Source organism: Lagopus muta, chromosome 4 (genome assembly GCF_023343835.1).
Source record: "Lagopus muta isolate bLagMut1 chromosome 4, bLagMut1 primary, whole genome shotgun sequence".
NCBI classification, from domain to species: Eukaryota; Metazoa; Chordata; class Aves; order Galliformes; family Phasianidae; genus Lagopus; species Lagopus muta.
In genome coordinates, this window is record NC_064436.1 from 64440453 (window position 1) to 64512541 (window position 72089).

Here is a 72089-nt window from a genome sequence, read left to right on the forward strand (position 1 = left end):
TTCAGGAATCCTACCTGAAAAACAACCAGTGAACAGCAGGAAACATGATGTTATTCTCTTTCTGGGCTCTTTAGAATACCTGCCATAAGAACTCCCTGCTCTACATGGCTATTTATCTGTTTGAGCACATAGAATATATATGTTTCTACCAGGTAATCCACATAGCCATTTTAATAGCAGTGTTATTCCTCAGCACTAGAAAAATGAAAGATCTGTGAATTATTACAAACTCACTCAATCTCTGTCCAGGCAGCAGTGCTGTGAACTGTAAAGGCTTTTTCCTTGTTACCAAGTTACCATGGAAGATGGAATAGTCACACAAAAGTACAGGCCAGCAGAAGCTAGTATTGGTATTGTGTATCATCTACAAATACTTATTTTTGCCCGATTTATAACGTACCTCCATAATTGGAAAAACAAACAAACAGAAAAAAACAACTTCCAAATTTAGAAGTGATTTAATTTTGTTTTTAAACACCAACTTTCTCAGTTGAAGTTTTCTTTATCCAAAATAGCATTCAAGACATTGAAGTTATCTTGTAAGAAAGCATCAGATTATGCATTGTATTGATGTGTGAAAGTAAAACTCCTCTCTGTTAGAATTAAGTTGTTTTCTGCGAAATGCATCTTTCTCAATACATCTTGGCTCTAGAGAACATCATTTTGCAGCTTGTTACCTTGCTTTCTTTTCCAAGGATTACTGTAAGACTTAGCACATAAACTAACTGTTGACTGAAACTCTTCTATGAAGCAAAGTCAACTTTCTAACCTCTGATGTACCAAAGTTTCTCTCTGATAGACTGATTTTTTTTTTTTTTAATTGACCGTGGAATGCTACATAAAAGGAAGAAAATTCTAAGTCAAGAAGGGAAGAACTCTCTAGAAGGGAAGACACCAGATTAAGTGTCAGGAGTGCTAGATCTACGTATGGGCTCAGACAGAGACATTCTGGGGAATGCTGAGGTGCTGCACCTAGGGCAGTGCAGTATGGATAAAACCCACTTTGGAGAGAGCAAGGGAATAAACACTGGTTGCTTCACAACAAATAGTTTGGGAAATAAACCTGACCATAAGGAGAAGAGTCACATGCTTCTCAACAGAACATGGCAGATGAAAGAAGCTGTAGGGAAAAGCCATGGGATTTCTTACGCCCATCTTCTGCTGTGCCTTCTACCCATCCTGTGCACGTCAAGTTGCAAAGGAGCACAAGAGCCCTCAAAAGCATGCCACAGAATCACAGAACGGTTGAAGTTGGAAGGGACACCTAGAAGTCATTTTGTCTAGCTCCTGCTTAAGCAGGGCTGCCAAATCAAACAGGGTAACCTACACCAGGTTGCCCACAAACATGCCCAGATGGCTTTTCATTAGCTGCAAGGATGGAGATACACTTCTCCTCTCATTTATCCCTCTACAGCTGATCTTACATACACTCAAGATCTGGCTACTAGGAGGTACCTACTTACCACCTGGTGAAACAATCAGCTCCACTGCTTATATTACAATATATACCAGGAAAGCATGAAAGATGCTGCAGAGACCAGTCGCAGTAATTCTCAGCTGTCAAGGAAGGCATTACAGAACTCTGGTCACTCCATCACAAGAATTTTGCAACCAGAAAAGGCCAAAGAGCTGTAAGATATTTTCCCCTCCCTCAGGAGGGAAAAACTATATTAGGCACTTCGTGCTAATAATGAGGGGCACGCTGGATGGGATCCCAAATATCTCAAACACATCACACAAATCATAGACAACATCTGCTATCCTTCCGGCATGAAATGCTTGCTCAGCACCACAAGGAATCACTGTCAAATTGCAAAACTAGACTCAAAGTCTTCCCACTGACAATCAGAGAAGCATGAAAGTTCTAAATCCTGTGTGAAATAGCTAAAATCATCCAAAGTCAGAGTTTGCCATATCCACAAAGTTGTAAGCAGAAGGTAGGCTGTGGGATGTCTACTCCAATTCCTCAAAGCAACCTTTTCCTTGCCAGATTTCACATGCGTGTCACAATTTCACTTTGTTTGATTAAAACATTTGCATTATAACTTGTTTAGGGTTAAAAAAGTATTAGGAACTTAATACTTCACATTGGTTTTGGTCTGTGAATTTTTGAATCATCTAGAGAATATGAGCTCCTTGATGAAAAGTACTATTTTGTGTTATGAACCAGAAAATAATGGTCTATCAGACTATAGAAAGTGGTCTAAAGCATCTATCTTTAATCTTCTTGTGTAAGTGTTCTAGACACTGTAATTTCCAATAACAATAATGGAATAAATACCTCATTAACCCCTTTAAAGCTTCCAACACCATGACAATATCTAAATGAACTGTCAGTGGAACAGGCAGCGTTCAGTAAGACAGCAGACCAGAAAGTTAATATTGAGCTATATCCCAATGAAGTAACTGAAATGGATTCTCATCCTCAACAACCTGATGGCTTATATATTGTCACAAAATGCATAAGAAAAAAAAATTCAAAGACACTCATAAAGTTCATAAATCACTTCACATTTCAAATCAGCTTTGAAATGAGATAAAACAGCACTTACAAAATTTTGGAATGGAATATTTGCTTACACAGAATTTAACTCACAGAGCCACTTCTTGAGCTTCATACTTACACATTTCTGATCCATAAAGCTATTGATATTACGCTATTACTATCATAAATTATTGTTCTGACAGACTAATTGCTGAGCTGAGTGCCATGGATATTTATTGAATAGGAAGTAAAAGTGTAATATCTAGTATGAGCAGAATATTCACATAACAATAAAAAGTATAGATTTGGCTTTAGGGAACAATTCACAGTGCCTGAGTGCATCAGAAAGGAATATAGGGAACTTGTGCAAAAAAAAAAAAAAAAAAAAAAAAAAAAAAGAAGAATTAATAACAAAAGTATGGGCTTGTGGTGGAAGCATCTAGATCAAAATCAAAGCATGTGAGTGAAAAAATTAGGACTATATTATACAAGACACTGGACATTCTATTGACTTGAACACCATGGTAATAGCCACTGAGGTAAATGCACCAGAAAAGAGAAATAGAGAACAGGGAAAATAAAGCAAAGAGAAAGAGTTCTGCTTTGCATGCAAGTAGGGAAGACATAATATCAATGATGAGTTCTGTCACACAGTTCTGAAAGAAATATTTTACCCTGTATGGGGTGATGCATAGATTCCATTGAAGGAAATATCAAGTAATTCTAAACAAAATTAAGGCTGATATTTTCAAAACTACTTAAAAGCTAAAATACCAAATTCTCTATAAAATGTCTGTCATCTAAACATATGGAACTCTACAAAGCTTTGCAAATCCCATCTTAAATGAAATCAAATCAATTTTTCAAACAGCAGTTACTGGTGCATTGTAATCTTGCTCAATTCACGGTAGACTGAATTTCAAAAGAACTTAAGGTGCACATCTGAATTCTAAAAGCTTGAAAAAATCTGGATATCAAATATGAAACATCTTAATAGAGGACATATTTTGAGAGCTTGGGGACCTCTGCTGAAAACCAAGCATTTTAAATGCAGCCAAAAATTATTCATGATAAAAAAAATCAACACATACAAATCAGAATTCTGATGCGAAAACATACTTTCAAGAATGAAACCTGACAAGGATCCACTGTGGTAAAGGGGAAGGACCGTGCACCTAGGCCTCCTGACACCAGAGATCACTTGAACCCTGAGTTATTACGGAGAGCTCTTTCCATTCAAACTCAGGAAGAAATTTCCTGTCAGAAGAAAGCCAACCCGCAGGGTACCTATTGATGAGATGTCCTGGGAAGGTCTGTGGTTGTGTGTCACTAACTTTGACACCAGGCAGTGATCTGAAATCGCACCTCTCCACCTTCTGCACCTTGGGCAAGTTTACTTTCTTCTACCTGTTTTTATTTTCAAAGTCTTTCTAATTGCTTTGAGAAGCTGATCACAGCAGACATATGCAGGCATTGAACTGAACAGCATGGCAACAGGTTTCTATGCTTTTTTTCCTCATTATTAGTGGTCAGGTATTGGCACTCAATCCATTGTTGAGTATAACGATAATGGCTTGTTATTCAGAAAACAGAGTTTCTCACACTCAGTCATGACACTCAAGGCACAGAAACTTTAGAAGCAATAGAGTAGAAGAGATCAAAGTAGCTCTTTACTACCACTATCTACCTGCAGTTGGGGGGGATTCTTGCATCCAAAGGAGTCACATGCATATTTGGCTTTCCTCACACATCTGACTCACCAAGTTATATCTAAACTCACTTATTTTCTTACCCAAAATGGGCCAATTTGGTCTAGATGGCTGATAATTCTATCAAAATGTGTTCTAGCACATAGCACCCAGACTGAGACCAACACTTTTGCTTACTCCCATGTCCTACTGAACATCCCCTGGAGCAAAAGAAAAAAAGATATCAGAGATCAAACAGGGTTTTCCCTGCTCTCCAAGCATTCAGGCAATCTGATTGCCCCAGTACTCTGAAGAGGCTAATGTTCATCATGATCATAGAATGGCCTAAGTTGAAAAGGACCACAGTGGTCATCTAGTTTCAACCCCCTGCTGCGTGCAGGGTCACCAATCACCAGACCAGGCTGCCCAGAGCCACATCCAGCCTGGCCTTGAATACCTCCAGGGATGGGGCATCCACAACCTCCTTGGGCAACCTGTTCTCCCCTTGGGCAACCCTGTCACCACCCTCTGTGTGAAAAACTTCTTCCTAATATTCAATATAGAGCTCCCCTGTCTCAGTTTAAAACCACGACAAACCAGGAAAGTTCAGATACACAGTTTCTCCTGTAGAGATAGGTCAACCTGAGCATAAGGGTCCATGAATTTTTTTTGTCTTTTCCAGCATTTGGGCAGAAAAGTCGTAGTCATCGATACAAGCAAAATTCAATAATACAAGCTGTATTCAAGAGAGGAACTGACCCAGCTTAAGTTGCTGCTCACTTGAAAACCCCTTGCTAGATCTGCCCTCTCTTCTCTAAGGCCATCCTAAGACTGATAGAAATGATGCTTACCCAAGGACAGCCCTGGATCCTTCAATCAAAAGCTCAAGTACAAAACTGTGCAAACAGATCCTCTGTGAACCACACCTATGGTTTAAGACTGGAGTCTGGGACAGTGCACAGCCTGAAATTTAACAATATTAGATTAGGCAGAATGGTCTCTAGGCTTTTTTATTTGTGCTAGGTGTACTTTTTGCCCAAATTCTTTGAGCTAGTCAATAAGCAATTAGTATCTTATGACAAAGCACAAGCGACAGTGTTAATAGCAGTTTGTAGCTACTTGCACACATGAGAGCTGAGAATAATTTTATGACTCCAGTAGAAGTGCATGTAACAAACAGAAGTCAATTGGTATGACCATAATGATTGTATCCTCTCAATGCCTGTAGAAAATAGCTTTATGCAAATCAGTTAATTAGCATCAAAGTGCACTTGTTCACAGACTGTTCAGCTGTTCTATCCAATACCTGAAGAAGCTTTCCGAAAAGAAATTCAGTATATTTTTAACAACAAAAAAAACCCCACTTCAGAAGGCACTCAAAATCTAAAACTTAAAGATCCAGCGTAAAGTACACTTCACAGTAGTGTTTTACAATTTTGTAACTCATTAGTTCTAAAATTTATAATACCAGACTTCTTAAAAAGAGACTTTTAAACATGAAGATGATAAAAATGCATGAGGTTATTGCAGTGACACAAGCACTTCCACTGAAAATTTCAAGCCGTCTGGATTTTAGTACTAAAATTTACACTACCTCCATCCTATTCTTTCAGAATTGCATTCAGAACAAATGAGCTAACACTCCTTACAGCAGTGTTATCATATTCTACTCTCTATTATTTCACTTGCTAAATGTTTTCTTTCCCAAGACTCTCAAACTGATTTAATACCCTTCCTGCTTAGCTTCTACTTTATGCACAGAAGTACGAGCCTTTTGCATCAATTTAAAGCCAATGTGATGAATGGAATTTAATGATCTTTTTTGTACAGTTCTGTATAACACTAAACAATGGCCAACGCATTCATTCACAATCAGTTTTTTTGCCTTGTTTTTAATTAGCTTCCTATCTGGAGGGGCCATGTGAAAAATTGCACCTTGGGCCTTACTACATCTTTCTTTTATAAAATGTATGTACAACAAATAAAAAGCACATTTTAACCTACCTGCTACCTATTACGTTAAATGTCATTACTACTAAAGACTGGCAGCTCAGCTAACAAACATCCTCATTATTTTACTCCGGCTCTACTTTGTGTATAGTCAATCAAATCATGCTTGATTTATGTCAGATGCTAACAAAATACAGTATAAAGAGAGCCATTGAGTACAATTCAGTGATTCTGTGTTTATTCACCTCTAAGCTATGAAGCTAAAGTGGATACCATTTATAACTAAGACATGCATTCTTCATGGCCATAAGAGTTAGCAGGCCATAGCTAGAGCACTTTTAAGGCTGAGGGAATATAAAGTGCTCCTATGAGCAGACTCAATATTTTTTTGAGTATACAAATTAATAACTGATATAAAGATAGAAAACAGTACCAGGACTAGTTTTTTTTTTTTTTTCCCCCTTTTTTTTATTGGAGAAGCTGTCTGATGGATCTAAAATAGCCTAGTTTGCAATGTAGGCCTCATTATAAATGGTCAGTGATTTTAGTACTTTCCAAAGGTGACTTTCTACAAGGAATGGCTTTTAAGAGTATGTCTACATTATGCTTTTACTCACATAGGTTAATGTAAGATTTTTGGGGGCTTTGCCTTGAAGGTTTTGTACATCCAGGCTATTGACCTAGGGAAGCCTGACTTGGTAGTGGAAAATTACAGAAACTCAATTGGGTTCACTGAATGATGGAAGAGCCATGAGAAATATTTGCTGCATGTCAGTTGGAAACCCTTCCCAGAGAGATCAGCACACCCTCACTGCTCCTTATTTTCAACAATTGTTTCTACTCCACAGCTAAAAGCTGATACTTACCATACAGCAAAGCTTGAAGCAGACAAGAGAGCAATGCTCGATATATTCTCAGTTTTCCCAGATAAGGAGATTCTTTACATCCAGCTTTCCAGGCCATAATGGATTTCTTGAAGTGAATAGTTTGCAAATGGGAGCTATGCACTGAAAAGCTTATAAGAAAATTCTTACTAAAAAAAAAAATCTCTAAATTGTGCACTTTTATATGTATCTCACCAAAAACATCGTTTACTGGAATAAAAGAGTGTGAACAGTTGGACAACAAGCCTCTCAAAAATAATTCTGTTTAAAATACTATTATGTCACACACAGAAAGGATCAAATCTGCATCTCTCCAGTGCTTGACAAGGTTTTCATGGAATTGTCCTGGAAAGGTCAGATAATGATAGCAGACAATATGACTGGTTCTCATAATTTTTTTAGACCCTGAGTGGATCCAAAACCATAGTGACTAAATTAAGGTGCTTTCCATGAGTTCCTGGCAGCACGAGGACGTTGAAAGACAGCATTGGATGGGTTTCCAGATGAATACTTGTGTATCCTTACTCTGTGGGCTGGAATGCAAATCATCTGTGGTGCACTTTTTGCAAGTTGTATGTATCACTGGTGAATCCTTCCACTTTAACCCATACCTTTTGCCTTTGCTCAGGACCACAGCCAACAATGCTATTTAGATTGAAGCACATCTGTTGTTTTAAAATGTCACTGTAGATGCTCAACAGCATTATGTAGAATGCATTTTAAACATGTTGCCTAACTGGGCCATCAAAAATGACAATCTTCTCAGCAACCTTCCAAAACAGTTGTTATAACATTTAAGTTTTCACTTGTCCATATTTAGAAAAACTTCACAATCAAATTAAGACCTTCATCAAGTGAAACAGAGAAACAAATCAAACAAACACACAATCAAAACCAGGGCACAATTTAAAAAAAAAAAAAAAAAAAAAAAAAAAAAAAAAAAAAAAAACACCAACAAGGCAATAACAGAGGAAACCAAGTTCTTCCTTTTATACTTCACTGATATAGTGAAGAGCTTCAGCACTACATAGCATCCAAGCCTGTTTTTTCTATGACACATCAAACCTGCAGTGTGTTAGCAGGAAAAAAAAAAAAAAAAAAAAAGTTGATTACACAGATCCCACCCTGTATGGGAACTGAACCCTACAGATTAGCAGCATTTTGTTTAAAAATATCAACGAGGAGTGTGAGGAGCAAACTTTTCCAGCTTATTTGGTGCAAAAACTTTACTTCTTCCACTTGAAAACCACTGGGAATGATTAAGTTCCAGAAACGTGTGCTAGAAATGAAGACAATGAGGAGGATGGAGCTTTTATTTTTGTGTGTTTATTTCACCAAGGGTTGACCTGTTAAAATTATGGCAGCACAGCATTGAAATGATCCTAGGTCTCTGTCAGACAAATCATGGTTCCAAGTATTTTCTCTTGGTTACATCAGAAGTATGAACTTGCAACCTTGGCCCCAGCTCTTTTAATGGCACACTGACAGGGCAAGAATAATTCACAGGTTGAGCTAATCAAAGGTGAAAAGAGAGAATCAGTAAATGTCGTATCCTTTTGCCACTTTCATCAATCCGACTAACTGAATTTGAGCTAAAGCTTGGCAAATTTTCTGCAAAGGGAAATTAATATGTAACACATCTGAGGCCTAGTGCTGGCCAGCAAAATTGGAAAGCCAGCATTATATCAGAGGGCGATTATTGAGGGAGAGAATGGCCAAAGCTGAGATAATCAGAAAGAAGCTTCTGCGTGTCTCTCTCCTCTGATAGCACTGTGACCCTCCCAGCCCTTCACCTGAGTAGAAACCCTCTACTTTTCAATTTTTTCCCCATCAGAAAGATATTCTATTGCCCATTTCTGTTGCCCACACATGATTGAATCAATTCAATTACCTTGGAAAAGTTGATACATATTCAGGCCATGAAGATGCTCAGGATAGAAAGAGAGGAAAAGAGACAAAGAAATCCGTATTTACCCAATAATAAGTTTCATTTGGAGAAGGTTTGAAAACAATTCTCCCTCGCATTTGTCCCTGTCAGATCACATTATTCACAAATGAAGTTTACAAAATATCAATTCAATTTCAATAAGGGAGCCTGAATCCCAACACACGAGGGCTGAATTTACCAAATCATAACACTTGAGGGGACCCTGGTGGCTTCCAAATATTTTCCAGTCAGAGGTAATCAAAAGCAGACCGCTGAATACTAATACATCCAATTTCACCCCTTTTGTTCGCATCTGTTCCCTTATAATACTATTTTCTACACTTCCAAATCACTGATGATGGCAGTTGGAGGAAAAAAAAAAGGTATGTGTGTGGGGGGAGTACCATATAGCTTTAATGTTTTTATGAAAACACTCTCAAAGATGTCCAATTAATCAACTTACTGATGAATAAACCACTGAGTTGTATCACAGGAAAGAAAAAATCATGATGTTCCAACCAGCACCACTCTAGGTTGGTTACTAATCTCATTCTTAGCACAGAGTGTTCCCCAGAACTCACTGCTGGCATTAAAATTCGCCAGTGAGACAATAAACGTTTCTCTTCATCAATTTGTCCTCAGCTACTGCCTCAAGAAAGAGAAAAAGAAGTAAGACCAACAGTGTACCAGGTCCAGGAAAGTTTCCAATACTTCAGCTCCTGAGCCTAATCTCTCAAAAATTCATATTTTCTTGAACTGACATTGGATCAGACACTAGGTAGTAATATGACATTGGCATCTCAAAGCAGATCATATTTTTCTGATTTTCTGATGGATCAAAGATCCTCTAGTATTCTGTGCAACATCCTTTACCATAATTTCCTTAGTTAAGTACATTGATAATCCAAAAGTTTTTCCCGAGCTTAGGAAAATACAGCATTTCACGATCCACCCTTACTGCTATGCTGCCATGGTAAAAGACTTAAATCTTTAAGTCATCACATTCTAGTCAAAACGCAGAGCACGCCACTCCTACTCTGACCTTCACTAACAGATGGCCACATGTTGTGGAAAACTAGCAATTTTCTACTGAACTTCTAGGAAGCTTGGGAGAAAAGTAACTTCTAGATTACCTAACCTGTCCTGCATTCTCTGATCATTAAGGTTCATCCAGATACTCTATAGCTAGTCCAAAAACAGGTAGGTTCTTTTGTTTCTAATCCTCAAAAACAAGAATGCATACAATAAGAAGTAACCCAAATAGGAGTCCAAAAGTGATGAATTTGATATGTGTTCAGTGGCCAAATCAAATCCTTTTTGGCAAAGAAAGACCATGAATCTTCAGACATTCCTTTCAGGTAAGCCTGTGGGGAGATTCCTCAGCTGAAGTGACTTCAGCCAAACACTTGAAATATCTATGCCACATTAGAGCACTGTACTATCTGCTTTGTGGCCTATCACCCTCAATAGTAATTCTGTTGGCGTATCAGAAGACGGAGATGTAAAGAATCTAAATTGTACAGTAAGTTCAACAGTGAGTTCGCAGCTGATGAATTGTGAATCTGTAAACTGTTATGATCCCACTGCTGAACTGCAAGAGTTAAATCAAGACCAGGGTCTGTCAGGATGAGGACCAGAAAGGATCACTCTAACTTCCTGAAGTTCCTCCACCATGTCACAATAGTATATTTTTAGAATAAAGATGTTTGGCTGTGGTTTTTTCTTGCTGTTTGTTTTTGTGGGGGCTAGGATGTGACATTCTTCCTGCAGAGATTAAAATACACATGAAGTGATATACTGGTGTATATATATATACCTATGTGTATGGTTAACTACATCTGTGTGGAAATGTACGAATACTCTGAATGCGTGTTTTGGTAAGTGCAATAAATTACTTAAAAGATTTGAAAACAAGTTTCATTTTACAACAACAACATGTGACTGAAAAAATACAGTACAAATTGCTTAGCATGAAATTTTACTTCTAGGCTTATTCCATTATCATACAATCTTCACAGATGTCTTTCCCAACTTGCCTTTATCTGGCTCTACACGGAAAGATATTCAGTATATTTCCCCCATGCTGTTATAAAAATGGTTTTGTACTTTGAGAAATTATGCCAGGACAAATCCAAATAGCTCAGGTTAATTTAACATTTACACCTTATTGCGAACAATCAAACCAATACTTGCAAAAAAAAAAATCTTATTAAAATGGTGGTTAATCTAACAATTTACAAACCATACCATTTTTAAAAGCATAGCAATTGTTCTTAGCTCTGTCAAGACCACATGCTGTGCAGACACCTATTAAGGAATCCAAGCTTTTCTCAGTGTATTAGAAGAGTGAAAATGTGTAATTGGAAAAGAAAGGGAAAAAATCCCTACAAAAGGATTTGGCATGGACATATCCTTCAACAGCTTATTGTTATCAGTTTCACCACATAAACTAATAATGGTGTTCAAGTCTCTAGTTTCTAGTATATTAGGAGAAAATAAGCATTTAATGGTATTTTGAAAGCACTTAAACCTCATCGTTATATTCTAAAATTGACCTTAGTGTTTCTGCTTCATGCAACACACTCCTACACTGATGTTATGAAACACAAGAGCTTGTTCCTCTGGAAGCCAAAAGAGACACAGCATAAACTGTGGGTTATTTCGCTGTCCTGGTTCACCACGTGTTCTCCAGAAGACTAGCAATGAAATGAGACAGATAAGTTTAGGGTGGGACCATTTTGCACAAACCATCTTTAGGAGCAATGGGCTGAAGTGCCAGTTTCACAGGTGAAGCTGTGGGTCAGACAGAGACAAGATAACATCCTTATTTTTTGGCTGTTCCTTTACTAAGGAATACAAAATATTCCCATTCCCACATTCCTAAGTGTAGGAACATATATGAAAATTATATATGCTCATATGCCCATATACTATGTATTATTTGTGGCTTTTGGTCACCTCATCACAGAATTACAGGGGTTAGAAGGGACCTCAAGAGATCATCGAGTCCAACCCTTATTGAGTTAGCCATCTAGTCAAGCATTTGATTGAGAGATTCAGAATTTTGCTTCACGGGAAGGAAAATAGAAAAGCAACTCTTCCATCCTAAAATAAGATTTCTTCAGCAAGTAATGTTTCGGTGTACGTCTTTAACTGCCATATGTTTTCCACCACAAGTGTCTCCCTCTGAGCCAGCTGCTCCATTCTGCTATGAGAACTTTTCTACAACAGAGACCTCCTGTCTAGAACTTCTGTTCATTTTGTTTGAGCCATAACAGCCTACTTAAAATTGTCTTTCCTGCCTCCTTCCTGATTTTATGTCTGAACCTTTGGGAACACCACATTTCCCAGAGTTAGATACAAGACAATGAATCATTCATATTCATCATGAAGTGTTTTGAGAATGAATGTCTCTGTAGACACAGCCTATATTTCCCATTTCAAACCAAATGTCTCACCTGGGAAGTCTCACTAAGGTGTTGACTTTGCTTTTCACTTTGAATATTTCATACAACTTCCATAGTAATGCTCCCCACATAAAATAACTGAGATTTTAACATTAATAAATCCAAGCCTAGAGCAACACAAACAGGCTTTGAGGAAAATGCAGGCCTTCTGTACCAGACCATGCATGCAGCATTGAAGGAATAACTTATTTCAGATTGCGAGCTTGGAGCAGCATTTGGTCTATAGGGTCCACATAAGAGCTCAGAGGTTTATTCTGGACTACAGCTTTCTGCTACTTCCTGTATCTGGGGATAACAGGGGATAAAGTGTATTCTCAATGGTTATTTTTATTTTGAGATAAGAAACATTAGTCAAATATATTTTCTTAAGTCAAATATATTCTTAAGTGAATATGCAGCACTGTATTCTTACAAATCTCTCTGCTGCTTCATGCAAGTCCCTCAGTATTGGCCAAGAGAAACATCCATAATATCAGCTTTAGTTTTGCTTATCATTTTGCTTTCAAACACTCAGTGCTGGAATGTTTGAATTGCTGATACCACAAGAGAGTTTTTAAAGTGTAAAAATATCTGCTGCCACTGTAAATTGAGAGGGAAAAGGCTTCTAAACCTCAAAACATTTTGATCTGTTTCAAGGATTTAAGCAGTCACTTTTACAGAGTCTAAATTAGTAAATGTAAGTTAAACCTTGATTTGCAATGGAAACAAATTTTCAAGCTCAGAGTTTGAAGCTCAGGATCTGCGTTGCCTGGATTTATCCTAAACTTTATGTTCTCTCTCCTCTGCCTGAGCTTTCCCAGGTTTCAGTGCAGAGACACCAGCTAAACTATGCCACAGAAATTGCGTCTCCACAAGCTCAAACAAGCTTAATAAGGAAAATATTATGAGTTATTGCTCACTTCAATTTCTTGAACCAACCTGAAATTTGGAGTCAACATAGAAATGGAAGCAAATGACCCCATGCAATGATAACGCTCAAGAAAGCACTGCAAGCTCAAACTCATTCTAGTAATTTATTTTTCCTCCTGTTAACCAATGTTAATTGTATGTACTGAAGACTGTCCTAATAATTCACACCAGACCTCCATGCTGCTAAACCAACTCTGCCTCTTTTTCCTCACTACAAACAGTGGCAAAGCACTCAAAAAATATTTTAGTGTAAATATATTTAAATTACTTATTGCACATAGCACAAAAAAGCAGAGACCCAGAGTGGATGTTTTGCTGCCTTTTCTCATATCTGTAAGACTGTTGTATTTACTCTGAAGTCTTTATGTCTGAGGAGAGTAACTGGCATGCTATTCTCGGGATACATTCATCTTAGGACAAAAGGATGCTGTAAAATGAGATGATCATAATGAGATTTAAAGTTATTATAGGCAAAAGCTGAAGCAACATATAGTAAGTTCCTGGCATTTTCATTTACTAGTGAAAAAAAAAAAAAAAAAAAAAAAAAAAATCACATAGCTACTGTAGATATGCTTTTAAAAGCCTGGAAAAGATCCGCAAGGCCTGACTTCTATATTTTATATTTAAGTTAGGTTTACAGAATTATTTTAAGTGAACTTTTATGAGAGGAGGGAAAGAAATAACAGTGCTTTCTATTAGTAGAACAGGAAATTTCACCAAAGGCATAATGAATTAAAAAATATAAGTTTCACTACAACATTAAAAGCCTTATTGTCCTTAATGCTATTGATATATTAAATAACAATACAACCTACCTTCCTAATCCACATAGAAACAGGATGAAAATAAATAAAGCCCGCTTTAAAGTCTTGTCATTTAAGAAGGGTTTTACATAAAGGAAAACTGCACCCAAAAATATTTTACTGATATAGGGGAAGTTTTTCTCATTCTCTTCCCAGAACAGCAGAGCACATCACAGTGCAGCAGAGTATAACCTGGTGGTCAGCTATGCACAGGTAGAATGGTAAGGCAAGCTGGGATGGAGCAGAAGTATTTTGGATGCATTCCCATGGCACCATGGAACGTCACAAAGCAGCAAGCAAGGGCAGACCTGCAGCCAACTAGAGCTGCTGCAGTTCTCTTCCTTCCTTACCAATGCTCCTGCTTTCCCCAGCTCTGATTCAGCTCTTGACCTACCAAACTGCTCAACACCACTATTTGGAAGAGCTTGGTCATATTTTCCCATTCCCTTAATTTGGTGAATGCGTTAACCAGGCATATACAAATTTAATGCTATAACTGCTCTTCCCATACTTCACAATTTACTGGGAAAAAGCAAGAGTTTGGGGGAGCTAAGCTTCTAAAGGGTTGAAGCCTTCCCTTACAAAGATTCTGTTTTAGAACTTTCCTCCTGCCAGGATCTTGAAAACTGCAGAAGGCAAAATGGTAGCAAAAGCAACTGAAAAAAATATCAGCTACACTGGGAAGAATGAGACTAGTCAAAGGTAAGCCTCCAGAGAAAAAGAATTATTTGGGCAACACTTTCAGAAAGTGCTAGGAAAAAAAAAAAAAAAAAAAAGAGTTGCTTAAGAGATAGCTCAGCTTCTGATTCTGTTTTTAATGGCTGTCACTTGGACAGTGAATGAAATCCGTGTGAGAACTTAAACTGCTGAACTTAGTTCAGTGTTACTAGCATACCTGTCTTGAAATGATGATACAGCAAATTATATCTTAAAGAGGTTCTGCAATAACTGGGATATCTTTTTATATTTAAGAAACTTCATGTGACACAATGGCATTGAAAATTTACATTCCACTATCAAATCCCACTTTGACAGCTATGTTCTGAAAAGTTACTGAACACTTATGTAGACGGTCACCACAAAAACACTTCGTCTGAAGCAGTGGATAAATTGGGATTATTAAAATCAAACCTACGAGAGCATCAACACCTAAGAAATTCAACAAAGTGAAACCTCCAGAAGAGATTCAATGAAGGCCTCATAGCACAGTGAAATGCCACACAGACCCATCAAATAAGGTTTTGGAGATATGCAAGCATTCATATGTCCATGATGCTGGTAATTTTGCCTAGAACTTCCCAGGAGTTATAGAAGAATTCATTCAGAATTGCAGTTAGAAAAGAATCACAACTGTCACATGCATCCCCAGTGCAGCCTTAATAGACCTGCCTGTAAATTTTGAGTTATCATAGAATCAATTATTATAGTTCAGGGTAACTGACAAAAGCCTGCATCAGAACACAAACAATACTGCCATGCCAGCGGTCCCAGCACAGTGGCCACAGTGACTGAGATGAATTTTCCCTCTCATGCAAAAGGACAGAAACTGTGCATCAGAGTTGACACACAGAGGCAAGATTCAATCCTGCAGTTTGCATTGCTTGCACTATGCCTATTTTCTGGCTAAATGGAGATTAGCTCATAGAGCTACTATTACAGCTTACATTGGTGTGGGCCACCTGGATCCATACCCAGCAGAATCTTCCTTCTGAACCTGCAGTCAGTCAGACTGATAATCTCACTGTTGAAACTACTACAAACAGTATGATGGTAATAGGAGTCCACATTTTTGTTTCCTCTCATCTTTTCAGGTAGGTGGGTGCCATTTTGAGAGTTAGAAATAAAAACTGAAGCCCGATGAATATTTTAATTCTGCACAGTGACCACTTGAACCAGTTGTTTATTACTTAATCTATCAATCCCAGATCCATGTCGCACACTCCAAAGCAAGAATCCTGCTCTGCTTGAGGATAATGCTGAAGTCACATTCTGAGCCCATGCATTTTATTTCTACATCTTCCTAAGTAAGTCTTCCTATTTCACCAAGACAATGTGCTGAAAACCACATGCTCCTAGAAACATTACTCATGCATGCCTAATACTTCAAAGGATATAATTTCAAGGCTTTAGGGTAATCATTAGTTTACAGTTTTCTCTGTCTGATTCAATATCTGCTTTGGAAAATTTCCTTCTGAATTAGTGTCCCATTATGCATTTTTCAAGACCACGTCTCATTTATTATTTTCCTTTCATGTTTCCAATGCTGCCTAGAGTATTGACTGGCTTTCACAACTCTTCACAACTTATTTCACCTCCTTCTCTGGATCGCTAACAGTACAGAGAAAAGTATTTCTGTTCCAGAAAAAGTCTGCATGTTTATTTAAGCATTGTTGAAGTCCACAGCAGGCAAGCAACTCCATTAAAATAAACATAAGCCCAAGGACTTTCCGAGCAAGGACCTGTATCACAAACTGAGCACCACTCTGCTCAGTGGCATTACTGCCAGCAGCATTGCATACGTTCACTGTCACTGTCCTTTATGCTCCAATTTTTCTATCAGCATCATTCATTTTAAGGCAGACGGAATGAATTTTGTGGATACTTTTACAAGAGATCCTGAATCAAGTGTGTAATTGACCTACAAACATCTCATGGTTATTTTGGTCCATTCACCCTATTGTTCTGCAGTGTTGCAGATGCAAAATATTCATTCAATTCAGTGAGACAATGGGCACAAATGAAATTAAGTAATTTTGGGCCTAGTTTCCAGCCAGAAGGTTTTCAGACTTGATGGCACCAAATCACAGCTTTCACATTTTTTCTTTTTTGTCTGTCTTCATATTATACTTGCTTTCCTGCATTCAGCTGTATCATGCAAAGTCTCCCAAGTACTTTTAAAATTAACAATCAATTTTTAGTAGCCTTGACAGCATAAAATTAATAACACACTAAGTAGGAGCCAGTTTGCCATCTTGGCTCCCTATACAGCAGTCCCATAAATCTGTACTAACATGAGCTATACAAACAGATATATATTCATTAATTCTTTACTTCTCTTACCAACATCTTGAACACAGGCCTCTCCGTTTTCTATTTCCCCGGCTTCACCTATATTTTAATTTTTTAAAAAAAGACTTCCATATCTCAACTATTTTCAGCTGGTCTAATCTACCACATTTCTCATTTGCATGTAAAGTGCAGTCAATGTGAATTGATCAAAACCAAATTAACAGCAATTGGTTCCAATATTTTCCCTGTTTACACATTAGCTTGCTACCTTTAACATATAGACGTATTGAATTCAGCTTAGCAAGCTGAGCATGAATGCTGTGGCCTTTAAAGAGAAACTTATCTGTAATTAAAATCATGCACAAGTTTTAGTGGGAATTTGTTTAGTACGTAGAGAGAAAGCTGATTTTTGAAATGAATTTAGTGTAGTAGTTCACGTGTTTAATTCTGACTTAAATCTCCTAAAATTATGGAGAGTTAGCTTTATTAAGCTTCAGACCACAGGAAGATTACGTCGAGTTCTAGGTGGGTTATTGAAAAAAAAAAAAAATAAAATCAAAAGATAACCTTCCTTCTCACAACCGCATGCTCATTCTCAAAAATATCACTGCAAACTGATAATAAATTAAAATAGTTATAATTATTATAAGGTTGGGGCTTTTTTTCCAAAAAATTGTATGGTAAATATGCACTGAAACTACAAGCACGTGATATAAATCATCCAGCACAGTGTTCAGATGACAAGTAATAAGGGCTTTAGAATAAAAACCAAAGCACATATACAGTGGTTGCTGTAAGGAAATGATTTATCCAGTATTTTATATTGAATTGCTTATTATCATTTAGAATGGTAATGGCTATGGCTTCAGAATACTGTTTAATTGCTACAGTACACTGACATGCTATGGAAGACACTGCAGTAACTGCTGTAGTTATATAATAGCATTTGCATGCTGCACTGTAGTTTACTCTTATAGTAGATAATGTTGTATATGCAGGAACCAAATTGTTTCTCACCATATTGATTGCAATTAAGAACACAAATATGAATACAAAGATTAGCCTTTTTCCTCAAGGTATATATATCACAGGAAAGTAAAAAAAAAAAATAAAAAATCAAGTTTAAGACATTACTGTGCTTATGTTTCTACGAAAATAATTACAGAAACAGAGATTCTGACATTTTTATAACAACTTTAAGAGAACTCTGAATTTTTGAATGAGAATTTTTATTTTCCAGGCCAGTAAAAATTTCTTCATGGAGAAGGCTGTAAGAAATTGGAACATGCTGCCTACTGAAGTTGTAGTGTCACTGTCCCTAGAGGTGCTTAAGGGACATGGGTAGTGGGCATGGTGAGGATTGGACTAGATGATCTTTGAGGTATTTCTGACCTTAACGATTCTATTCTATCTGAGGCACTGATACCACAGCTGACAAGACATATGCCCTAACTCACACCATGTGATGCTGCAATGTCTGGATGAGAACTGGATGAAATTGCAGTCTATAAGCTGATGAAACAGTAGTGTGGTGACCTATATGAAACAAACTCTGAAGACAGCTTGTCTCTTGGTATCTTGGATCTTTCTTCGGTGGTTCCTCTCACTTAAAATCTGCACGTAGAACAACTGTCCGCTGTTAGGATATGAACTACTATGTATTTTCGCCCTTGTTTCTTTACCTTGAAAATGCAATGGAAAGTTGAGAAAGGACTCAGAGCTGGCCTAATTCAAAAGTGTTTCAGAGAACTAACTGACGTGAGTTAACTAGATCAATCTATGCCCATGACAGTGGGGCAGTAGGTCCCAGGCACCCCCTCCCCCCCAGCGGCACAAAATGGGAAGGGAAAGGGAAAAGGGATAGGGAAATGGGAGCTGGGCTCAAGGAAGGGAAAAACAAAAACAAAACAGTGGCAACAATCTATGGAGGAAAACTTATTTTACTGACTAAAATATCGGAATGCAAGATAACGCAATATAATACAATCTAATTGAGATCAATAAATCAAATAAAATAGGAGAGACAGAGTTCCTGAGATGAAATTCAAACTAGAAAAGCTTAGAATGGCTAGGAGAGCACCCTCCAGTACCCACTGCAAGGCGATATAAGAGACCAGCCCACCCAGAAGGGCCAGATCCCATGACTTCCTTGATGTATAGGGATAGGTACCCAAAATTGGAGCATTAACACTTTAACTCCCAGTGTGCTACATGATGCTATGATGTAGAATACCGAAAACCAAAAAACAAAACCATGACACTAACACAAGTCATTGATCAAAAATACCAGCTATACTAAAATGCTTGAACAGATAGCATATTTTGATAGATTTGTTTATCTTTTTGTGATGAAAGTAAGCTATGTGATTTACTTTGATTTGGAAGACGTTATTCCCAGAGATACTGACCAACCCAGTCAATTTGTGAACCTAACTTCTCTTCAGCAAAATAGCTGAAACCCTGTACAGTTAACAGATGTACAGTTAGAAGAGTAGCATGGTTAAGATGGTATTGTACAGATTTATAATTAAAAAGATTATCACAGTGGAAAAAGACAATCAAAAATGAAACACTCACCCATATCCTAGGCTCACAGTAGAAGTGTCCAAAAGGAGGAATTTCCAGAAAGAAATTCCCCGTGGCAGTCAGCCCTTAAATGGGGTCTAAGAGAGGCGCAGCCAGGCTCCACCCTTTCTGGTCACACAGCTGAATTGCCTTCACCTGTGCTCCCACAGCTGACTCAGTCCTTGCCTCAGGTGATCAGAGGTACAGGCTGTGACTCAGCAGTTCCCATGCCAACTCTATCTTCAAATTCAGCCATTCATTATTCTTCCCTTTTTAAAAATACTAGGTCACGAAGTCTAAAATCAGGAGGAAAACCACATCACAGTGCTCACATCATCAGTAATACAGTGAAGGATAAGTCTCGGTGAAATAATTAAAAAAACCCCAAAACAATAACTCTCTTGTTTAATTAAAAATACGGCGTTTGATAACACAGGATTTAAATAATTTGCTCAACTCTTCTGCTCAAAAAAAGGGCTTGCAAAAAAGTTTTTAGGAAAATTCAATATGAGAGCAACTCCTGCCTCACTTCGTAGACTTCTGTAGTTTCAAGAAGCAATTGATGGCAGGGACATTGATGTACGATAAATGTAGCATGCAATCACTCTGATTGTTTGTGATCATGACATTTTACAAACACTGCTTCTCTGTCATTTTCTAAAGTATTGTTTTAGAGGGTTGTGACAGAGGTAAAAGAAATAAAAAAAGAACAAAACAAGAAGAAATGTCATCCCATCTCCCTAGACAAGCTAGATTGAAAAATTGAAGAGAAACTGACTTGGATGAGATAGATTCGTAGCGCTGACCTGTACAAGAAAAATCAGAATTAGATTTTGAGATTACTGAAGTAATCAAACCACAGATTCTTTTCACAGGGGTTTACAGTAGACTATCTATACACTATATTGAGTGTGGCAGTGCTCGTTTGCAGTTAGAGCAAGAACTTGCTGGATTTTATTTTTTTATTTGACTCTGCTACTGACAGAATGTGTGACCTTGAGGTTCAGATCCCAACTTGTGAGATGGGGATAATAATCTTAACCTACTTTGCAGCCAAAGAAATGAAATCTCTCTTCAAGCGCCTGAAACCAATAATTAATGCTATATATTCTTTATTGTTTTTCATATTTTGTAATTGAAAATAAATAAGCCCTAAACTTTAAAACAAAAATGAACATCTTCCAGCACTGACCATAACTCACACTCAGCACAAACATTGCATTTTCAAATGGAAGACCTCTTTCAATCACTCTTTCAATTCCTTCAGCCACATAAAAAAGCTCTGAATGTGGAATTGGTATACTCATTTGTGGCGCTCAGATATACATTTCACATACATTTAACAATATCTTTCAGGCATTGTATCCAGCTAAAATTCCTGTCTGAAGCCTTTTTGTGTCTTCACTCCATGCCCTTTTTCTGTTTGCATTGGTCTATTGGCCAACTGCCATCAGCCATCTGGTGATTGCAGCCCCTTACCCTTCCAATCACATTACACCTAAGAGCAACTTTTTTGACCTTAAAGACTTATTTCACTTTGCTCCTTTTGTCAAACCGGTTTAGCGATCTATTGCAATGCCATCTCTTGGATTTCCTCATCTAGCAGTTTAATAGCATTAAGTTATTATTATTATAAGTTTCTGCTCCAAAAACATCCTGCTTTTTTCTTTCAACTAATACTATGCTGATAAGATGCACGTGGAAAAAGATGAAAACAGTCCCTATATTTTCCATCAAATCTTTATTGAAAAGACATTCTACTATACTGCCTTTAAACCCATCCTAGTACAGAGGCAAGTAGCACTCATGAACTGTTGTCTTTCCAGCTGAATTCCTCCATTTTTCATGCTCCCCTTCAAAACAGAGAACCCATACATTGTATCCAGAACTAATAAAGCTGAGCTAGTTTTTCTTTTCAGCCAATTCATTTTGTTTTTAATTTATAATTGTATAGGACAGAGACAGTTTCTTCTACTTATATTTGCAATACTCACATGGGACATGTCAAGTCCCATTTAACACTTTTGAAGCCATCACAGTCTTAATATTTACCATCAAAAAGAGAGCAAATCGAAAAGCCTGAAGAATTCCTAATTTTCATTGCTCTGGAGAAATGGAAAGAGCAAGTATACAAGAACTATGTAGTGCAAATTTCACTAAGGTTATGCCACAGTGGGATTAGAAAAACCTAAATGCAGAAATGACCCTGGATCAAAATGCATGGATATAAACGAATTGATTTTTATTTATTTTTATTTTTTAATCTGGAACTTACAAGATGGTTTCTAATTAGTGAAGAGCTTTTTTTTTTTTTTTTTTTTTTTACAATAAGAATAGTGAAGCACTGGGACAGGCTGCCCAGAGAGGTGGTGGATGCCCTCTTCCCAGAGACATTCAAGATCAGGCTGGAGGCACTCTGAGCACCTGATGGAGCTGTAAATGTCTCTGTTCATTGCAGGGGAGTTGGATCAGATGGTCCTTATGCTTCCCTTCCAACTCAGTATGATTCTATGAAGAGATGAAGTTAAGAATTACCTTCTTTAGTCAATGAGTTTCAGCAAGGATTTGGGAATAGAGTACCAAAGTGGTTTCAGTTGAAGTTTGGTCAGTTGATAAAGTGCAATCCAGTGTAACCATGTAGGCAGAAGAGTGGGTGACAGTGAAAGCTGTTCCTAATAATGAGTATTTAATGAGCCAACATGTAGTTCAAAGCAGAATTATATTCTCCATCACAAGATGATAGGTTTTTAAGTATTTCTACACAGAAAAGAAGAAAAAAAAAAGCCAACTTCTCGCCAATGTAGGTGTGATACCATCCCACACTTACTTAATGTTACATGTCATGATTTACATAAAGCATATAAAAAGGCATGTAACATACGTAGTGGTTTCAACTATCAGCTCTGCAAACAGCCTAAACTCTGAGATTTGGAAACTTCCTTTCTTACATGTGGCCAAGATCAGTAACAGTTCTAAATCCAACACATACCTACAGTGATACTTGGGTACTCCCACTATTTCCAGGAGATATTTTTTTACAGAAAAAGAGAAATTAGCCCAGCCTAAATGCCTGAATCCAGTAAGCAATTCATCTGATGATCTGACTGGGTCAACAGAGAAGTTTTCATACCTACTTATCACCCCTTTGTCTTTAGGGAGGATCTTGCAGGCAGTTTATGTCAGGCATCTGTGACATAACTTTCACTTTCTATTCAACTATGGCACTATACATCTACAGGAATGATTAGCAATGTTATAAGGTTCCAACAAAAGTGAGCTAGAAAATACACACTATTCATTTTCAGCAATGTAACAAAATACCACCATTTTCATTCCCAAGGCTTCAAAGCAGATGTAGTTATGCTGATACAGCAGCAGATATTCTCTGGGGCCTACCATAAGCTATGCAGGTAGGAGGATAGATGAATACAGCAGCATACATGCTGCCTCTAGTAAAGGCAGGGATTGGGCTGCAGCTCCTTACCACTGTACTGCTGGTCTGCAGGAAAACCCTGGACTTCTTCAGTCACTGCCAACTGTACGTTTTTCTGGATAAAACAGAATTTGGCTCCTGGTGGGTTGCTGGCTCCCACTTTTGGTAGGCTTATGCCTCTGCACTGCCCTCTGCAGAAAAAAGGATAAAAGCTGCAGAACTTTCTTCACATGTTTTTGACTCTAACCCAAGTGGCTTTGCATATAACCAGGGATTTAGCCATTTTGTAGATGAATTCTGAACAGGATGTGCTTGGGATAACTGCTGTTTCCATTTTCTCATACTGTCATCTCAAAATGAGCACTCATTAAAAAAAAACAACCAACCAACCAAACAAGAAAGCAGTATTCAATATTCATTGTGAAAGCTGTAATCCCTCTAGAGAGCAGATACGCCACGTGACTTAGCTGATCGAGTAGACACAGCCATGCACACCAAAGGTGTAGCTGATGCCCAGAGATAGTGGATGACCTAATAGCTTGTGTTTTGCCTGCATGACAATGTTTGCATATAATTCATTAAACAGGAATATTCAAAATTCAGACTGTGTCAGATCACTTCAGCCCTGCAAACTGAGGACATCTAAGTACCATTAAAGAATTGTGTCAGAATGATTCTCCTGTACACAAAGTCTGTAGCAGTATGAGGAATTAAATCCAGGCTGTCCACATTCAAGACAAATACCATAACAACTGAACCATCCTCCTTCCGTAAAAGTAATGTACAATAGGAGTCTCTGTTTCCAAATAATACAGAGTGTCATCCTCCAATACATGAGAATATTTACGCCTGAAAAAAAAAAAAAAAATCATCGGTTTTATTCTTTTAACCTTTGTTTTGATCTTGAAGCTTCAATCAAACACTCTCAGTCTCCAAAATGAAAACAGTAAATTGACATGTCATATAGCTTACAAAATGAGGAGTGTTATCAAAAGCAGGCTGAGTAGCTAGACCTCGTTTGGTACACAAGTATACAATTCATATTATTCCCACCTATTACTAGGGCTTGAATACTTAAAATATGAACCATTCGACAATCTGCATGCTCATTTATATTACCTTTATGTGAAACTTAGGGAATAAAAAATGTTCGATTTCCCCTTCAAGTGCAGCACTCTCTGTTAGAAAATCCTGCTAGTTTTCTTGGAGAGATTAGGCTCTGCCACGTACTTTGCAAAGGAGAAGTGGACATTTATTCTTTGAATGTCTGAGTTTAAAAGTGAGACTGAAATTTGCAGAAATAAACATGATTACATTTCAGAGATTTATATCAGTTCCTGGTCCAAAATTTCACGTGAATGCAAGCTGTTTTAGTGTTGGTAAACATATTGCAACTTCTAGTTGACACAGGAGAGAAGGTAGTTCCAAATAAAACATAACTAGAAGCTCTCTGCATGGTTTCAGGCCAAAGCAAGGTGTAAAGCAGAAACACTGGCTGAGTTTTGCTCCAGGTTTCCCAAACTCCACGTCCAAAGGAAAACTCGAAGGTAATCTCAGGCAAATGTTAGCTGATTTTTTGGTATGAAATTCCTGCAGAGGAAAGGCAGTTAATAAACAGATAGTTTTAAAAACGGTGTTGGAATAATCTCTGCTTAATTACCTACAGCAATTTCAACCAAAACAAAATCCTTATTCCTGCCTTGCATTCCTGTTTAATCTCCTGCTCCTTTCATTACAGTTTCCCAAACTTCTCAATTATTCCCCTTCTGCTTGACTGCTCCTTGCCCTGCCTCTTGGTTCTCTTATGAAATACCTATCCACAATGCTCCCTATCTCTACCTGCATTCTCCTTTTTTCCACTTCAGCCTTCTCTCCTTCAGTCTGAAAACATTAATTAAATCACTTTTTCCTCATTGACCATGTATTCACCCTTCATTCTTGTTCTCTGAAGTTTTGCTTCATTTCTAGAAATGAAACACCATAAACTGAATGCTATTCTACCATAGAACTCTTACCATTACCAAGCTGAAAAAATGGTATGATCTCCTTCTTTATCAAGTGCCTTCTTTTCATTCAAGGTCTTCCTCTGACTGTTCTTTCTCAAAGCCTTTCCATCACATAAATCAGTTTAAGAGCACAGAATCACACACACAGAATCACAGAATCACAGAATCACCCGGGTTGGAAGGGACCCCAAGGATCATGTAGTTCCAACCCCCCTGCCTAGCAGGGCCACCAAACATACACATTCAGATCAGGTTGCCCAGGACCCCGTCCAACCTGGCCTTAAACACGTCCAAGGACGGGGCATCCACAACCTCCCTGGGCAGCCCGTTCCAGGGCCTAACCACTCTCCTAGTAAAGAACTTCCCCCTAACACCTAACCTAAATCTTCCCTCCTTCAACTTAAAACCATTTCCCCTAGTCCTGCTGTTGTCAGCCCTTTTGAAGAGTTTACTCCCCTCCTGGGTGTAGGTTCCCTTCAGGTATTGATAGGCTGCAATGAGGTCACCCCCCAGCCTTCTCTTCTCCAGGCTGAACAAGCCCAACTCCCTCAGCCTGTCAGAGCAGTTCTGCAAGAGATCAGAACTTCTGTTTTCCTTACATCATTCTGCTTTTAAGCTATGTATTTTATCTAGACACGAAGATAATTCAAGTTTTGAAAGAAGAGCATATGGATGACAATTATTTCTTTGATGTTCTATCACAGTAATTTGATGCCTTTTTGGTATTTTGATGAATACCATCCTAAAAATTTAAAGAAAAATTGCCACGTATCTTTGGTGACTACGACTTCATGCTGAAAAAATAAACACTGCCTTTTTTATTTAATGAAAATGTTTACTGAAACCTCCCATTCTGTTTGTTGCAGTGGGAAACAGAAAGATTTCTTACTTTCACTGAAAGTAAAAATGCTATAAACATTTATTTGCAGGATAATCACTAATCCTCTAAAAACAAAAAAACAGCACTAAATTAAATTTTGCGCTTTAAATAATATTGACAATTCTGTAAGTGAGATCAATTTTTAAAGTTGGCATCGAAAAGGATCCCACTTGTTTCCCTGATTTATTGACAAAAGCTTTACATACATCTCGCTTACAACAGTGAAAACAGCAATTTAATTTGACCCCAAAATTCCACAACTTCAGTAGACTCCTTGTAGTTTTTAGATAATAATTTATTCTGAATAGAGTTCCATCCAACATTGATGCAATAAGGACTGAGAATATGCTGGGAAGTCTCTCTGAACCATTTCAAGCAGCCTTTTAAGAAGCTATCCAGCAAGGAAGATTAAACATTAGCTGATTACCGACAAGTAATTAACAATGTCAACGAAACACAGAAACTGAATTAATAATAATTATATCATCAACACACTGATCATCTTGTAGAGAATCCCAGGGAAGAGGAGAGGTTAATTACTCACTGCTAGCAGAACAGCAGGAAGTCGACCGCAACCATGCCTCTGCATGGTGTTAACTGCCAGGCAGATAATTAATTAACATCATAATTGTTATGCAGACAGCATGAAAATATTGAAATATTACTTCATTTCCATTCTATTACCTACCCAACACATTCTATAACTGGAACTACAGTTATAGAAGCTAGAGATATAGAGACTGGAACTACAAAGCTTGGTTGTGACTGGACTCCTGGATCTTGTGACTTTGATGTTATTATCTATAAGAGCTCTGTACTGAACTATAGATGATTGGGTTTGGGCACAGAATAAAGAGCCAGGAGGGGTGCAGTTCTGATACAGATTTCCACTGTCTTGGCACAAGAAGTTCAGCATGAAGTTCAGTTAGATTCACAGTTAGAATCGTGAGTGGGCACATAGCTTGTGAGAGTTTGACTGTCAACACTTTCTTCCAAAGTAAAGAAAAATGAACAAATTATTTGGAAAAGCTCTCAAGTCATGTGCTTGAACCATGGCCCAAGCAAGATTTCAGGGTGAAATGGTAAAGTTACTTGCCTATTGGTCTTGCAACCCATGCTGAAATGATTTGAAGGTCATCCTACAAATCCTTTTTGTTTGGGAGCTCTCTCTGTGAGAAATGCTCTTTTTCCATCAGAACTTGTTTGGCTTGAAGCAGAAATGCCTTAGGGATATGGCCTTAGGGATAGCATACCGCAGAGATAGAAGTACTGTACACAATCCTGTTCAATCTTATCCAGAACAGACTTCTCCAACAGGGAAAAAAATTCTTTCTTTATCACCAACTTTTCCCACATGTTAAGAGCATGCATAGTCAGCTGTTCACAAAAGGAACTGTGCAATAGCAGAAGAAAAGAATAATGGTTAGGAATGATAGTTACATCATGAATGAATCCTCAGGTTTCTTATGATTTTTTTGTACATGGATTAACCTGTAATAACTATAAGAGTGTCAGACAATTTAAATAAATACTCCTATAGCTCAATCTGCATAACAGTAGAAGCTATATATGAAAATCTATAAACAAGGTCATTATGAGTTTGAAACAAGTTTTTAGAAGGAACAAACACCGCAGTAGACAAAGATTTCCGTAATACGCCTTAAGAAGAGAGTGACAACCACTCTTGTGTTCTGGTGAGTATTTGCCCTCCTTGAACAGGGGATCTAATGCCAGTGGCCTGTTTGTGACCTCTCCCATTTCGAATAAAGGCTTGCGCAGTCACTACATTATCGATCTTTAACTCGTAACCTTGACAAATACTCTGGGACTGACAAGAGCTGCAAAACACGAAACTCTTTATAATTCTGCCCAGGGTCAGGCCTAGACAGTATGCAACTAATGAGCATTTCACTGGAGGTCATGATCGCGGTATTAAATGGATACACTGAACACCTACCAAAAATATTAAAAATAGAACAGATGGTTGTTTACACTGTGGTAAAACAGGAGTAATCCTTTTGTCGATCTTCTCCAGAGCCAGTGTAGAGTGAGTCCATTAGAAGAACCAGGACCTTTATGGCCAGTTGCAATCATTTGGTACATTAGCTACCCTCACACACAAACATATCTTAAGTACAAATAAGATTTAGCTTCTCCTGAGGGCTATGAAGCTCAAAAACCACAAAGTAAGGGAAGGATGTATGTGAAATGCACAGCATTCTATTCCCTAAACAAATTACTTCACATTGAGAAGAAAGGATAGATGTATTTTATGGCAAAATATAGAAATAAAAGGATTTGACACTCTTAGCAAGAACAAACAATATTGTGCAGCTCCAACATTTCACAAACCTCAAAGTAAAACCAACATACTAATGATAGTCAATGTTAAACAGTACAAATGACAAAGGAAGTTAACAGCTCACCTGTACTACAATGTTTAGATTTATCAGAAAAGATGTTTAACTATATTCATATCTAGAAGCCCTTCCAAGCAGCTTGCATCAGTATTTTGGGAACACTGATAAGCGTCTCACTGTCCCTGTGCCACCACATCTGATGTGGTGCCAAGCTCACACACCACTCTCTTTTCTCTCTTGATAAACAACTACATGCATGTTCACATAGGAAGAATTTCTTAGAAACATAACAGTTTCCTCTGGAATATGCCATCGCATGTCCCTTTCTGTAACTTTTTCAGTCTTTCCATCATCTTTCCAGTAGGGACCAGCAAAAACTCTTTGCTGATTTCAGAGATAAAATATTCTTTTGTACATCTGTGAATGTCACCTTCTGCATCTTTTGCATTTCTGTAAGTACAACATTGCCATGACATAATACATAATGTAAATATAAAACCAGAAAATGGGAGATGGCAGCCACTTTAACCCGCATCAGTGATCCATGCAGATATACTCAATGTGGCACTTTCTCTTGATTCATTTAAATGGGCACTATGTTACTATAATGAATATTTGCATCGCAAACGATGGAGACAAGATACATTCATATGTCCCTTATCCTATAAGGCTGAAGCAGATACTCCTGAAGTGTGGTGAATTTTAGGAGTTGATGTCTGGATACTGTAATTCTTTTAAACAATACTGTTGGCTGTCTAAGGAGATATAGGAATGTTTAGTGTGCATTTTAAATGTGTTATTGCTCTGTCCCTTTGTCTTTTATATATAAATTTCCTCACAGCCCAAGGCTTGAGTAATACAGAAGTATTTTAGTCTTTCCTTCATATCTTCTTCTCCTTACATATTCTAACAGGCTGTTACTGGTACCAGTTGACCAGTTGACAGTATACATCACAAACAGAGATTGCTCATCTTTCAATTCCAAATGCATGCTAAAGCTGAGAATTATTCAGGTATGAGATTTATAAATATTCCTCTATGATGTACACATCATAGATGAAAATAATCTGGAACTATTTGGGGCTAAAGAAATTCCGTGAGCAAAACCCACATGTATCTGCTTATCTGTCTATTCTTATAAAGAATATAGTGCAGTGAAAAACATTAACTCCTTGGTGTAGTGCAAGAAGCCAAAATGACTGCTTGTGATATCAAATGTTACTCTAGAAAGACCAGTGGTCTTGCTCCTTTAGAGAACACAGATTGATCTCCCAAGAAAATGTGACCTGATCTGTGCCATGCAAGGTCAATTCTACATCATTTCCTATGAATTAGTAAAACATTTTAAAGTTTTCTTCTCATAGAAGTAGGAATGGACAAAATTAATATATTCATTTTTACCCTTCTGCTCAAACCATCTTAAGCACTGGAATAGTCTCCCCAGAGAGGTGGTTGAGTCACATCAATGGATGTGTTTAAAATCCATTTGGATGTGGTGCACAGGGACATGATTTAGCAGAGGGTTGTTAGAGTAGTATGGTTAGATTATGGTTGGACTTGATGATCTTTAAGGTCTTTTCCAACCTGAGTAATTTTATGATTCTATGATTCTATCTTTTGAAATAGCAATAAGTATTTCTGCTAAAAGTACATAGACATATTCTTTTTTCATTTGATGTAAAGTCAGTTTCTTTTGGTACATGGATCTCAACTAACACCAGTAGAATTGTCACTGTATGCCACGTAAGCTACAACAAAACCAAATGAGGGTGATTCCCCTAAAATAGTGCATTTATCTTCAGTGATCATGTACTGAACATCTCAAGTAACTTTGCAGAATTACATCAGAAGACATTGGCTACTGCAGTGAAGGTTTTGTTAATCTCAATGAAGAAAGGGTGGTCTGAAATGCAGGCTCTGGATAATTAAAATTAGAATGCTATAGATGGCTACTAGATTGCTCATTTTATATAACGAATTGAAAGCCTAATAGGAAAACTCATAATACCAGCCCTTTTAACGTTAACAATTACCATGATTAACAATGATACTCACAACTCATTTTTCATTAAAGACTATGGGCAGAGATAAGCTTGTTTATATAGACTAGCTTTTGAACCAATGAGCCATTTATCACTTAGAAAGCCATGAAAGGACAGAACAGCACCCAGCAATTAAAACTTGCAAAGTGACCTTGTGACAGTGAAAGACCCACCCTCCTCTGAAGCAACAGTAAAGCAATTGTTTTTAAATCAGTTAGAACTGGAAAGATAATTTGTTGGTTTGTTCAATCATATATCTTGGGCTTGGAGTGACTGGAGAGTACTGCTGCACGCAGAAGGGCATACAAATGCAGGTTCACTGGTGCCTGCCACAGAAGACAGAAGTGAAGTTCTAAGAGATACTGGATCTAAAGAACAATGCACAAAGAATCAATAATATTTTATATTAAAACAGCAAATAAAAAACAAGGATTCATGTAGGTGTTTTCACAGGCAAAGATGGAAGCATCCACCTGATATCCCAATCGATCTGCACTTTCTCATTCTAATTCTGGGTATGCTGACTCACTGCTGCAGCCTCTCATTTCTCCTCCAAGACTCCACTTTGGGGAAGACACAAGTCTCTTACTAACCCATCACCCCAAAATAATACAGATGGACACTGTTCCCCCAATCTTGAGATTTTTCCTAGGATCAATTAAAGCATGGTTAGAGTGAAAAAAAAGGCTTTGCCATCTTTGGATGAAGAAGCATAGAACATGAGAAGAGTACAACGACATTGGTAGGATATGCAGAGAGAAAATTAGAAATGCAAAAGCTCAGCTAGAACTTAATCTGGCCACAGCTGTCAAAGATAAAAACAGTTTTTACAAATACATTTACAACAAAAGATAGGGCTAGGAGAACCTCCATCTAGAATCTACCACTACATGTGGTAGGGAACGTTACCACCAAGGATGAGGAAAAGGCAGAGATACTCAATGCCTTATTTACACTTATCTTTAATAGCCAGAACAGTAGTAGGCCCCTGAGCCGGAAACAGGAGCTGGAATGGAGAGCAGAATAGAGCCACCTAATTCAGAAGGAAACAATCAGCAAGTTGCTACTCTACCTAAACTGTCAGATCCAGAGCTAGATGGGATCCACCCAAGGATACACAGGGAGCTCTCAGAAGTTACTGCCAAACTGTTTTTGGTCATTTATCAGCAGTCCTGGTCACCTGGAGAAGTCCCAGAGGATTTTGCAGGCTTCTCAAGGTAATGTCTGTCTTTAAAAGTCAGACCAGTTATCTTCGGGTACCCTGCTCCCCAACTAGAAGTCTTGTTCTCAAGGATGAAGTATAGGAAGTAACAGAAAAATGAAATTTCATAAATATCTCTGATGAACACTTTGAGACTTGAAGCCACTGCCATCAAAACAGATTGATGCATTAGTTCCACAAAAACAAGTTCTACTATCCCATCAGTTGTATGGTTTTTTGTTCTCTTTTTGATGTTTTAATTTAAAAAAATTAACAATTAAAATGTTTTGTTACTTACAAACATTAACTACATTATATATTTTAAGAGGGCTGCTTTGAAAATAATGCCTCCTATTTTATGACATTGGTCCAAAACTTCAGAGGTGGATGTTGGTGGTATGGCAGAAGAGGTTGAACCTTCCCACCAATACTCCATTACATGTTGTTGCTGTGCAACAGATGGCAGCAGAGGGGCAATCTGACAAAATGCCAGCTGACAGAGAAGTACATACTTAGCAAAAGTGTGTCACTGAATTCCTCCAGGGGAAAAAAGATGGCATCAATTGATATTAATTAATGCTTTCTGAATGTTTGTGGAGACCAAACAGTGGATGTGATCACAGTGAGGCGGTGGGTGGTGTAGCTGTAGCACTGTGCTACAGCAGCAGTGTGTTACCTTCACCAGAGCAGGTTTTATGAGCATGGCATGCAAGCTCTTGTTCATAGCTGATTAAAATGCAGAGTTAATGGTGGTGACTATGTTGAAAAATGGTGTTTTGTAGCTGAGAATTTGCTCTATCAGGCAGGGTAACTCTGTTCAATGTAGCTGTTGAGGCATTATTTTCTGAGCAACCTACATATATGTGGCCCAAGATAATCCTTCTTCAATCAATGCAGCCCAGGCAAGCCAAAAGGCTGGGTACCCATAGGTTAGGGAGAATAGTAAGGAAACAAATTGGCCCATCACGTCTTTTCTTCAAACAAATGGAATTTTAGGAATATGAAGACAGATTTCCAAACTCACAGTTCAGATCTGTGAAACAAATAAACAGGGATAATTTGAGTATTTTAAAGTGGAGTAGAGATAATACATGTATTTAAAAACAAACAAAAAGAAAAAAAATAGGAGGAAAGTAGCACTGTAGTAGAAGGAACAAGCCTCTCTGATGTTGGAAAATATGTAAGACATGGCCAAACTGCTCATTTCAGCTATCTGATATTTGCCAGATATTGCTTAAAGATTAACCATTTCAATCATGTGATACTAGGTCTGCACATAAAGAATCAGGGATCTCTTGGAAAGAGTCCAGCAGAGGGCCACGAAGATGGTGAAGGGCCTGGAGCATCTCTCCTATGAGGAAAGGCTGAGTGAACTGGGTCTGTTCAGCCTAGAGAAAAGAAGACTGAGAGGGGACCTGATCCAGGTCTATAAATATCTAAGGTGTGGGGGGCAGAATGGCGAGGCCGGACTCTTTTCAGTGGTGAGTGGAGACAGGACAAGGGGAAACGGCTGGAAACTGCAGCATAGGAAGTTCCGCACAAACATGCGCAAGAACTTCTTTACGGTGAGGTGACGGAGCACTGGAACAGGCTGCCCAGGGAGGTGGTGGAGTCTCCTTCTCTGGAGATGTTCAAGACCTGCCTGGATGCCGACCTGTGCGACCTACTGTAGGGAACCTGCTTTGGCAGGGGGGTTGGACTCGATGATTTCTGGAGGTCCCTTCCAACCCCTACAATTCTGTGATTCTGTGATTCTGTGATTCTGTGATTCTGTGATTCTGTGAATGCAGTACAATTTTAAGAGATTAAAGAAAAGCACAAAAATGCTCACAAGATATTCTTGCTTGCAAAAATTCAAATAATCATTGAAAAAGGAAATAAACACTGAAATCTTACCACTACAGCCTTATGGAAACTAACAGGAAAAGAAAAAATAGAAGCTTTGCGAAATGACTGATTTGAAAGATATTATATTTATGTGCTCAGCTTGGCTTTAATTCACACTCCGGAGCTACCCAGGATTTTTATTAATCAAATTAATTTACTATTCAATTAAAAAGCAAAAACAAATGTGAAAGCTCTATAGCAGCTACATCAGTAATGCACATGCTCATGTATGCATGCACATCCCCTTCTCAGTTTAAAAAGCAATGAACTATCTGTTCACAGGTAACATGTGTATTAAGAAATTTTCTTCATTTACTTTGGAAAGAAGTTAGATGTAAGAAATTTGTTTAGTGGAAGAATGAGAGGAAATCAGAACACAGCTTTCAAGAATGGAGATAACAGTATGTGCCTTTTTCACGCTGCTCAGTTCTCTCAGTATTAATTGAGTCAGGATGATGTGATTCTGAGCAGTGAGCACAAGCTAACTAAACATAATTAACGTACACTATTTATCCTCAGCTTCTCCCGTCATTGTGCTTTTCCACCAACAGAAGGTAACACCTACAATTGATTAATAATGCATAGATCCTTCCATCCCAGACCATCTTTTGCAAATACCAGCAAAATTTGTGAAAGGGTTACCATGGGCTAGAGGGCAGGGAAAACTGGTATCAGATGTTTGTGGAGCCAGGGCTACAGCAATGGTGGTAGCAAATCTATCATGAGCCATGTTCTGATGCTTGGACATTAGCTAGGATACTTTCATGCTCCCTGCTGCTGCTACAGGTCTGGTAAAAGTGGTTTCCATATCATTTCCCACAACAAATACAACTCCACAGTGTGCTGATGGCAAACTCCTTTCCATCACTGCCTGTCTCATGAGGGACAGATGGTCTCCCTCCTTCTGAGCAGACATCGTATATATTTGATCTCTGTTACAATCCCAGGTTATTGAAATATACATATAGTATAGTAGCAGTGTACGTATACACACACACATACAAATTTAAGTCTGAACACTGTTTTCAAGTAGGAGTTGCTTCTGCCAAACAGTATTATCCATCCTAGTCAGCAGACGATGCATGGTCCAGTACTGTATACTTCGCACAAAACCCAACTCAATCCCTGTGAGGACATAGCATATTTGTGCGGGCAAACCTTGATGATCAACCAAGTCTCCTTCTTGGAGGAGGGATAGGGAATCATTCAGGTTGTGGGGACTGAAGTAGATGAATTAATAATAATCCTGGCCTTCCTCTAATGCAACTGCTGGTCCAATCAGAGCCACAGCCTTTTAGGCCAATTTTATCACTTATAGTCTCTTAAGTTATAGCCTCTTATCTCACAGGTGCACTTGCGCTAAGTCTTCCCAGTAACAGCTAATTTTAAAAGCCCATGACTGCTAGGTGAGGTCTGCAGTCTTAATTCCAGAGCTGTGAGTTACAACTAATACCAATAAAGAAACTGAAATAATCATAAACTCACCCTGAGAGCAAAATCTGACAGAGCAGATTCCTCTTGAAGACAAAGTCAGAGGAGGAGGAAGTGGAAAAAAATGTCTAGTTTGAGTTTGTTTTTGGATAGAAGCTTGCAAGACTGGTTTGGTAAATCAGAGCTACGGAGAGGTAAGATGGGAATTTAATCATGATTGACACATAAATGACAGTCTCATTATGGAAAAGTGACACATCATCTTAACTCATGTATCATGTCATACCAACAATACTAGATCCACTCTGAATATATGTATTTATGCAAATAACATTGGAAAATGTTACTAACGTAGAAAGTTTTCATAAGAGTGAGTTTTCAGAAGGAGATTTCCTGATACTTGTCTACATCTCACTGATTAAAAAGCTCACAGAGCTTTTAGGATCCAGATAACACAATAACAGAATAATTTTGCCTGGAAGGGAATTTTGGAGGTCACCTGGTGCAACAGCTTGCTCAAAGCAGTGCTCTCTGAAATTTGAGCAGGCTGCTCAAGAGCTTGTCTGGGGTGTTTCTGAGTATTCCTAAGGACAGACACTCGCCATCTTCTTTGATCATCATGGTTATGAATCTCCATATATCTCATCGGAATTTTCCTTGCTACACCTTGTGACCAATTTCTTTCATGCTTTCCATCACCACCCCTGAAAGAGAGTCTGGATCTGTCTTCATAACCTTCATTAGCTAAAAGCAGCAATACTAGCCCTGCTCAGCCCTCTTTTCTCCCAGCTGAACAAATCTACCTTTCTCACCTAGAACATGCTCTAGAAGACCCATGAGCTTGCTGAATATGTTCAGCATAACAGCAGCTCGTATACCTCAGCCCAAAATAAGTTTCTTAGAATCACAGAGTCCTTAGTGATGGAAGGAGATTTTAAAGATCCTCTAGTCCAACTCCCCTGCAGGGAACAAAGACAAGAACAGCTAAATCAAACTACAAAGAATGACCACACAAAGCACAAGAAACATTCAACTGTCCAGTTTCTGCTCTGAATGCTACTGAATACTGAATGTTACACTAAATTATTATTAATAATTTAGTTGTAATAAGCTTACAATAAAATATTCAAATTGTTCATTTGGGGAAGGCCCCAAATACCCTACTCTTAAGCCTGAGTATCAAACCTTGGAGTAAACATTGCAATCGTAAGGTACCAAAACAGTTGAACTCCATTTTCTCCAGTTCCAGCACAGCTCAGTAACTACAACTACCAACAGAGAGAAAGAAGAAACAAATTAAGGGCATACATTTGTTGAAGCTTTTCAGTCCAAAGAAATACCATTTTTCCAACTGTGTAGTTATTTTCTTGAGATAATTTTTTCTGAATTGTGAACGGATAGTAAAAAGTCAATTTCATATTTTTTTATTAAGAAATAGATGAAGAGAAAAGAAAGGCAAAGAAAGGGCAAAGAAAGACAAGACAAATTGAGAGAACATCCAAGAAAAGAACCAGTATGGTTTGGATACTGCATATATGCACAGACATTTACACTGTAAATATATGTACTGTAAATATATGTATATACACATGTGAATGATACCTTACAGCTATGAAGCTAAGACAATGCATGTGAAGATAGGATACACTTTAAAATTGCAAACCTAAAGCTTCCAGGTTTCATTTACCTACATCTCCTTATTTGTGATTTATTCCCAAAGACTAAATTAAGTTTTTAAGTAAACAGTTGCACTGTAACGAGCTAATCTGGGAACTATGTAACCCATTTCTCATTCTTAGAGATAGGGAAAATATTCAATTAGTATTCTGTCCATGTTAATTTTTAATTTAAAGCCTTTAACCAAAGTACAATGGACTTTTGACATATAAATATTAAAAATTAAATTTCCTGAGTTCATTATCTGATAATTAGAACTAAATAACATCTTAACTGAGAGACAAACCCCACGCAAAGCAAGTCAGTTCCATTTAAGATTCCATTAGAAAAGTGTTTGAGCTAGTATGTAATGGACCATAAAATTTAATTTGGAAATGATATTACCAAAAATGATGGAATGATACCACTCACAAAAGGACATGTAGGCAGCCCTCATCTTTTCATTTGGCATGATGTTCTTCTATTGATTGTGCAGAATTAGAAAGGAATTACTTAATATACCACAGAATAACATATGTAGGTTTTTTTTCCTTTTCTCCAGCTCCTTGGTATTTAAAAGTCAGAATTGACCAGTGTAGCTCCATGTAATTACAAAGATTTCCTTATCTTAGCCTATTTGCTGAAGTCATCCTAAAGAAAGGGTCCCCTAATCCATTGGCTGTCTCATATCTCATTTACATTGTTGGTAATCCCCATCCTATCTCAGCATTTAGGTAATGACTTTGGGATTAAATTGCACTTCTTGCAATTCTTTACTTTCAAATCTCTACAACATATCAGCGGGGCCCGGCTGAATAGGGCTGTCAGAGGCCTGGTAATGCAGCTGGGGAGGTAAGGCCTCTGACTTTAAAGTGAAATTAACTTTCTTCATAAAAGGGTTTAAGAAAAGAAAACCCTGACTCCGTGTTGCAAAGCATTTTAGGATGTTATTAAAAGATGCCAGGATTAAGTTATATTAAGCTTTCTGAACCAGTTAATTTAGGTACTTTGGTTGCATTTATAGCTAAGGTAGTTTTAGTAAGTCATTTTGAGATAGCTATCAATCTGAAAAACCTGAAGTATCAACTGTCTCAAATTTTGCCTTAAATTCTGGCAATGACTGTTCTGAACAATTAGGATCACATCTTGTAATTTAATTTACCACATTCAGTGAGCAAAAAACTGCTGCTTGTTATAGCCTTGTATCATAAATTAAAATAATTAATTGAAAAATTAACTTAGGCCCAAATTCAACAAGATTCATAAATGCATTACTTATTTTCAGATAGTAAACAATTTTATTCAAGTCAAGAAGAAGCATAATATTTAAAAGCCTTCCTAAACTGGCGCTTAAATTAGAAATATCCTGTGAAAGAGCTCTTTTTTATCCACTGCAAACAAAGCCAATATAGTTTTGTAAAAATACATGTATATGTTGATGAAAGAAAACTAAATTATATAAATCGTTACGGCTATGATCCAGGTATGAATAGAAATGTGTCATATACAGATAATGCTGCACGACATTCTCCATAGAAAGGTGGATTTATTTGCTTACGTTATTAAGTTCTTCAGCTGCTTTTCTTTCAACACTTGATCTTTTAAAGTTAAACTGCTTCCAAAACTGGAAGAACATTTTCTTTTGACAGATTAAGGGCATTATTTCAACTAGTTGACAAACGTGCTACATATCAAATTAAATCTTGTTTAGCAGGTGAATCATGGTGGCATAGAGAATGCCACTTGACGTTATGAAAAGCAGATCAAGTAACCAAATAAAAGTCACATAAGGGACCTACATTCATACACGCTCCATAGCTTGGCATCTGTATCCTGCAAAGAATTTCTCTGCACTGAAGTCAGGACCATCAGACACATGTCCTGTTCTCCCCTCATGAAGCTACCATCTCAGAAGAAGCTCACTGGAAAAGATATCTGGCTGACACCTATGGCCACCTTTTTAATTTATTATCTTTTGTCTCAATCAGCATTTTTGTCTCTTTGGTGTTCCTCAATTTGGGTGGTTCCACACCTCATCTATCATACAGCTAGTGAGGAGAGGAGACAACCTAGATCAAATGCAGAGGAGCAAGCTAAAATGGAGTTGTACAGGTGGGTGTTTTTTGATGCTAGGGTTTGGTTGCCTACGTATGGGTGCATGGCACCACTAAAGATCCCAAAAAGATAACCAAGGCCTCTTCGTGGCAACAGAAACTGGGGGGGTGGAGGGGGATTATTTTCTTCCAAATAAGCCACTGTAGGTATGGCATCATAAGGCACCTTAAATCACATTTTGTAGCTATTTATGAGCAACTGAATGATGCCTCCTGCTTGGTAAGAGCAATAAAAGAGTTTGTGGACTAAGACATGAAAAAGAATAGCCTTGAAACACTGGGAAGGTATCAGTAAGAACAAGAGATGAAAGGCCCTTCCCCCAGTCTTCAAATCATCTCTTTAGCATACTGTCTTCAAATCTGCATAGGAATCACAGATGTTTTTTTTAAAACCACTTCTCTGAGTATGAAATCAAATGTTTACATTACCCTGTGTATCTCAGAGGCCGCATTAACAAACAGTACAGGCAATTACTAAGCAGCGATGTGCCACCAGGACAAAGAAGAAAGGTTAGGAAAGGAATTTAATTGGAAACCTTTCTGGCAGAAATAATTAAACTTATCCTTGTTTACAGTCATGGTACTTTTACAACAGTCTGTACTGCCTGTGTTAAGAGGACTCTGAAACAGGGAAGAATCACAGATTCACTGCTGTAAACAAGGCCGAATAGCCCCCATCCCACAGAGCCCCCAGCCCAGCAATGTGGTAGTTTAATCCTCTGCACTTATAAGGAGCTGGAATAAGCTATGCAAAAGAAATCATGCCTTCCCTGCAATGCCATCATTTATTCAGAAAAGAGAGAGGCCTTGCCATCTTCCCATCCCTGTTCGTATAAGGGCTACGTACACCAGAGGAAGGTAGTTACTCACTTTGAAGGGAAGCTGCATGGTCTAATGGTTACCAGAATCTGCAGTTGTAGATCAGGAGTTGAGCAAGACACTGAGAGCAAAATTATCAGACCACTGGTGGTGTGCAAGTGGAATGCAAGATCATTAATGCTAAGTTAACTTTGTGCTTTCAAGACATCAAAGATATGTGAACATCAACTATTCATATAAAACAATTTGAGGTTTTTATCTTTAGTCGTTTTTCAAAGAGCATCTTCTTTAACTCACACAAAGATTGTTTCCCATTGTGAAATAAAGGAAGTAGAAAGCCTACCTTATTGGCTGTCTTAAAGCCAGGTTCATATATGTTTGCAAGATCATCAAATATTTTGACGTGATGTGCAAATGTTTCACAAATATTAGAAAGCCCGTTCTTCAAAGATATACCTATAAAAATACACAAAGGCAACTATAGTTTCTACTAGAAACCACGTAGACAGGCAAAAAACATCAACCACACAACAGCTCAAGTGTGCTACCCTATGAGAGGTTAGCCCATTTCATGCATCTCCTCGCAGCCTTTTTCATATGCTTGGCTGTGCAGTTCAGCTTGGTTATATCCAATGATGAGTGATAATTGGAAGCCCTCCTCCTGCCATTCTCCAGAATAATACGGAAATTAATTCTTGTACACTGCACATTGCATAAACCAAGTGAAGTTGACCCTATCAATTTACATACACTATACAGGCCTGCTATCACACTCCAGCCAGCAAACAGCTTCTCTTATCTAGGAAAGACCCTCATTTGTTATTCCTTGCTGAATACACCCACTTCCATTATTTCTGTAATTCTGTGCAATAATAGACCTTACCCTAATGAAACCCGCATTATGAGAAGGTTATAGTCCTGACCCAAAGACGATTAGCTCTGTGCTCTCTTATTGCTACATATGTAATTGTATAATTGATTTTAAAATTTACTTTTGTGTCCCCAAACCATAAAGTGAGCAGCCCATTAAGCGGGAGAAGTATAATTAATATATCTATTAAAGTGGGGGAGTATATTATCAATTGTAAGATTATGTGGATAAGTGAACACATAAAATCAGGAATAAATATAAAAGTTGCATATTTTCAGTGCACAATAAGAACTCTGCAAGATGTACCTAACAGGTAAAAGTCCAATTTCATACACAAAGCCCCAAAGCTAAGCAGGTGGAGAGAGATTCTACTAGCCTGAGCCTCTGAGAGTCCATCCCAGCGAAGCCACCTTTTCAACCTCCTTATGTGTGCCTTGACTATGCACCTAACACAGCATAGTTCCTCTGAATCAACAGATAGAATTTACTGAAATAAATAAGAACATACATAACTAGCACCATAAGTCTTTTAACTCAAAAGAATTTTGCCCTCATTTATGCCTCCTCCTTACTATTGATTCAGTCAGCTGACAGTTCCCATCACCTAAAGTGATCTGAGGCACACAGATCCCTGCATCATTTTAGGCACTGAAGCAAATTATATTCTCAGTTCAAGCACTGTACTGCATTAAAGACTCTGCAAGTATACACATACACGTGTGCATGTTCATATAGCATGAAATCTGAGATTCCACCATGCAGTAGTCTCTATAATCACTTGCAAAGTAGCAGCTTAGACTAGACTGAGGTCTTCTAAAGCCTGGTTAGGTTTTGCTCTAAGAGCTAACACAGTAGCAGGAAAGAGGAACCCAGCAGTAGGAACCATCACAGCTTCCTGCATTCCCTCTGTATCAGCAACCTAGCACCTCACATCTGAAATGCTGTAGCAAAACGAGGCCCTCTGCAGCAGGGGTTCATTTTCTGCAGCTAAAACATAAGCATCTATGCTGTCTCAGATATCCTGTGTGCTCTCCAGATGCTGTTATGAATGGGTGCTGGTGTCTCACAGGTTTTGTATCACAGCTAGCAGGTTCCTAGGGCTTTCCTGAGGCTGCCTGAAATAGCTCCAGTACTTGGGGTCAGCTGTGTCAAGACTTGAGCGAATTTCTGACAAAAGCAGTGAGCTTCTGTGAAGGAAGTTATTGGCTCTGAGGGTGACATTGATCTCATCAGAGGTGGGAATGCACTGTGTGTACTCAGTCTGCACTTAGCCTGCTCTGGAGACAGAGACCATTCCAATAAATCTCAATGCCCAACACCTAGAAAAGAAAACTTGTGCTTCTTAAATCAATGGGATTGCTTCCAGTAATTTCTGCCTCACTTGGTTCTGGTTTAAATATATATTTAGGAACCAGGGTTTTTCCCCATCTTTAGACAAGTTGGTATTCCTACTCAGGATTAGTAATTATCAGAGAACCATTTTAAATGGACATGCCTCTACTGAATTGGATTTGTGAGATAAGTTAAGGAAAAGGCAGTTGTGTAATTTGCACACAAAGTGGTTGGAATTGATCTAAAACAAACCTTTAACTTTCAAACTGGTTTAAATGGGGAAAAGACCATTGGATAATTACATCATTTAACACATTGATTGTCTAAAAGTCAATTCTAATGATTTCAGAAATAGAGGGCATTGTGCTACCCTCATTTTTAAGGAAAGATTTTTGTTCAGAGTAGAGGGGTAAATGGTGAATTTTTTAAAAGAGACAATATGGAAGAGCTGAAGAAAACAAAAGTTTCATTATGCCAAACAAGGCTTATTTCACAAAAGCTAAAAAAATCAATGGGACACTATTAAATTGGGTACGTATTCCTTTCCAGTACAACAGAATAAAAGTAACTTAAGTGATCAGTGTATATACAGAATACATAATTAAAAAAGTAGTTTGTATCATTAGTCTGACGACATCTACATTTACTTATAATTTATGCATCCTCTCTGTTACATTTGATTATTTCAACCGTTAATTAAAAGGTGCAGCACTCAAAACCCTGAGATTAAATTTTCCCATCTTTTTCTCAGTTCTTCTACAATAAAGTATTTTTCTACCAACAAGAATACAATGTGTGAAAGTGTCACACGGACATTAACAATCATATTTAATATTTATGTACAACTTCACTGGTGGGGAAACTCTCTTCCTTTTATTCATATGGATACAGTGAAGTGGATACTTTGCGTGCAAAACAAAAAACTGAATTATAGCCCCAGACCTCAAGACATTTAGAACACTGTAATAGAAGTTGCATTTGTCTAGCTGAGGGAAGGTTCTCAAATCAGTTTAGTCATATCACCAAAAATCTACATGGACAATCTTAAATCAGTTTGAATCATGGAATCATAGAATCACTAAAGTCGAAAAAGACCTCTAAGATCATCCAGTCCAACCATCCACCTATCACCAATATTACCCCACTAAAGCCATGTCCTTTAGTACAACATCTAAAATGCTTCTTGAATACTTCCAGGGACAGTGACTCAACCACCTCCCTGGGTTGCCCATTCCAGTGCCTGACTACTCTTTAGAGGAAAAATTTTTTCCTAATATCCAACCTGAATCTGCCCTGCCACAACTTGAGGCCATTCCCTCCAGTCCTGTCACTAGTTACATGGGAGAAGAGGCCAACACTCACCTTGTCACAACCTCCCTTCAGGTAGCTATAGAGAGTAACAAGGTCTCCCCTGAGCCTCATCCAGACTGAAGATGCCCAGCTCCCTTAGTTGCTCCTCATAAGATTTGTGCTCCAGACCCCCCACCAGCTTCATTGCCCATCTCTGGACATTCTCCAGGGCCTTGATATCTTTCTTGTAGTGAGGGACCCAAAACAGAACACAGTACTCAAAGTGCAGCCTCGCCAGAGATGAGTACAGGGGACGATCACTTCCCTGCTCCTGCTGGTAACACTATTTCTGATACAAGATACAGGATGCCATTGGACTTCTTGGCTGCCTGGGCACACTGCTGCCTTATGTTTAGCCAAGCATCAGCCAACACCCCAGAATCCTTTTCCTCCATGCAGCTTTCAAGCCACTTTGCCCCACGCCTATAGCGTTGCATGGGATTCTTGTGGCCAAAGCGCAGGACTCGGCCCTTAGTCTAGCTGGACTTAATCCCATTGGTCTCAGCCATGCAATCTAGCCTGTCCAAATCCCTCTGAAGGGTCTTCCTACCCCCAGGCAGATCAACATTTTCTCCCAACTGGGTATCACCTGCAAATACTAATGATGCCTTCGATCCCCTTGACCAGATCATCAATAAAGATATTAGACAGGACAGGCCCCAACACTGACCCCTGGGGAGCACCACTCATGACTGGTCACCAGCTAGATTTAACTGCATTCATCATCGTCCTTTGGGCCCAGCCATTCAGCCAGTTTTTCACCTAACAAAGAACACACCTTTCCAAGCCATAAACTGCCATCTTCTCCAGGAGAATGCTGTGGGAAACAGTATCAAAGGCTTTGCTGAAGTCTTAGTAGACTACATCAACAGATTATCTCTCATCTACCAGGCTGGTCAGTCTCCCATAGAAGGAGATCAGGTTTGTCAAGAAGGACCCGCCTTTCGTGAATCCATGCTGCTAAGTCTGATCCCCCAGTTGTCCCTCACATGCCATATGATCACTCAAGATAATCTGTTCCATAATATTCCTGGGCACTGAGGTCAGGCTGACAGGCCAGTATTTCTCCAAGTCCTCCTCCTTATGATCCTTCTTGCATATGGGAGTCACATTGGCAAGCCTTTAATACTCTGGGACCTCTCCAGTTGACCAGAACTGCTGATAAATGGTCAAAAACAGCTTGGCAATCACTTCTGACTGCTCCCTCTGTATCCTTGGGTGGATTCCATCTGGCCCCAGGGACTAGTGACAGCCCAGGTGAAGTAACAAGTTGCTAACTGCTTCCTCCTGACTCAGGAGGTGTTATTCTGCTCTCCATCTTGAGCTTCCAGGTCAAGCATAGAGCACCTCAAGGAAAATTGATCTGACTTTTAAAGAAAGATGTAAAGAAGGCATTAAGAACTTCAGCCTTTTCCTTATCCTCAGTGGTCATGCTCCTCACCACATCCAGTAAAGGATGGAGATTCTTGTTAGTCCTCCTCTTACTGTTCATATATTTGTGAAAAAGTTTATTGTTCTCCTTTATTGCAGTGGCCAGGTTGAGTTCAAGCTCGGCTTTTGCTTTTCTAATTTTCTCCCTGCATATCCTAGCAATTTCTTTGTACTCTCCCTGAGTTGCCCGTCCTTTCTTGAACAGGATGTAGACTCCTTTTTCTCCTGGAGCCTCAGAAAAAGTTCCACATTCATCCACACTGGTATTCTTCCCTGCCAGCTCATCTTATGGCACAGGGGAACAGCCTGCTCCTGTACCTCTAATACTTCCTTCTTGAAGAGCATCCATTCTTTCTGGACCCCTTTTTCATTCCCAGCCCCAGGCTTAACAACATTGAAATACTAACAGAGAGAGCCACACCACTACCCTTCCTTCCTTGCCTTACCCTTCTGAAGAACTTACAGGCATCCACAGCAGCACTCCAGTTGTGAAAGAGAGCTACCATATTTCAGTAATAGCAGCTAAGCCATAGTTTTCCTGCTGGCTTCCAGGATGGCTTCCAGCTCCTCTAGTTTGCTTCCCATGCTGTGTGCACTGATCTAGATGTACTTTAACTGAGCCTGCTTTATTTCAGTTCAGATTAATTCAGAAATAAATTCATTTAAGCTGAAACAATGTACACAGGGCTTACATTTATATGACAGTATGTACAAAGACATTTGCAACAGTTTAAACAAATCAATGTAGAAAGTAACTTCAGATTCTACATACAATTAGAGCACTTCACCAGTACAGAAACACTAACAGCTCGGTCCTTCCAACGTAGTTGTAAGAATACCAGAGGAATTTTATTTCCAAATATTACAGTAATTTTATTACCACTCACTAATAATTGATGCCAGCTTACGTTCGGTTTTTCTCGTGTACTAATTTATGTATATTTGGTTAGGTTTGCCTAGGCTGCATACCTCAAATACTGATGGGCAAACCTCATCACACAAAAATCATGAAAGTCTACATGGTAGATTTGGCCTTACACTCATGTGACATGTAAAACCAAAAAGATATCTGCTTTTATTCCCCTTGTAAGGTCCCTAAGAACTGTCAAAAAATTCTGGAGATGAAATTCAAGACATTGGACAGCATAACACAGATGAAAAGTTTAAGGAATAAGAGGTTGACACAAATATTAATTCTGGAAGGAATTCAGAACCTGACTAGCCAATTTTAGAAGTATTACTGCATTTAAAGTTCAGAAACACTGTATTTCTCAAATGCCTTTAAGGCATTGTGAAGTTTGAGTTTCCCTTAAGCTGAGTCTGATCTATGTGGATAATGGATGTTTCATACAAAAGTGGAAATGAGCACTGCAGATTTGCAGCTTCCAGTGGTCACACAGTCTTCTCAGAACATGTGTATCAGTAATTCACTGGTGGACAAGATTCTCCCAGTCTTTCTTGGATGAAATAGCACCCTATTACAAGAACAGGAGCAATGACATCAGTGAAATCCATAGCACACAGGTCTTTCTAGGAATAAAAAGGAACATGTGACCTTGGATTGTTTTTCTGCTAGGATGGCAGGTTTTTTGCAGCCCAAATATGTGCCGTTCACTGAGGGGAAAAATGAGTCTTCACAACCTACATCCTCTCTATGTCTATACACATTCAGACAAGCAGCCAGGTATTACCAAACTGACATGAATGCCTGCAGGCAATAGAAGTAGCTGCTTTGAATCAGGGAAGGGTTTCTCAGAGTTTGGTTAGACATTAATGTCTTTAGGTACTGGAAATAAGAAATAAATAAAAAATTTCACTTTGTACTTTCAGAACATGAACTTATCATGCTTCATGCTTTCTTTTGAATTGAATTAAGGCCCTGTCAAAAATTCAGTTCTCTTGATAGAAAATGAATCAAAGTTGTCCATTTCTACTTTGGCAGTGAGATCTGACCACACTGAAGCAATCACACACACACACACACACACACACACACACAAATAGAAAGGAAGTAGGAGATTCTCTTCTTCACTTCTTAAACTCTTATCTCTCCTTTTGTTCACCTCTCTACCACATATGTAAGTGTGAGGGTTTCCATTGCTCTGACAATATAGGCATTAGGCATCTGATGCAGAAACTAACTTCCCTGTTGCTCACCTTGCCAAGTTATTTGTTTAATGCAAAAATAAGAAAAATAAATTTAGCTCTTCGAAAAATATCTGCAAGGATATTATATACTGCAAGGAAGTCTGATGAGGCACAATAGAAAACAGGGAAGATGTGCATACAATAAAAACTCTATGGATTTCCTGGATAAACAGTATAGAAAATTAACTCTTGTGACATTCTTTGCAATGGCCAATAGTACTACTGTCCCATGCCACTAAAAATCTTCCTTTACTGCAGGTTCATTGCCATTTTCAAGGGAGCATATCAGTGTGAGGATCTTTACCGAAGAAGTGGGTGGAGAAATGTGACATGCTCTGTGCTCAGCTATTGCTTGTAAGGGTCAAGGGCTTTACTCAAAGGTACTAACTGTTCTTCACATTTCAGAGAACATCACTCAAACTGTACAAAAGAAAAAAAAAGACAGTGAACCATTTTTCCAGATGGAGCTCAGGATCACAGATGAGATTATTGATAAGATCTTTGAAAAAGCTTTCCATCATAAAACATAGAAGTTCATGTGAAAAAAAAAAAGAAACACCTAAACATATTATGGTATAATACACTTAAGACCTACAAGACATTCAGAGAGCAGTATTTTGGTGTTCTTGGCCATTAGCAACTGGAAAGCCTTTTCCAGGGATGAGGCAGCAGCAGCAGCAGGAAATTTCAATGAGTTCGAGTCTCTGCAGTAGCTTACAGGTGCCTAGTACTGACCTTCAGGTTTTTACTACTTCGACCACCTGCAAACCTTACTAGTTCAGCTTTCCTCTGCAAGTTTTAGAAGTGCACACACCCACAATTTACACCATTTTATAAAATAAGAAGACATTTACCCATGTTCTCCCTAGCTCACTTCAATCTGGAGAATTCAAGCAGTGTGGCAGGGAAGCATGTATTGATGCTGCAGCCATATTCTATCAACACTGAAATACCAGTAGGAAACATATTTGCAGAAATGACAGCTCTATCTGAATACTGACAGATCTTGTCTCATGGACGTGGCCAATGAAACAATCAAACAGAAAGGAAAAGGGGTAAGTTGTAAAGCAACACAGAACAAATACAAAATGCTATAGAGAAGGTATTATCCTTTTTGTACCAAATAACAAATGGAGACCGCAGAAATTTTGCATTCTTCATCTTATCAACATGGAAAAATACAGGCAACCACAGCTATTATACATAATGTTAAAGGAAGGCAAGAAGACATATAGTCATTCTGAAATTCATCAGATAACTTCAACAAATCACTTATAAAAATATTTTTAAAAGTGAGTTTTTTGGGAACTGTTCCTTTTGCTTGCTAAGACATAGAAAACAATATGTATGGCATAGACCCTGATGCTTAATCATGTAGACAAATCCAAGGAAGACTATTCTGTTTAAAAGTTATGGTTGCAGCTTGCTAATGCATTTTTAGAAGTTAATTTATTACAAAATGTCCCATCAAACCATATCATGAAAAAGATGGTGAAGCATGCATATTGCTCAGTAACCAAAATGGTTACAAAGAATTTGGAAAGCCGAGTTATTTAGGAAGAACTAAATTGTTTTATCACCAAAAATGTTGTGATGGTACTATGATGGAATTCTCCTATCAATGCTTGGCCATTAATTACTTCTAACAGCAGTTATATGGTAGTACTGCTTCAGGCCATAAGAAAACCCAGACACATAATTTTAATTAGTTTAACACATGCTAACTGTGCAAGCTTGATAATCTCAAAGTATTTTTTTTTGCCATGAATAACATAGATAATTGTACCTGGCCTGCCATGGGTTGATGTGTCCCTGCCATTCTGAATGCAGAGATCTTTCTCAGGCCTATCCATGGAGATGCTTCTCTCTTAGCAAAGAAGGATAAGAAAAACAGCAAGAAATGTTTAGGAGAGGAAGAGAAGAAAAGGGAAAATACATCTCAGTTATTCCAACCTGGGGCCCAACTTGGTCTAAAATACACTTGCTCTTTTTGGAGTCTGCATTGAAGGATTCATGCAATCCCTGCAGCAGCTGGCTGTAGCCAGGTTCTTCAGAATGTGCCCATGATCTAACACTCAGACCACCAGAAGGTATCAACAAGTTGTATATATAACAAGTTAGACATTCAATGTGGGCATTACTGGTGAATTACAGTATCCTGAAAAATCTACAAAATTAGGAACCATCATAGGCAAAGTTCAAACCCACAAAGATGCACAGAAAAGCATTTAACAAGTCTGTAACAGGCAAAATTCAGAGGAAGGAGAAGGACGGATGAACAGGGTACTAGAGAATGCTGAAAATAATTACATCCTACATTGATTTCATCATCGAAGAGCTAAGATTTATTTTGGACTACAATTAAATCAACTCAAAACATCAAGTCAACAAATGAAATTGCTGAAAAGCATGAAACACAGAACTTGTGCACCGCAAATTCCACTGTTGTTTTTGGCGCATGAACTGAAGGAAATCAAACTGTTGAAGTGCTTTACTACTATCAAGAAAATACACGTTAAGAACAATTACTAACATTTAACAAATATCATTAACAAATGATATAAGAAAGAAACACAGACTTCCTCTAAATAACGTACCTCTCAAGTTTGTTTTTGAAGGCAATCCCAATACCTGTTTGCATTCCCTGAGAAAGCTCCTGAAACAGTAGCTGCTGGAGCACTGACAAACTTAAAGCAGTTCCTGATAAGGAACAGCAGACAGGATCACTTGGTTTCCAGCTCTCAGTACTTGTTGCTGGGTAGGCTGAAAGAAGCCATTCGCTGCTTCATGCCCAAAACATCACTCTGATAAATGCAGTTCAGTATTAGATTCTCATGCTTGACTAAGTTATTGCAAATCAAGCCCTAGAAGCTTCAAAGTACAAACATTATTAGATAGGTAAGGATAAAGCACACACACAAAAAGAACACTGCACTGTTCCTTTCTAGAAACACCTTTGCCACTTCTCTCTGATAGACAACCTAAGTATCACAAACCTATTCTTTGGCTCCATCATTTAATCCTGGTTGTGGAGTTCCAGATCAGACCGAGGAGCACCTGATGTGCACTTGTACACCTGAGTAGTCACAGCAGGGTTAAGGAAAGCCTCCCAGCCCCCCAGTGAGGGTAATACATTGCCCAGCCCTGCAAGATGCTCATGGTATTCTGGTATATGCTGGTGTACAGTTAGAGTAATGTTTCTCACAAAGAGGTTTGCTAAGAGCTTGAGCAAATGATTACAAACACATTTTCATTCAGAACTCAGTGTTCCTAAAAACAGAAGCCAAAGAAAGTATTTATTATTATTTAGTAGCTACTTTCTGCAATGTACCTTCCCTCACTTTTTGTTTGCCAGCTCTTTGAAAGCAATTGTGCAGTTCAGGGGCAATTCCCCCACCTCTTCCTGCCCCCCTCCCTCCAGGGCTTGCATATGCTCGACATTACTTGCAAAACTGACTAACAGGGTGTTCACTTTTACCAGGCCATTAATTGATAACACTTAATTAATCTGCCGTGTGAGAGATCAAATGAAGATTGTGTCCCACAACCAGCAACATATATTGACTTTGTTATTCCAATTATGTGTCTGACCAGAACAACCCTTTAGTATAAGACTTAACCTTTGAATCACCCTCAGTGCAGAACTAGATCAGCTGCTAGGGATCTGACCTGAAAAAGACCTTGACACCACCCAAGCTCGAAAATGTTCCACCTTGTGCCTGTCATCACCAGTGTTTCTGTTGTTGTTTGTAATTAGGATTGTGTGCTGGACACGATTCTCCCATAAGAGGCCGATAATTAATAGGAAGCTCTGATTAGAATCCACTGTTTCACGTTGGCACACACTTTTTTTAATTTATATTTTGGTTTTCTGTTTGTTTTTTTTTTTTTCTTTTCTTTGAAGAATGTCCAGAAAAGAGCAATTAGTTTCAGTAGCAATTGGGTAAGCGCAGCAAAGAGAGCAAATTGCCTTTAGCCGACAATTTATAAACCAGCTGTGGATTTCCAAGTCAGTTTTTATTTTTGTTTCTCCGGATTATCTTCTATTAAATTGATGGGCAACATCATCAGAGAGAGTTTTAGTGTAATTTACTATTTAAAAAAAATTAAAAATATATCCATCAGTTTTCCTATGGTTTTCTTCAAGGAGTGTGAACAGCAGCACCATAAACAAGAGTAGCAACTGACTTTCTTTATGTGCTAATTCTGCTACTTAAAATCCATGTTTCCTCTTCCACGGAAATCAGTATAAAATCTGGAGCAGACATACTCAAAAATGCAGCAAATCTTAACTAACATCCCCCTGCCATAAACATCACATACCATTTTGTCAGACATGGGTCTGGCCACGATATGGACGGTTATTTTATGGTGCAATTTGCTTGTAATGCACCATTTTTCCAATAACACCCTTTCCAAACAGAGGTGGAGAACAGTGTATAAATGTGACAGTGAAATGCACAAAGCAAAAAAGATGAATTCTTCAGAAATGAAATCAAAATACAGTCATGTTTATATTGAAAGAAATTATTTTAAGCCAACCTCATCTTTTGAGTATTGAGCTTAGCAACACTACTAGCTGTCACAGGAGGAAAGAAAAGTAGACTTTTCTTTAGCTCAGAATCACACATGAATAACAAAGAACTTGGAGGATGAGACCGTTTCAGAACCTTCATCTATTCTAGTATGACAATCTAGTACAAAGAAAAACTGCTCTTGGTTCTGACTTCACGGATTAAAACCTCTGAAGTAGCTCCAAAAACAGGTAACACCAAAGAATGTAATAGAGAGCTATCAGTTTAAACTTCCTTTAAGAGAGCAAAGCATCAATCTTCTCTATCAGCAAATAAAAACATGGCATGCTAACACCCACTTTGTTGTTTACATTGCCAGCTTTTATTTTTAATAAATGCAAGGAAGAGTAACTGGCTCAACAGAGTAGCATATAAGGCTCTCACTGATGGCATGGTGCCTTCTAAACAATGCTGCTAAACAAAGGAGCTGTAAATCAATTGCTGCATGAAACCCCAAGAAGCACTCCTTGGGGTGAATCTTGAAACTAAAGACTTCTGGCTGAGTATAGAAAAACACTACCAAATAAACCAAAGGCAAATGAGAAACATTCAAAGATAAATGAATATACGCCAAGGCTTATGTGTGCTATCAAGCAATAAATACACTAGGAGTAGGAAGTGCAAAAAGTAATTAAGGTTAAGAAAGAGGCATATGCAAGCTGTAAAACATTAGGTAGAGAGGAGGACTAGAAAGATTGCAGAAGGAAGTTAAGAGAGTGTAAAGAGAAAAAATTAATACATTAGGCAGACAAAGAGACAGTAAGGGAGATTGCACGAGAGGTTAAGATAAATAAGAAGATAATTTTCAACTCTGCAAAGATCAGGAGTCAGGTGTTGGAGAAATGTCTCAGACAGCAGAGAAATTGTACTGAAAGAAAAAACAGACATTGCATTGCAGTAGATCAAAGTGCCTCTAACTCTGCATACGTACAGATTCAGAATCTTCCCATGGATTCTTGAGGTAACAACCTACGCATCTTGGGTAATATTCTGTAGATTCACAAGAGGTTGCAAGTTGACCAAACCATGTATACATTAAGATATATTATGATGATTGTTCTTTATAAGGACAAATGGATAAAATAAATAGACAAATTTGATATGAAACCAGGAACATATCAGAAGGATGTTTTGAAAGTCCAGGTGTTTGGAAGGATATCTACAAAAGAAACGTCAAAAAGAAGCTCAATAACTCCAGAAAGGTGATGGCCAATCTGGAGCTAGTCAAAACAACGACAGTGACATTTTAAGTGCCTCAGGAATTATTATCTCTTTTGCATTTAGGTGACTACAATAGAAACCTGAAATGCCACAAGTGGCTTTTGAAGGACCTTTTTTTTTCTTTTTTTTTTTCCCATTTTCATCATGAAAGTGTTGGATTAGCAATTTGGAACATTACTAACAATCATGTGTAAGAACTGGTATTTCTCCTCTGTACAACAGGATATGTAACCACACACAAGGGCTCTTTCACCTGCTAAATCTACACTGAATCTGTGGGAGAGAATGTCCTCAGCAGAAGAGCGAAAGCAAAAGTATCTCTTCTTTTTGGAAGTGGGGATTTAAGATCATTTTTCTGTAATGAATTTCCTCTCTCTCCTTAAGAATTCTAGAGTATGAGTATTTCTGACATAAATAATTTCTTTTCAGTGTTTTTACTGAGCAGTGTTGAAATGTGTCATTTATTAAAGTTTGAAAAATACTGCTGTCAGGGTGCATACTGGTACATGGACAGTGGTGGCAATGGCAGCTGCACCTGTTTGGCTGTAGGCTGGTTAATGAAGCAAGCAGGAAGGTTGACTGAGGCTTCAAATGGCTTTCTCCATCTTCTCATTATGTTTGACTACTTTTTAAAAGGTGACTGCATTCTAATATACATAATGGTCACCTTTGGCACTGGGCTGAGAAAATGAGACTTCACTGAGACAGAGGATTCCCACAAAAAAAGTGTGAAAAATTGAAATGACAAGGTTGTGTCGATAGCTTGTTGAATGAATGAAGGGAATGAATTGAAATTTACATTTATATAGCACAGTTTGTCTACACTGTATCACTCAGGACTGGGGAGCCCATAGCAGACTTACTTGGCCAGCACAGATGCACTGGGAAATGAAGTAGAATAGCACTAAGCATCATTTTCCCTGCGACAGGCCCTACAAGAACAGAGGTGGAGAAAGGCAAAGAGCCTTTTCAGAGATGAAACAAGACAAACAAAAATCTAATCCTTCTCCCTGTTCTGGTCCAGGAACAAGTAACCCATCACTCCTCACTTTCCAATAGTAAAAACCTACAAAAGTAGGGATTCGGTAACTCAGCTGTTGCATCATCGCCTGTCCTCAAATTTGGAAAGAACTTTATAAAGTATAACTTAAATTCTCATCAGTTCATTTAATTCTGCCAAGGTCTTGCTGGATATGAGGTACAACTGAAAAAAAAAAAAAACAAAAAAAACAAAAAACAAAAAACCAAACCAAACCAAAACAAAACAAAAAAAAACAACAGAAAACAGTCAATCACTGTCCCCTCGGTAACAACTTTTCATGTGCTAGAAAGCTGGAGTCATTTGCACAGCTATGACAGGTTCTTGTCCCACTACTATAGGCATTGCAATACAGCATCAAAGAACATAGTTTTGCAGAAGTATTAAATACTTTTTAAAAACAGCTTCTTTATTTAAATTCCTAAAATGCTACATTTTATTTAGAAACAAAAAGGACTTGTGGAAGAGCAAGGAATTCCCACTCAGCCTAGGATTGGACATTTTATACAGATGTATTCTGCTGATGCTTTGACAAAGATGTTCTTCATGAAACCAAGCAAGGGTTAAAAAAGAAAACAAACAGTAGACCTACCTTTTACCTCATATTTGTCTACTTAGCTTTCTAAATTATTTCAATTAGCTCACAGTGAAATGGGGTCAGGTTTGAAGACAAAGATAAACACAGAAGGTTACAGTAGTTCAGAAGAAAATAAAACAAATAAAGATTTCTGCAGATGCAAGATTTAAATAAGTGGAAATGTTACTATTGCTCTAAAAGTGAAATTAGAGATGGGAGAAAAATTTTAAATTAAACTTCAAGGGCAAATCAAATGTTTTTCACCTTGATAGCAGACTCATGGCCCGAATTATGAACTCTTGGAGTAATATATCCAAAAGAAGAAATTCCATGTGTGTAGAATTTAAATTTTGGAAACTACAGTGCAACATTAAGCAGAAACAATGAAAGCCTGTAGGCAGATGAGGATCAGAAGGTTACAAGGAAAAGAATACGAAAAACACTGTTAAGCATGCCTAGTCCATACGAGATGACATGCTAGAGACCAGTGGCAAAAGAAGAAACTGTAAGTAAGTGGCAAGGGAGGGAAGCATGAGTCTTGGAGGCAGGACATTTATTCTTTGGGGACAGCCAGACTTTCTGATTTGTCCAGAAAAACAAAGCTATTGTTTTCCCACCTGCAGTCAGACCATAATAGGTCTGTGATCAGACACTGTATATGCTCCTGGCCTGGGGAGAGTTTGTGCCAGAGCCTTCAGACCCATGTCTGTAGGAGCCCTGATATCCTTTGTCCGAGCACTCAGGGAAATACCTTGCATAAAAACACACAAAAACATCATTCTGAGCAAACATGATCAAGGGAGCTCTGATAAATCTGAGGTGGCTGGTGAGAAATAATATTTTGTATCAAATATCTCAGAGAAGAAGGAAGTATTCATGTAGATGAGATCTTGTAATATGCAGATACTGAGAGAGGTAGCAGCAAGAAACCTGAGGCTAAATAGTGCAAAGGAAACAACAAAGCTGTACCCAACTCATCAAGACAGGCAGAAAGGCTGGAGGAGACTACTAGGAATGGGCAAGAACTGCTTGAAGCAAAGCTTTGAGGCAACTATTGAAAATTGAAAGCCTCCATGTACATCAGGGATTAAACTGAGTTTCCCAACTGCTCTCTTACCATCATTTCTTCTAGGGACACCTGGAAGTGTCCTCAACCTACCTGGTTTGTGCTAAGCGACAACACAGATGGTACTCCAGATGTAAGACTTTGCAAGGTGTTCAAGAAAAGCAAAAGGAAGCTTGAGCTTCGAGCAAGGAGAGTTGATGTTGAAGGTTCAGCAGGGAAGAGAGAAAGGTTGTGTATTAGATCTGCAGTGAGAAGGTTGGGGCGTTTTAGAGATGGAAAGGAGTGAAAAAATTGGAGGCCTGAGGAAAGAACAGATAAGCTGAATAAACAAAATATAAAGAGCTGCCATGGCAGTCATGTGCCTGCATAAAAGAAAAATACTCATCCAAAAAACAGATGCCCTATTAAGTGATTTTGCTTGATTTTTCACACCACTTGTGAGTTATCAATCTCCTCACCCATAAAGACAAATGTCATATCAGCTCTAACCAATCAGCTACTCTTAATTTATCACCATTTAATATGTATTAAAATGCTCTTACCTCTGATTGCAAAAACAAAAAAAATAAGACAACATAAATCAAAAAGAAGGGAAAGAGAGATGAGAAAGCTTAAGAGATAGAAGGGAGATCTGCTTATCACAAGAATGGATTTTTTTCTCTTGATCTTTGCATCCAAGCTCTCAAGGCCTCTCCACCACAAAATTTCCCCAATAGTCTTACAGTGTAAATCACATCAGCAGTTTATTAATCCCCCCACAACACAGAAACAAATGCTCAGCCTTGGAAGGGGAGTGGGGAAGCTGCAGAGAAGTAACAAACTCAGCAACCCCACGTCTCTCCCTCTCTGATCCCATTATAAACTAACACAATATTTTTCTTCAATTTTCAGTCGGTATTGCAGCTCACAGCAGAAAAGATACTGAAAGCAGCAGGAGCCAGGCAGGGGTGTCAGACTTCAGAGCGGACACTGCCTTGGGACCTGGGGGGGCCAGTAAATCAGTGCACGCTTGTCAACAGCTCCAAGCTGCAGGAATTACTCGAGCGAAAATAACAAATGGCTGTCATTGTGGAGCCAAAAACCTGTGATTATAATTATCACATCCCCAGTGACCTTGCATAAACTTTAATCCCTCTCCAATGGAGCATTTAAATAGCCTGCATCTACTGGCAGGGGACCGTGTCCCCTTACTTGAAAATACAGAGACTGGAAAAGAAACGAGCCACAAAGAAACCACCAAGTCCCTCCGTGTCTTACAGCTTGTATTAAAGAGCTGTACAAGAAAAGGCCTGTCACTGTCACTTTAATTGATATTATGTAGTCATCCTGAATTCAAAATGTCATGGTGGTATCCAAATAGCTAAGCCCAGAACCAAGCATTTTAACCAGATGAAAAGGTCAGACAACACCAAGCTTCCATCTCTGCATTCAGTGGGTCACTGGGCTGATAAAGTGGGTATACAAAGTGTGAGGATGGGTTGAGCCAAGAAATCCTCAGGGGTGTAATCTCCTTCCACCTTGGAGAGGTTTGCTCACATTCGCAGGTCCCACCATGATCAAGACTTGAAGGAATTCTTCATCTGTGGTTAAAGAGTATTTCTTCTGCTAACACACAGTATTTAAAACATTTGGGTTTTTTTTTTTCTTTTTTTTTTTTCTTATTGCTATCCCTCACAGACACGATTGGATGTCTTTGATTAAAGAAATACAGGCCATTATTTGTTAATGTCTTCTTCTACCTCTATGGGTCACAGAGGTTCTTCCATACTATGTAGACAGGTGCTGCAGAAAACCCTTAAAGTTTAGATTCCGGGGAAAGAAAGGCTTTGATCCTTAGATGGAAAAAAAAACGACATTATATTCACGCTATTTTATTTAACCAACTCCTCCAAAGCACATCAGAAATACAGCAGTTGCAAGAATTTGTACCTCCTGCACTCAGCAGATTCTCCCATTTACATACAGTTAACATAGGTGGTTTTAAAACAAAAGACACTGTGTATGTGCATTAACTGCGTGCAGAATGACATAGGCACCACAATACTATGTAACTATTAGTTTTCCATACTGCTGCCAGAAGACAACCACAGATTTATTTCTGGAAAATGTTTTGCTGATTGCATAGAATTTCGGTAGATTTCAGAGAGAGGTCAGAATAATTATGCATTCAAACTAGCAGTGATTTTAACAAATTCAAAGATTTAAAAACAGGGGAAAAAAAAAAAAGTAACAGTAAAGACTTAAGAGAATGTGACACAAAGAGGTCAAAATTTAGGCATTTAGAACTACGGAATAGCCTAATAGCCTTAATACAGTTAAACAGCCACAGTGGACTGCAGTTACCTAGAAGCATTTGCAATTCAATAAAACCCTAGCATGTTTTGTAAAGGCAGATTTTCTTTCAAGCAACTGTACTCATTCAAACCATACACCCTGGCAAGCCCCTAGCAAGCTCTTCTAACATCGCAGTGACAACCCCATTCAATAGTGAATTTGAAAATATGGATACAGCCTGCACGAGTCTCCTTTTTGCTCTGTGACTGGATTAGGATGTTCTTTGGACCAGAGACACAGTCAGAGCCTCACAAAGCTCTGCATCCTTGTGGCACTCTGGAAATAGGCGGTGGCACAGAATATACAGCTCTTTTCAGTACATGGCACAGAACAGGAACTGGACCGAGGCCAGATGCTTTCACAGTCTGTGACACCATGGCCAGTGAGCAGCCATCACACAGTACCAGCCTCCATCAGCCTACTGCATTTGAAATGCAATACTCCAGAAATTCATAACCACATAGAAACACAAATATTTTTTCACTTATTCAGGCACTAAGTGGCAAAGGCAAAGATTATATGCTGTCTTTTCAAAAAGTTCATAGTACTTTTCATAAGGAGGGCCTAGAACCACAATGCATTTCTGCAACATAAAGTACATTTCTCCTTTTGTAAGGAATTTGCATTTTCTGTTTGTTAGTACTATTGACACACACTAAAACTGGCATAAAATCCTGCATTAACACTCTATTCCATTGACAATTAGCCATTATTTACCAAAGAGTTCATATGTGTGTTTGCATTCACATACAGAAAGCTCATTATTTACGTTTCTCTTTCCTGTCATCAGGAAATCAGACAGGAAATACTCTAATACTTGCTATCACTTACTCTGTATTTTGAGCCTATTTTGAGTACGTTTTTGTCACAACTGAAATAATCTTAAGACAGCTATTGCCAAGCACTATAATTCATTGGAAACTACAGGAATTAAATGGTTCTGAGAAAGGGGCTATGTTCTATGACTGAGATTATAAAATATCATTTTATTCTGATATCAATGGTCTATGTCCTCTGTGGCCCAGTATCCCTACTATCCCCGAAGGTGTGCCAGAAAAAAAAAAATGGTGTTTGGGAACATGTGACTGTAAAACTGACTCATTTTTGTAGAGTTTCAATTTCAGTGTATAAACAGTTCATAAAACTACCTTCGCATTATGGGGCAAATTGCTCATCTCTGAACCACAGTTGTCCTTGTCTTCCTTTTCAGAACTCCTTCCACGAGTCCCACCGGCATTAATAGGAGCTCTGCAAGCAGAACAAATAGACAATCATTTCATACTGAGAGGAGAATTTCCCCTATGCACTGTGTGTCCATCACACAAACCCACCTTTCACCAAGGGAGAGAAACAACCCGTGCAAGCCTTCTCAATCCCTGCCTTTTCATTCCCTCCTCTGTGCTCCGCTGCCTGCAGCCACCAGGACCAGATAGGCAATCTGACATTTTTAACAGCTTTTATTGTTTCATATCACTGGTTCCCAGCTGTTTCACATTCCCCAGCACTTTCCTGTGGTGTTGGTGAGTTCACTCAAAAGTCGACCCTGGCTTACTGAAATGCCAAAAGCAATCTCTAGCCCTATAATATTTTGGCCTCCTAAAGACCCCATCCTGAGTAGACGGTTGCTCTGAAAATGCAGTGAGATTCAGATGAATAGAGATATCACTGCCCCTTGGTGAGCTCCCATGTACTTCAGCTAAACAAGGAACCTATATAACACATGGGTATGCTGTGCAAGGTTAAAGGGGAAGAGGTGTCATACACAAAAGCTGCAACTCACCACCTCTCATCACAAGGTGAGAAACAGATGGCAGAAATAGGTAGGTTGCATTGCCCTGGGTGAATTCTCCATGGGACTTCCAATCATCATGCAAATTCAGAGCATTTTGGCAGTATATAAGTCTCTTAGTGCATCCTTTTTCTCCAGCTTTCAGGGAAAGTTTGCTAAGACATATCATTATTCCAAGTTTTATTTTTTTCCTCTCAGAAGCCAGCAGTGCAAACCATCAAACTAACACTGGATAGACCTTAAACACTCAAAACCTGCAAGTACTTAACAACCTTTTCCATAAGAAATTCATTTCTTAGCTTTTAAAACTTTCCCTTTCATTCACCACATATGAAATAGTCTGAATTTCAGACTGGGCTTGAAAAAGTATCCATCCATATAATCTATCAATTAAACTACCATCTTGGAGAACTGGTCTGTAAATGGATGAGTTCAAATTCTCTGATGTAACATCTTCCCAGTCTTAGACTCTGGGATCTGATCCTTGTGATGCTTCAGATCAGATTCATTGTAACAAGGAAGAAAAATTTCTATCACAAGAAACCCCACAAACAAACCAGAAGATCCAAAAATCCCCAAGCCTTCAGCTGAAAGGATCGGGGCCCTCCATACCTGAAGGGATGGAAAATGAAGTATGTCCAAGGACATTGCTGGCAACCTATCAACCCTCCCGGATTGGCTCTAAAATACCACAGTGAGGTATTTATGGTGAATAGTTGGACTATTCACAGACCAGCAGTACCCAAAACTGTAGCTGAAGCTGGCTGGGAGGACTGATGCCATGACCTCCACAGTGTTTTTGAATCTTGAAACTTCACAACTACAGCATAACATCAAGTTATCTCCCAGACTTACACAAATATAGCAAAAATAATAGCCTATATTTTTAAAGGAAGTTGTTAGTTACAATTCTAGCAAAAACTTGGAATATAAAATCTATGGCTTCAAAACCAGGAAAATAATTGAAGAGAGACAAAAATTGCATACTTTTTTTGAGGTAACATTTTCAGAATGTCGCTCTCAATTTCTTTGTCCATCTATGTAGAAATGCAGTGCATCTTTCTTCTGGTGCAAAGTACTCTGTTTTCATTTCTGATTCATTTCAGCTCTTTTCTGTGGAAGTAAAGTTCATGTAGTTTGAGGTCTGATAATGAAGATTTGGCACAGCTTTAAGTAGAAGCAATTAGAAAATCCATTGACCATAACAAACAATGGACCAAAAAAAAGCTGTTCTAGAGAATGTACTTCCGAGTGCCCATTACTGCAAATTTTGGCTGCAATTATAACTCACAAATTTAACTCATTCACAAAACAAATATGATCTTTGTTTAAATATCTTAAATCAAGCATTAAATTACAACTTATTCAAGAATGAGCCTCATCATTCTGTGAAAGGAAAAAAAAAGTAACTCTTAAACATCTGTGTGAAAGAGACAAATGCAAGCATGCTGTAAAAATATCTGCAAAATAAAGTCCTCATGCACACTTCCAAACATCACATATGCATATGTTTGCATGTACGTAGAACCCATAGAATGGTTTGGGCTTTAAGGGACCTTTGAGATCACCTAGCTCCAGCCCCCTGCTATAGGCAGGGACACCTCTACACATAGATGCACGTGCATACTCTTCAGTGCATATATATCTTTGTACCTATACTAGTTTATACTCACTGTATTAAAAATGAAACTCCAATCACAATGTCATCCCCACAAGCCCAGCACTTCAATTATAAAGCAATCATGGCACAAATCCAGAAAATGTCACTGTCACATGCTTCCATTGTATGCTATTGAAAATGCCTCTAAAGTTTGGAAATTAATCACACAGCAATGCCAATCTTTTAAGTCAGGCATCTATGAACCAACTTCTTCCCTACTGAATGAATTACATTGAAATCATATAATTGCAGGCTGCCATCCAGTCACCCTTAACAATAAGAGACTTCGAAAATTGGAATCTTTTTCCCTTCTGACTCCCAACTTGCAGGCATGAAGCATAAAGCAAAAGCTTGGTGCCTTTTAAATTGCCTAAAATCTACACCCTTTAGACAAATGAAAGAAAAAAAAAAAAAAGAGGGTGCAATTTAAGGGCAAATCATTTTGTGTTAATCCTTGGGAACTCAAAGCATGAAGATAAAAGAAGAAAAAATGCAGGTTTCACTTTGCTCATTATGGGACATTGACTTTCACCTAATAGTATGCAATTAAAATTTCTTCATGAGATTTCCTTATTGAAATAAGAAAGATAGCACCGCGCTGAATGTGGTGATAGATCTGGTATAAACGTGCTTTCTGGACAAACTGATTTATCATGTCTCATTCCGGCAGTACTTTCTTGCTTGCTCATTTCTCATCTTATTACTGTGAAGTTGTAATTAAAGAGGATCCTCCCACAGAGAAGAGCTCTCCTTCAGGACAAGCTAAATTATAAATGCACTATTCTTTCTCTGAGAGCAATTTAAAGAGGCAGTCTGCTGAGGAAAAGATGCACATTAATATTTGGGGCTCCTACCTCTGTAATTTTATGCAGATTTCCTTCTGTTACTAAATAAATTGGGTTTATAAGTTGGGATTCCTGGGTAAATATACCTCTGCAATTGACTATTTCAATTTAAATACATTGACAATTCAATTAAAATCGTATTGAACCAGTGTGGCAGATATACTTAGCAAACACTTCATATATGATTACTCGTAGAATACACAGAAATATTTCAAAGGGCACTGAAAAACTGCTTAAGTAATATAGAGCTTGCAAAAATCCTTCCTATTTTTCAAGAACAATAGAACTTCATTTGACCAAAAAGCCAATTGACTCTGACCATTATGAGATGAATTTGCTATGAAGGCACCATCGTAAGGAGATGTAAGCAGTAGGCATGTAATCAGTTTGACACCACACTACCCATCCTCTGCCAAATCCTCAGTCCTTCAAGAATACAGACTTGTACTGGTGAAAATAAAAATATAAAATACTATTTGTTCCACTTGATTTGGGCTCATATCCATACTGCAAAAACTATTCTTATTGCAAACAATAGTAAAAATCCAGTTTCCTTCAAGGGCAGACACAGGGACGATCAGTATTGCTGCTACTCAAGAAGGTTCCTGTACCTTTGATTCTACTAAATACAGCAATATCACATGTCTCCATTAGACTCATTTTTAGTTCATTGTTCCCAAAAGCTCTATATTGTAAGAAACTGAAAATCGAGGAATAAGAATTATTCATACCATGTTGTAGTAACACAAGTCGTTTCTGCTGTTTCCTTGAAGACTCTGGAGAGAGAAAATCAGTAGTGAACTTCTGAAAATGGGAACTGGAGAGAAGAATGCATTCAAAAATAAGGACGAGTTCTTTGAACATTAAATTACAGTCTAAGAATGGGAATCTGCTCTTAGCTTTGGAGTATATATGTATCTTAATACGAAGCATTATTTTTGTGGCACCCTGCCCTTAATGTCAGTGTGGGATCTGAAAGAATTTAGATCTCTTGATAATGAAAACCCATGCAATGCTCAAAAGATTCACATAACCATGAGATAGCCTTTCACACTGTTACATATAGCTTTATATTTCTCCTTGAGTTCATTAATTTAATTGCATCTCTGGGTTTCATTTTAAGATATCTTATTGTAATCATGGGAGACAGGAATAATTTATTAATGTTCTCAGTAGCAGTATTACACAGTGAGAGCACCATTATAATTGCAAATATATATAATTCCAGGGTTAATTTGATAAAACTATAGGTGAATTTGATCTTTAAATTAATACTATTTTCCTTTGCAAGAGAATTAAGACAGGCAATTGATTCTGTGGCATATCTACGATGTCTTAAATGTGATGCAAAGAGCTGTGGAAAACTGAGGTGTTTGTAGCAACTGATAGGACCACGAGGGTTTAGATACCATGAAAAAAAAAAAGAAAAAACATTTCACTACTTATGCTAAGAGGTGGTGTTTTTTTTTAACGTATTTTTATGTGGGTTTTTTTTTTTCAGCAAATACCTCAATGATCATATGTAAAGATGTTAAGAAAAAGTATTCGATTTCCAAAATCAGTATGTGTTGTAACACTAATTATTATATTAGCTTCTCTTTCTCATTTATATGTATTCTTCCAAATTTTTCTGATAGAAAAGGTGAAAAAGGGAAAGAGGAAGGAAAGGAAAAGTGCAGCTCTCAAAGTCCTCACCGTTGCTTGCTCTGTCACACTTCATGCAGAGTAATTCTACTTGCAACATTGGTGCTGCAGGTTATTTTTTCAGTATTTTCATATTCAAAAGTCCAGTGAAGATCAGTGTGATGGTTTCATTTCACACAGAAGGTCATATTGCCATATCTGCTTCCTAGTTCATACCTCCAAGAATGGCTGCAAGACCTAAACTGAATCCACTTCTTCAGAAGTAATTTTCCATAGAAACTCCAATATATTTGATTAAGTAGAGGAGACTATAAATGTATACATAGTAATTAAAAAATAAAAATAATAAAAAAAGGAAACTAACTACTGACAATTCTGCTTTTATTCTAGCTAGTATTCACTGGAAATTCTTTCTTTAAGCATATATCCTGCTCTGACAAAAAAAACTCCAGTTCTCTAGAAAAACACACCAGGTGCTAGTTATAAAATTCTTTCTTGTAAGATATCTTAACACAGTGTAAATAAATACAGCAAAATAAGAATGACTTAAAACTTCAACTACTTTGACTCTGCTTTCTGCAGAATTTATGGCCAGAATGGACATACAGCTTTTCATTTATGATGAAAAATTTCTCACGCAAAAATTCCCTGAAGCTGTGCATTGCTTGCCAAGTTTCTGACTGGGAAGAATTTGTTTTATGGATGAATTATTACTTATTAATGCACAGAGCACTGTAAATTTAGCTGCTATTGGGCAGCAGTGGATCAGAGCCCATGAGGCAAGTCCGTGCTCTCACTGGCTTATAGTCTAAGGGGAGAGCCACTGACAATCTTCAAGGCAGATGGCAAGTAAAGCAGAAAGTATCTATTAGTGCTATTGGGCAGGAATTCAGACATTACACGTAACGAATTACAATCTAGATGCAGAGAATAAATAAAACAGCACTCCCAACTGGCAGAGTCCTCTCAGTCCCTACCCCCTTTTGTTCTTACCAGTAACTTCTGCTGGCTGACAAATCATCTCACCGACACCATAAATTTGTTATGGAACATTATCTCAGGCTGAGGAAGGTCAGGATGTGCTAAAGGTCATGTATGTATTAACCCACTACATGAGAGTCCCCACCCTTAGCCTAAAACATAGTCTTAAATTACATACTATTGAGCTGGCTATAACTGATCTCTCACAAGCAGCTTCATTTACCTGACAGGTTTTTCAAGATGTGCCTGCAGGCGAGTATTCTGTTTGCACCTAGGTAGTATTGGAGACAAAAGCTATGTTGTGAAACACTGGGGGTGGGGAGTTTAGTCCCCATGAGAAGGAAAATGAGCAAAGTCAGATTGCAGCCCCAACCAAAGGTGGGCACGCAGCAGATGCTAAATTAGGATATGGGCACATCAAACCTATTGAATACCACTGCTATGGAAGTTTACATCAGCAAGTACAGATGCTGTCTTCTCTGTATATTTTATATAACAGAGGGAAAAAAGAGAAAAGAAAAAAAAATAATTTAAACCACATATTAAAAGAAGAATGAGGGATACAGTATGAGTCAGTTCAGAGTTTTAAATACCTTTTGAGAAATGCTCTTTTCCCTAACACAACATTAGGTAGTAGCATCAGGCAGATGTTGATTGTGGTGATTTTGGCTGAACCACTGATGACAATGCTGAACCATTAAGCTATACAAAATGAGCAGCAGATCAGAGTTATGTTCTCAATGACAGCCACTCCACAATTAGTTAAAATAAATTTAAAAATAGGACATGGATTTACGGCAATCTTTTTAATGTTTAAAAATGAGTTTTGTTCTACACAAAGATTGATTAAACTTGATTAGTTTGACTTAAAAGACACAGTTATTAATTTCCTATTCATTTACTTTTGTATACATTTTGCCAGTTAGAAAGAGGGAGAGGACGAAAAGAAAATTTCAGCAGTATGTTTGCTAAATTTCATATTTTTCAAGCAAGAGATTTTTTTCCCTGAGATAATTTGGACAGAAATTTTGACTAGCTCTGAGGATAGCAGACAAAAGGCAGATAATAAAGCAATTTCCAAATTCAACAGTGCATCACACCTGATTTGGATTTCTGTACAACACTTTTTTTTTGATACATTGCTCTTCCCAAGTGGAAGAAAGCACCTGGAATTCAGTAGCCAATATTATATAATGTGACCTCTGTTTGTCATCAGTGCCCATTGCAATTTTCTGCTTAGAACAGGAACTACAGGATGAATTCAAGATTCTTGGACAAGATTCTTAAATAGCTAAAGCTCATTCCTGAGATTTGCATGCACAGCATCCATGTAGACTCATGCAGACTAGCTTTTAGGCACCAAGTCTACACCATTCCCTTCTTTTTAGAGTGAAAGATAGACTCTCTAAAGAGCAATTCATTTGATCCTAATAAAGACCTTCGTGGAGTTCCTGTGTCTCTCCACCAGATTTATAGGAAATCCACATCTAGAAACCAACTTGTCCAGTGAGGCATCTGGGAACAAAACAACAAACCAGTTTTTTAACCAAATTTAAAAACAAACAAACAAAAATAAATCCCAACCCAAACAGGATTTGGCACAATGATGGAAACCATCACTGCTGGAGTGTAGAGGATATGCAGTTTTGATGCTGACTCATCACTACTACATCTTGCAGAAACAGGGAGGAAGGCAAACAAGGTCAGCTAATTAACATCTCCAAATATTACCATCTACTTGGAATTTCCAATAAACTGTGCAATTTAGGGTAGGAGACCAGGAAATCAAAGGCTATTGAAAAGGTCTGGTAGCAAACAACATTTTTTTTCCTCAATGTCCTTGACGGAAAACAATTCTAGGGCAATTATAAAAAGGGGAAATGTCAGCTTAGCGCAAAGAACAAATACAGGAATCTTTTAAAGGCACAGATATCTTGTATCTCTGCCTTCAGTGAGATGTTTCTCCTCTTTATTCTCATTTTCACTCTCCGTCTGTCTTCATTAGTCTGCTGGCACTCTGCTAGGATTAGTGAGCTTGTTTCCATGGTTTCTTATTTTCACTTTCTATCTTTCTTTGCTTAACTCATTAAATTGCTCATTACTTCACTGCACTTTACAGGAGACATATTTATTGTATTAGTTACACAATGGCCAGATTAGTAAGTGATAGGCAGTTTGCTATTTGAAAGAACATATTCTAATAGCAGAAAGGAAATTCAGGAGACGCAGATATTATCTACAAGTTGTAGCACAACTGGGCTAGCTAGTAACTGCTGTTTACTCTTTATCATTAGAAACCTGCTACATTATTATAAAACAAAAACAAAGCACAAAAAACAGCATACATGCATACCTCAGTTCTCTGCAGCACCCATTCTGTGCTTGCAGCCAGAGGGAATGGGAGGCTGCAAGAATAGCTCCATGGATGAGCACTATGGAGGAGGAGGGTAAAGAGGCCTCTAAATTTCCTGTTTGCCTTTCGTGATAAATGGCTGTGATAAACTTTCCGGAAGCATGGCCTCTCCCAAGGCTGGGAGATCACAATGTCTGAGCATCCCTCTAACTGCTGGGGAGAAGATGGGAGAGGATGGCAGGCAGCAAGAGTCCAGGCACTGCGAAGTGTTCCAGGCAAAGGAATGAAAATTGGGTTCAAACATTACAGTTTGGACTCAAGTTCTCAGATTTCCATCATGCATGTGCCAATTGCTTTATAAAGAAGATAATTGTGTGCCTTCAGTTTGACAGAGCTCCAAGGCAGAGTTCCTTTTAGTGTAATTAAGATCTTTTCCACATAGTTAGTGAATAGTCTATACAGGGGTTCACTCCATTCATTTATCTTCCCTCGTACTTCATATATCATTTGGAGGTAATCTACTGTGTAGAATTTTGATCAAAAGGATGCCTGATTTTTTCACTCGTTCAAAGAAAATCTAGTATTTTTAAAAAGATAGACTTGATCCTTTGGCTAAAATCTGAAGGCATGAGATCAAGATATCTGTGAAATACAGCTTTCCTTTTTACCCTCATCTATATGGAAAAGAGATCTAGTTTTTTCTCCAATAATCTATGTAAATGCTTCCATTTGTAGGAGGTGAATGAGAACTGTTCCTGTGCACCATCCTTCAATGTTAGCCTTCTTCTACCAGTTAATTTTATATGTTCTGGCATAGGAAGTGCTGATGCCTGCTAAATTTGTCAGTAGAAATTTTCTACACTAAACTTTATCTTGAATTCCCACTGATAACAGTCTTTGCTCTTCAAAGTATATCAAAGCTATCCAAGATTGCTATTCTATCATTGTTTTTTGATACTGGAAAAGAACTTCTTTTGTCATCTAACAGAATTTGTTTCCTGATACTTCTATTCTCTATAGTCTTCAAAAAGGGCCTTGCATTATAAGAACGCTGTATTTTCCAGTATCTGGTAGTTCCAGTTCAATTTAATCAATTCTTTAAAAAAAAAAAAATTATATATATATGTAAATATATAAAATATCTATATCTATATATCTAATATATATCTTGAGGCAATGTAGAGGAACAAAAAAAAATACATCTCTCAAAACTTAAAAACAAGAAATGTATGACATTACAGCATAATAGCTCACAAAAACAACAGACAAGTAAAAGAAAAAATAATATTAAAGTTGAAAACTCTTTTTTGTGTCTCAGAGGTGTTTGCAAAACACAAACACTCAAATTCTGTATGAGTCTGCTATTTCTTAAAAGAGAAATGCTTCAATAAACTCTGCTATGTGAAAGCCTTCATTATTAAACTCTTAACCAAGTGACTTGGCATTCCTGAGTCACAAGTCCTCTCTAAAAAGGAAGACAAAAAAGCACAAGTAGATGATAAATGGGAAGGCAGTGTGTCATGCACAGTCCTAGCAAAGGAGAATCAGCTCTCCCTTTTGGCAAATTGTCCTGCCCCAAGAAATTGAGCTGAGTGCTCAGCAAGGTGGAATGGGTTGGTGCAGTTTCTCATATGGTGTGCATGGATCTCCTGGGCTCATTTTGTCTAGACTGGAATTAATGACTACATCACTAACTAGTACTTGCTACCAAAAATAACAGCAGCAACTGCAAAGGTTAATTATCTGTATATTCCCTAATCAGCTATATCCTAAAAATTCAATTGCATTCTGGTAAGTTTCTTTCAATGCTTTCTAAATATTAAAATGCATAGTTAAGCAGGACAATACCTCATTCTTTAAAGAAAAGAAGCATCAGTCAATTATTTCTTGCTGTCTGTGAATTAAGATAAAGGCTGTTTAAATGCCACATTACCTTCTCCAGAAAACCTGAAAAAACAGAATACCTCAAATCCTTTTTAAAACTGTTCAAGATTTGTAAAATAGCAATTAAATTTCATATTTACTATTAAAAAAATAAAACCAGATTTAAAAGTCCTACTCCTTTTAACCTCGCTTTTTATAAATACTTCTTAAGTACTCAGTAGTACCAGATTTCATTTTCTCTAGAGCAAGACAGTTGGGAAGTCCCTATGGCATCCATCTCCACTAGGGTGACCATGAAACTCTAATATCAACAGTGGGCCAGGACTAAAGTGGAGTCTGTTGGAATGTAGTTTCTCCAAGGGAGAACATCTGAAGAATCAATCTGCAATTAGCCTAGGTATTCGTTGAGAACTCTTTTTTTTTTTTTTTTTTTCTTCATAAAGAAGGGGAAATATTACTGAATGTGTACAAACTAAGTCAGTTAAAAATGTCAAAACTCTATCACATTCAATGAAAGAAAACCAAATGCGGGCAAGCTCCCATTAATCCTTACTGAATTATATGCTGTAAACAAACAGAAGCATTCTGGGGCTCTCCATTACTTGACTATCTTTTAGAAGCGAACATTTTGGTCACTGAAATTTCCACATTTATATTAAAGGAAAAACTAGAAAAAATAATTGCATCGTGGCACAGCTCAGCACATTACCCACCATTTACTTTCAAAAATTACAAGCATTGTATTCCTGTAACACCTATCACTACAGCCTCCAAGCAACTCCTAAAATACAATCATTCTCCCCCCACCTCGTTGATGCCCATTACTGCAGGAGAACTGAGGCAAAACAAAGACTGGCTGGCTCTGCCCAGAAGCCATCTCAAATACAGCTGAAAGTTAAATTTAAAGCATGTGTTTAGGCTATAGAGAAAAGCTGAAAGACTTACATGTTAGCAATATCAAAACACTAATGCTGCTAGTCTTGGCAACACTGGCAGTGAAGATATGGTGGCATGAGGCTTGATATGCATGAAGAAACTCATAAAGACCACAGGAGCACTAGTACACAGATGCTCTGCAATTTTTAAATATTCACACCTTTCATCTGCTGTCCCACCTCCTGCAACAAGACCACTTCTGCATTCAGTCCTAGTTAGTGTGTCCTCGTTCCTGCTCAGAGGTATTTCAGTGAAGGCTCTGCTCCACAGCATGCTGACCCCTCCTGTCCCTGCTGCATTGAAGCACTGACCTGTAAAAATGCAAGTGGTCCTACAAGCTTTGAGATCCAGCGCTCGCTTAAATACTTCACTTGGAGCCAGCATGTTTAGACTGTAACAGAATTCACTTTTGGGACTTATAGGCTGTTATACCTGAGCATGATTCATTCTGCCAATGCTCCTGTAAGTCTTCATAAAGATACCATACTAATGAAAGTATCAGAATTTTGGTTTTACTCATTAATCAAAGTCTGTCTTGGCTCTTCCCACCTTTAAAACAAATGAAGAGTGTAGGCCTTTTTTTTACACAAATAGATGTATGTATGTGTATACTTAGAGAAAAAGACATACACACGTGTACATATCTGTACAGTCTACTGTGTGGAACATTCAGTATGTACAACACCATTTAGCCCGTGCCACCTTTGCTATTAATGTTTTAAAACCTCTGTTGTAATTAGAATAAGATGCAGAAATTCCATCTCTACTTCATCATTACCCAAACCTGTAAGTCTAGAAAAGCATGGAAAGAGAAGGCATAATAACTCACCATATTCCCTCAGTTGGATGTTATTACAAAATGACTGCACATTTTGTTGTGCTTTGTTATTCACATAAAAGCACTGATATTAATGTCCTAACCTTTTTAACCTAAGGGATAATTTCTTTGTTGTGTTGTAATTCTCTAAATTGTGTACAATTATCCCTGCTTACTTAGAAAGGCTTACTAAGGAATGAATAGGAACAATTAGCATAACAACAGAAACATTAGCCCATGTAAAAGAGAAAGCTCTTGCTTGCAAGCACCTGTTTGTAGTTTGTCTAAGATAAGCTTATTGCACTCTTTGTTTAGCGGTCAAGAAGCAGAATGCAGAGGATGCTGGCACTTTTCATGGAAATCTGCTGCGACACATTAGAGCTGGGCAGCAGTGGCACAGAGACCAGATAATCTGTGGGGTTTCGTCCTTGGGGATTTCCAAAGCTGCCGGGTCGTGGGCCTGGCACCCTGCTGAGGTGGCTTTGCTGGAGCATCCAGGATGCCCTACAAGGTCCTTCCACCTTCTTACAAAGATTTCCAGGCGTTCTGAAATGCATATAAGAAGCAAACAGCTCAGTGGAGTTCTGGCAGTTCTTTGGATTGGTTTGACTAATCCAATGTTTAAAACAATTCCTAGGACAAGTCACAAGATGATAATGCACACCCTTTAATACATAATATGTAAGTGGCTCAAAATGGCTTCTCTGAGATCCAGAAATGAATCATAGAATCATTAAGGTTGGAAAAGACCACTAAGGTCATCCAGTCTGACCATTAACCCATCCCCACCATGCCCACTAAACCATGTGCACCAGAGATACATCTCCATAAAAGCCACCAGGGACAGTGGTCCACCACTTCCCTGAGCAGCCTGTCCTATGCCACTACTCACCATTTCTACTGAGAAGAAACTTATCCTCATGTCCAAAATCTGGACCTCCCCTGGTGCAACTTAAGGCTACTAATTCTCACCCTATCGCTGTTACCTGGGAAAAGAAACCAATCTTCATCTCACCATGAAACTGAATTCTAGTGCTTTGCATAGATGTTCAGCATGTAAAGACAACTCTCCCAGTGCACATATCATTCCTAGCTCCTCTCTTTACCAAGAGCAGCTAGTGAGTGCTCCACAAACCCGATGCTTTGCTCTGATTCTCACAGCTTGATTCTTACTACCACACTTACTAAGACCATTCCTGGCTAACCACAGCTTGCTTCCATGAGTGGAAGACATCATGAATTATTCTAAAGACAAATGAGGAAAATATAGAAGTCTATATAGAAGTCTCACAGTATAGTTATTCTTGTCCTGCACATGCCAATGCTTCTGGGAAGAGCCAAGTCTGCTAATCCACACCTGCACAGCTCCTAACCTGCAAGTCTCCCTGTCCTTTTGAGATCATACGAATGTGCCCAAACACACACACACGCACACACACACACACACACACACACATACACACCATGTTCAAAATAATTCTCTCATCTTAAAGGCTCTTTTTTGGTTTACAACTGTCCAAGAGCTTCCCCTAAAGCTTTGCAAGTTTCTTACTTTAAAGTTGGAGTAAATGAAAGCCAAGGGAATTTTGACTTCCAAACAAAATGTAAATATAAGAATCAGTGCATTCTTATATTTAAGAATCCATAAAAGAAACCTTAAACTCTTTTAATTATTTTAATTAAAATGTCAGAATACTGAGCAGATTTCAATAGAAAAAAAG